The sequence below is a fragment of the Nicotiana sylvestris genome, chromosome 11 (genome assembly GCF_000393655.2).
Source record: "Nicotiana sylvestris chromosome 11, ASM39365v2, whole genome shotgun sequence".
Classification (NCBI taxonomy): Eukaryota; Viridiplantae; Streptophyta; class Magnoliopsida; order Solanales; family Solanaceae; genus Nicotiana; species Nicotiana sylvestris.
The window spans coordinates 146644942-146717030 of NC_091067.1; the positions used below are offsets into that span (position 1 = coordinate 146644942).

Sequence of the window (72089 nt, forward strand, 5' to 3'; positions counted from 1 at the left end):
GGCAGTGCCTGAGTACAGGCAACCCCTCAACAGTCTACCCTTATGCTTTAAAAAGCTATTTGCATCAAGTTCAAAAAAGACCCCCAGGTACCCAAAGCTGACCTTCGCTCAGGTTACCACTCTCAGAAGCTCCAAAACTCAGCGTACTATCTCCGTGCAACTAAGAAGGCCCGACAACCTGAACCTATCGGATCAATTCAGGCTTGGTCCGAGGTATGACGAGGGGCTCTAAAAACAGCCATGTCAATCAGCAGAGGATTGGAAAGAACGCTCGCATCCGAGATAGATATCAGCGGTTAACAACAAAGGAAAACATTCGAAGACCTTGAAGGGCTCAAGAGCGTGCAATAATAAGGCAAGAATCGAAAACAGAAGTCAAGGAAGTATATTCATATTCATAAAAATCCATGTACAACAACCCTCAAGGGGTCCTTACATACAATTACAAAGGCCTACAGAGGATCTCTACACCAAAAAGGGAGGAAACAGAAGGATGCACATGCAAAGTAAAAGCCTAGAGACCGGTCTACCTTCGAAGGCTCGCCTCCTATAACGGGTGCCTCCGGACGCACATCCTTAGAAGCCTCATCCCGGCCTTCCACACTGATATCCCCAAGGGATAGGGCGAGAAGTAGGGAGGATGAAAAAACACCATAGCTCGAGGACCCTCGCTGGCCAAGAGAACCTCGGAGAGATAGTGGACCGAACAAGCCTCAGTCCTGCTTGCACGACTACTTAGAGTCCACTTCTCGGAACATCAAGCCATGCAAGCCCCCAGCTTGGTGCAGAGCACCACGTCGAGCCGGGGTATGAAGGTGAGCAGTGGTGTATAATCCGAGCCCCCTTTTGAGCAGCGGTATGTAATCCGAAGAGCTTTTCGTGAGCAAGGAAAGTTGACCCTCGTATGTCATCATCTCGAGCAAACAGCAACAAATGTAACAACGTCCACAACAATGACAGGACAACATGATCATGCTTGACAAAGGAAAGCTCCGGCAACAGACCACAACACAGCCTGCGGGAGCTCTACCGAACGGCCTTGAGGCCATGAGACTCGAACATGATGTCAAGGATGGAGGAAGATGATAAGAAGAAATGGGCAAATGAACCAACAGAGGTACTGGGATAGAAAAATCAATGCCAAAGCACCCCCATTTATAGGGGGTAGCAACATAATCATCGAGGCTTTGGAAGATTGAACGGCGGATGCAATTACTACGTTATTGAAAAACCGAATTGACACTCACCTTGGAGAACGGGAATCGGCAACACGTTAAATGATGTCAAAATGCACAAGTCTGTGGGTCACCCCAGTTGCCACAAAAGCTTGCGCCATAGGTTGCATCATTGGTGTGACGTCACCATAAGAAGCTCGTGTGGTCAATTGTCAGAATCATTTGTCATCGCTTCGTTCTGGGAAACGCGGAGACTATCTCTATGCGACGAAATCAGAGGACTTCATTTATCGCTATCAAGCCACTTCGGAAGAATGCCTCGAGACCCCGAGGATATGAAGTCATGACCGAGTTCCCTCCCCCGGGGCTCGTCGGGGCCCGATTCGAAGAAGACAGAGGATGAGGCTAGAACAAAAGGGGAAGTTCCCTAGGCACACAGCTAAGTCTGACAGGGTCAGCCTATCTAGAACCTATGTCGAAGCGTCGCATCTAGCCGTCACGTCTACATGCTTTTCAATTAATGCCCATGTACTATAGCCGGGTTCCCCTCCTATATAAATGGAACCCGCACTACCTTGTAAAGGGCTGAGGTTGCTCCAACTATTTCTCCACAAGATTAATAATATCTCTCTCTCTTCTTTATAACTTGCTCGTTCTCTCTGGCTCGAGGCCACTTTAGCATTTATAGCTTTCTTACTTGTTCTTCGTCTATTCCTTGGCCTTGGCCATAAAGAGCCTTGATTAATCGTATCTTAACCGTTATCCCATTCCCGACTACCCCTGATAGCTCGAGATCGAGCCTAGGTATCGACCCCGAGGTCCTCCATCGACCAGTCCGAAGCCAGGGCAGTAACACCCTCGGTCTGATTATTGCCTCGTTTTAGCTTGCATTTCATCATTAAACTTCATATTCCTAGCATCATCTGCTCTAACAACTAGCATAAAAATAGATCATGTATTTTTAGAATCCCATTTACAAATTTAATTGTTGTTACCATTTTCAAGGTAAACAACAGTTATAATAAAATAAAAAAACAAAGCAAAAAAAAGTTCAAACTCGAAACCTAGCAATATATACAGCTAAAACTACCCCCTTAGTTCCCCGGAAACGGCACCAAAATTTGATCACGCCCAATTCTAGTCCTAAAAAGGATAAGCGGTCGCTGCAAATATAATCCGGTCTGAAAGTTCGGAGTCGAATCCCACAGAGAACTAAGGCTTAGGTATAGCTGTTTAATATTGCTAAGAAACACAAGTTTGAACAATTTTCTAAATTATAAAGATTGAGATTTATATTTCTAACTAATTAACTAGCAAATACTAGAAAGCGGTAAAATTATCAACTAACGAGACAAAGGGTTGGAGATTTAATTAAGGAGGTCTAGAGTTATGATTTCCCCAATTGTCGGAATTCTTCCCGCTATATTCCCTACAATTTCGTCTATGTATTCTCTACTGATCGTGAGCATTTTAGGTGTCATAATTCTCTCTCGAGCAACTACAACAATTTACTAGACATATTCTCTCGAACTATGCAGTTGGCTTCATCTAACCTCTCACTATGACCACGTCAAGACTTTGTTATCTCTAATCCCGCCTTTAAACCCTTCGTATTGATCTCTCACATACGTTAGAAGTGATGTTGTTCAACAACTACCAAAATATATACTCTCTCTCGAGAAGTACACACTAAATAGGCACAGTTAATTGATGGCCATTCAATCAATAGCAACAAACACGTAGTTGAACAAGTAGAGAAATCCAATGGCTCATTTATAAAAAAACATAACAAGAATTCATCATCCAAAAGGTTCCATCAAAACCCTAGATAATAAATTATCTATTCATAATAGTATGCAAAACTACAATACTAAAATTCATAACCAATAACAGAAATAGGAAGAAGGAAGTGAGAAACTTGTAGAATAATTCTCGGCCTTGCTCCTAGTGTGTTCTTGCCTCCTTAGGTCGAATCCGGTCTCCTTAGCCTCCTTAGGTCTAAGTTATATAAAAAGTATGTCAAGGGTGCTTAAAATACTATTTTCCCATGTATATATACCAAGTAAGGTCGGGCCCAAATAAGTATACCTTCTCCTACATGAAAAAGGACATTTTTCCAGGTCAGGACGTCCACAGCCGCGGATCTGACCGCGGACTATTTGGAAATTTGGAAAACGTAAAACATAAAAGTTGTAGCCCTTTGAATTAGCTTTCCAATCATATATTTTGGAGCCCAAATAGAGTTTGAGCAAAAAAATATGTGCATTTTACTAGATACTGCGCAATATGCCTACTCGATTCTTTATTCGTTCTTTACTATCATGCGTTGTGTTTACCTCAAAAATATGAGTAATAATTAAATTTGATTAGTGGTTTTAAAGATATGTGATTTAGTTTAATACCAATTGATAATCAAGAAATATGGAGTAGAAATGAAGATAGAAGTGAATCAAACCAATGTTATTCCACAGTAGTGGCCTCGAGCTTAGTGACCTCGAGGTGGACTTAGAACAATAAGAAAAATTAAGCAAGAAACGTAAGTAAGAACAGTAGAGCTAAAAGATGATTTTGATGAAAAGTAGGCAAAAAGTAAAGAATGTCTTCTTTACTCAATGATTAGATGATCCTACAAATGATTGGGGTCCCCTTTATATAATATGGGAACCCTAAATAAGAAATATTTCTATTTACAATAAAGAATATTCTTGGTACAACTATCTAACCACCTAGTACGGAATCGTACAATCCTACTCCGGGATTTGCGCCATGATCTTGGGGACATGGCAGGAATCCAGCTCATTCTGTTATAAATTCATAACGGTACTATTCCGGGGTCGAGCATACTTGGCCTTGATATTCCTCTAACTCCTATCTCCGAGCATTGCATTCTGTCTTTGAGCTCGAATATGGTCCATAGGTCTCGAAATCTCATCCTCGCCCGGACTTGGTCTTAGAACGGACCTTCGAGCCTACAAATCGGAGGCATGTGATTTTGACCGTATATAGATAGTCCCCACATTTCTTAGAATAAAATGATAAGAAATGATTTGAACCTTGATCCTCCGGAGTTTATAATGATGATTTCACTCTCGTGACATAGGTGCTCGAAGTGATGGAAACATCCCGTCGGTTCACTTCCCCAAAATATCAAATGCACGCCAGTATTGGTTGGCCACTAGCATCGTTGAACCATCGCTGACCATCTATAAATATAAGGTCTTACCTTTGAGAAAGCTTTAATTCAATTTTTAAGCATCTCAGAACCCCCTCCATACTTCTCTCTCTTGATCTGTTCCCTTTTATTATCTGCTTCTACCGTCTTCTTAGTGCCGGAAACAACCAAGCCTCTCCGCCTTTTTGTAACCCAAAATCATGGCAAAAACTTCTCAAAAAGTCCCTCAAAAGGAAAAGACATCGTCTTCTTCTACTTCCCGACCGGTCGGCGATAAGGCGCCATCCCTCTATGAGATTGTTCCAGTTACTTGCGTTTTAAAGAAGGACTTCCATGTCGAGAACCCACCTGCAGTACCTGGCCAATGTGAACATGCATCGAGGTATATCTGTTCGATAAAGGAGAAGCATCTCGAGGCTCTGAGTAAGGAGTGTGGTTGGGGGGGACGAGGTGACCATACAGATCCCGACTCCCAAGGAGAGCATCACAACTCTTGTGGAGGGATTTTTAAGTGTTTACACTTACCCTTTCACACTGGGTCCCCTCGATCCAGTGGTGATTGATTTTTGTAAAAGGTACGAGGTCACCCTATGAATGATCCACCCTTCCTTTTGGTGCATCGTGATGATGCTGCGCTATTTTTCTAGCAAGGTCGAGGGGCTGGAGTTTACCCTCTATCACCTCATCAGATTGTATCGGCCTCTGCTATTTCGCAGACTGATCAAACTCCAACGTCGATCCGAGAAGCCTTCTTTGCTAGTAATGAAGAGACCAAAGACCGAGGTTGGATGAGTTGATTCATCCGAGTGAAGACCTCGAACATCATTTCCGAGGAAAAAATGACGTTCCCTGAAATATGGAACTTCCGACGTAAGTAAAAAATTCTTTTTCGGTATTCCCTTGTGTTTTGTTCTCGCATTGTGTGATGCCTTCACCCTTTCATGTAGCTGATGCTTGGATGCCACATGCTATCCCTGACCTCGAGGACTGGGACAGGAAATTGGTTGCGACCTCCTCGTATGATTAGCGCAAATGGCGTGACTTGGGAGGCCAAACATCATGGTAAGTTCTCCTTCCAGATTTTGATATATTTTCTCTTATTAGTGATGCCACCTGACTCAAGCTTATTTGTGCAGGCATAAGAGATGTCTCTAAAATGAGGCCAGCCCCGTCCAGGAAGAAACCGAGTCCCCGATCCCGAAATCGGGGAAAAACAACAAAGGAAAGAGGGTTTCAAAGCCTGAAGACCCTCAAGATAAGAAAGCCCATGCTCGAAGGCTGCAGAAGAGATTCACTCATGTGGACGCAGATTCGGCCCACGATTCCCCAGATGACGAAAAAAATGATTGTGAAGAGTCAACTCTGGTGCCGCGAACCAGGAAACAGTCGAGACCGCCAAGCCCTCGAAACTAGAGTCCTCATCCCGAGGTGAGGGAAACCCAAAAAAAGACTCGGGCAAGGCCCCCACGTTCTCGGAGGTTGAGATCGTTCCTTCTCCTTCAACAAATATACCGGAGGGGGCGAGTGCAAAAACCCTCGAAGCTAATGAGAATGCCCCGAGTAAAGAGATCGTGTCCATGACAACAGGTCAATCCCTTTGTTTGCCAACTTATTCCGAGGAGGCAATCGAAGAAGCTAACTCTCTGCGCATGCCCGATCCGAGCAAGGTCCTCGAAGAAGATCCCTTTCAGAGTTGCTTTGCTGGGGTCGATGATACCGCTGACCTTAACGATGCATCCACCCTCTTTGAAGAGGCTCAACATCTCCTCTCTCGGGTAAATATGAGCTTTTATTGTTGCAATTTTTCTTTCTTTTCCTTTGTCCAACATATCTTTATTTCACGCATAGGTCATCGTCAAGTTTAGAGACGAGTTGAGCCAATGTGAGGCCGAGCTTAGGAAGGTTTCAATTGAAGAGAAGGCCCTGAGTTTCCTCTATGATCAAAAGGAGGAAGAGCTTAAGGTCCTTCGGGCTGAATTGGCCAAAGCTCGGAAAAACGAGACCGAGCTAGATGAGCAGGTAACTGTGATTTTAACAGAGTATGGCCTTCCTAGCCTTACTTCGGAGGCTAATACTTTTATGTCTCAACTGCAGCAGAAGTTGGAGATGATCGGGCAGCTTCGGTGCGAGGTTGATCAAGTTAGGGCTGACTGCCATAAGTGGAAAGAGAACATGGATCAGCTTGCTGCCGATAAGGAAACTGTCATATCCCAACTGACCTCAGTTGAAACTCAACTCCAGGGCCTTAAAGTGAAAGGCCTGGAACAGGCCAAAAAAATCGAAGAGTTAGAGGCAGAGCTTGCTAGAGCCCGGGCCGAATCTGAACAGGCCAAGGCTGAAGTCGAGAAGACGAAGGCCGCGGCTGACAAGTCCATTGCCGTGTACTTAAGAGATGCCAAGGATTTTCAAGAGGATCTGAGGGAGGCCTCTGACCAGGAAAAATAGAACAATGATTTGGCCAAGTGCCAAGCTCGGAGGGAGACTCTCGAAGAAATCCACGCCCGAGGGTTCAACCTTGCCAAAGAGATAGCCGAAGCAAGGGCATGGGAAATTGATGCCAAGTTTCTTGTCTCTTCCGATGACGAGGATGCTGTGAGTGGTTCTGGGGATGGAGAAGGCGAAGAAGGTGCCTCCAAGGAAGAGGGAATTCTTGACGACAAAGCTGTCGAGGATGCAGTTCCTGAGGATGGCGCTTCCGGGGATGTGACCCCGAAAATAGATTAGGTTCTCTTTTTTTTTTTTTTTGTGTAAGGGCCCCTTGTGGGCGTTGTAAATATGTTTTGTAAAACATCTCTTATGAATATAAAGTATCCTTTTGCTCTATCCTCGACTTGTGTTGAATTTTATTTTGTCCTTGTTTGTGGAAATTCAGTTGGATAACTTAAATAATCAGCCCGAGTACTGGGCTCAAAATATAATAAACCTTTAGGTTTTTTGTTGGTTACTATAATACCCCTTAAGATTTGGTTAATCCTCGAGCTAAGTTTAAATTGATTTGATGTGAGCTCGGGATATCGGAATTCTCGAGTCCGAGTTGAGCGAAAATGGGGTCTCGACCTCTATATGTTTTGCCCTTAAGCCTTTTCTAAGTTGGCCTTTAGGCTCTTATACATCAGTCCTTAGACTCTTTAAGTTGGGTCGATTCGGCCTCTAACGTGGCTATAATTTTTCCCTCTTTTGGCTAAAAGACTTAGTGAAAATTTTGGTATGCCTTAGCATGTGTTTTTTGCACCCGTTGGGTTTTTCGTGGGTTTCAACGTATCAGAACCTTATTATTAATTTGTTTGATAATCGAATACCTCTTGAGATTTTTTCGAAGGCTGATATTATCGATGCCTTTAAATTATTTGAGGGCTGACTTTATCGAAGCCCTTTTATTTTGCTTTTGCCGAGGGTATCCTAATTTAACCGATTTTTTCATAGTGTTTGAAGGCCTTTAATTTATAGCGGAAGTCGGACGTCTCCGAACCGCATTATTTCGGCCGTAGCCTTTTTATATGACCGTAGTCTTTATTGTGGTCGTAGCCTTCGAGTATGTCACTTGGACTTGTCCCCCGATAACTTTCCGAACTTGTTCGAAGAGTCAGTTCCCGAGTATATTCGCCTTGGCCTTTATATAGAGGGGATACCTCTTTGAGGTCTTATGAGTCCAAGTTTTTTATGACTCGAATGCATTGACTATTGATGATAGTCCCCGAGTTTTCGGGGCTGCGTTTGCATTTTGGCTCTTGAGCCGTCTCCCGTGGGATTAAAAGTGTAGAGCTCGCATAAGAGTAGGATTATTTGAAACACAAAGTGTTATTGATATAAACAGAATGCTTTTTCAAATAATTGATACATACGTACATGTTTTCCTTTTGGGGTTCGATTATTCTATATGGATACAGTTTATTTGACTGTTTGGCCCATTACAAAGTTCTTCTATCGAGGCCCTCTTAGGCGTGAAGTATTTTCCTCAAAAAATATAACCTCCAAGGGTGATGCCCCCCAGTATTCGAGGTTGATTGAAAAGAAACCTCTGATACTGTTGAGTTTTCCTTAGGTAGCACATAGTTGTTGCCTTATTTAAAACCTTACCGGTAAAATCCATTTGGGACAAAATCCGATCTAAGGGAAAAAGAGTGCAACGCATGCTTCAAAACCTAAGACCTTCATGTAAAAAGGGGTGTCTTCGAGATTGCGTGCCTTTGATAGCTTCGACCGAAAAATCTGTATTAAGTTAGTTTTAAACTCACATGGACAAAAGGATAAAGTCATACCTTAGCAGTAGTTTCGTTTGAGTAATGATATGATCCAATTGTTTGGCAGTTGTTCACCTTCCGTAGTGCTAAGTTTGTAAGATCCTTTACCGACAACTCTGAGGACTCGGTACGGTCCTTCCCAATCCGGGCCTAGTTTTCCTTCATTCGGGTCTCGAGTATTGAGCGTGACTTTCCATAGGACTAAGTCCCCGATTACAAAGTGTTGAAGGTTGGTCCTTCTATTGTAGTTCCTCTCGATTCTTTGCTTTTGTGCGGCCATCCGAACAAGCGTTGCCTCTCGTTTTTCATCTAATAGCTCGAGGCTAGTGTTTATAGCCTCGTGGTTTGACTCCTCCGATGCATATCGAAACCTGGCGCTGGGTTTTCTGACCTCGAGAGAGATTAGGACTTTGATGTCATCCGATATGCCTAAAAGACCTCGGTAGAACTTCTCTCCATTTCCCCTTTGCATCGTCCAACCTTTTCTTCAGGTTTTGAATGATAGTTTTGTTTGTTGACTTGGCTTGTCCGTTTCAGTTGGGTGGTATGGTGTTGATAAAATCCTCTTTATTTTATGTGCCTCGAGGAATTCTGTCACCTTGCTGCCAATGAATTGTTTCCCATTGCCACATACAATCTCGGCAGGTATCCCGAACCGACATATGATGTGGTCCTAGATGAAGTTAATAACTTCCTTTTCTCTGACCTTCTCGAAGGCCTATGCTTCCACCCACTTAGAAAAATAATCAATCATAAAGAAAATAAACTTAGCTTTACCTGGGGTCGTTGGTAGAGGGCCAACTATATCCATTCCCTATTTTATGAAAGGCCACGGGGGTAGGACTGAATGAAGCTGTTCTCCGGGTTGATGGACCATCGTTGTAAATCGTTGACACTTATCACACTTTTTGACAAATTACTTGGTATCTTTTTCCATGTTATCCCAGTAGTAACCTGCTTTGATGATTTTGCGAACCAAAGATTCAATGCCGGAGTGATTCCCATAAGTGCCTTCGTTGATTTCTCGAAGAACATAATCGGTGTCCCCCGATCCCAAACATATCGCCAATGGCCCATCGAACGTTCTTCTATACAGTGTTCCATACCCATCTAGGGCGAACCGAGCAACCTTGGTTCGTAAATCTCTCGATTCTTTGTGATCCGATGTGAGATTTCCATTCTTCAAATAGTCGATGTACTTATTCCTCTAGTCCCAAGTCAAACTTGTTGAATTTATCTCAGCACGACCCTCTATCGCACCCCCTTTTTCCCTCCCCTTTTTAACGGTGGAAGATGTCTGGGTTTCGACATTCACAGGGTGTAATGACTTATTTCCTTTTGGGAATTGGGTATTTGAAGAGTCTCCACCTAACGAATTATGGTGCGTTAGGTCACCTAGAACGATTAACTCTTGAGTTGGTTTGCAGTACCAGATATTAGGGTAAGGGCTCGAAGTAACCTCGAAGGGAAGGTGTTAGGCACCCCTCTTGGTCCACACCTGTGGGTCCCAGCGAACTTATATTCACAAATTAGTCCATATAAACAGTTAAATCAAAATATTTGCAAGTAAAGCACATTAGATAACTCGAGTGACAAGATAAAGGTTTGAACACGTTGTAAAAACAAAAGTTTAAATAAAGAGAGAGGTTTTGGTAAAGAGGGGTCCTAGGTTATTTATCCTATAGGATCGCCCCACGCAATGTCCGGTAAACACTCCTCAATGAGGGGTTACACATGACATTAACGCGTAGTCATCATATCCATGTCTACCCTTCCCATCCCCTTATTGGTCATACAAAGCGAGTGTTTGGTCAATGATTCCTATTATGTGCTGCTACCCGTCCCTTCTTAATGATCCCGGAGGGAGTTAGGACCTCTATCTATAGGTAGTTCTAAACGTACCCCTAAGGTTTAGAAAGGCGAAAACTCTAAGGCGACAGTAAAAACATTTAGGACTTTCACACATAATGGGAGCAATTAAGAGGCCCAAAGTTTCCTCCTCAAACAAACATACAAAGTAGCACGACTCAAACACAGTTAAGGTCTTATTATTCGATGTCCTAAAGTAGGATATCTAAGTGAAGATGTAGAAACAGACAAAACCTTTTATACTCAAAAGCTATACCCGAGTGATTGCCTAGGGACTCTTTTTAAAAGCCTGTTAGAATCAGAAACGTTAAGCGACAGAGATAGTTTCAGGGAATTGCAATTTTTGAAAACGCCCTAAGGTTTGCCTATATGCAGAACACTGGTATCTATGTTAATGTAGAAACAAACAGGTTTTCGAAATAGACTCCTTTAATACCTATAGGCATGATATCTAATGAGATTGAGGCAATTTTGAAAGAACTTGTTTTAGGAAATGTTGAACACTTAATAAGACCAGTTTTTGAAAAAACTGAACTAGGCGTAATGGAGTTGATTCATTAGGCTAAATTAAATTATCAGACAGAATTGCGAGTGGATATCCCTATAGGCTTGATATCTAGGCGGATTACTGATTTTAATCGATTTGCAACAACATTCAGGAATACTCATTAAAACTGAATCGGAATTGAGTCATATAGGCATGACATCTACTGATTTAAGACATGATTGTTTGGAACCTATAAACATGATTTCTAACATGACAAAATGCAGAACCTTATAAACATGATTTCTACTTGATGCAAACAAACTTAGAAGTGATATCCTATTGGCATGATTTCTATTTAGGCACAACAATCAGATTCAAGAGAGCAGACCTATGAGCATGTTTCCTATTTATGCAAGCAGTCGTACTTTTAAAAATAATGTCCTAAGAGCAGGATCTCTACCCGTATTACCCCAGAAAGCATTCATCTACCCACCCTTTTACTAAATACCCCAAATATCTGTTTACAAATTATTACAGGCCAATGAATGAATTACATAAGTAAAATAGAAAATCAAGAAGCTATTCATATGGAGCCTTCAATTAGGACCAAGTTTCCCAAAGCCTCCAATGGTCTCATAAGCCTCAATTCCATAGACAAATCAGAGTCTAGGTGCATCAAAGTTCCTTAAGGGTCTCAAGGACCCCGGGCAATGCTTACACCTAGACTTAGCAACCAAGAATTAAACCAGTACAGTGTGAAAAGGCTAGATTCAGTATGCCAGAGTTCAGAGGGTTTTCAAGAGGATCCCAAGGCAGTACACATACTAGATGAGGCAGAGCTTATTGACTAAGAGTAAAGTGAAAGTGTAGGACACAAGTTGAAAAAGGTTTATTAAGGATTGCATTAGAAAGTCTGTTTTGAAAGCAATTAGTAAAGCAACAGAGATTGTTTGGAAATGAAGTTGGAGTAGTAAACAAAGCTCAAACACCTTAAGATAGGATCACACACAACTAGTTTACAGAATCCAAATGAATTCAGTAGTCACACAGGGGTCAAGGGGTTTGGGACACATAGACATTTGGCTACAAACACATAACCCAGCAAGGGTCTGGACTGGTTTAGACATGCTCAGAAATAGTTGACACTGGCATAGTCACAAACCAGTCATGAAGAACACAAACACATAAAGGGGTGATAGGGATTTGGGGATTCATAGGATGGTAAGTACACAATAAGTAAAACACAATTGGCAAGGCATGCTTTGAAACACACATAAGGGAATACACTAATCTAAAGGAAGGGGAAAGACAATAACATGCTGATAATGTAACTTAACTACAAGTTTCACAACAGAACTATAAGTAGAAGCAAACAAGAAATAAGAGAAACTAAAACAATAAGAGAAGCATGTTGTTGTTGGAGCTTTAAATTAAAACTAGGACATACCAGTGAAGAGAAAAGTAAGCAGAATGAGAGAACAAGAGAGCAGAAATGATTAGCCATGGCTTGCAGCCGGCTAACAGTAGCAAATAACACAAGAGAGAGAGAGAGAGAGAGCAGAGATTTTAGTAAGAGAGGTAGTTTTTGAACCTAAGTGTTCGTGTGTGTTAATGAAAGACTTAGTGTATTTATAGTTGAAAATAGGTAGTAAAATAAGGTAATAATCATAGTATCATAAATTGAGGAACTTAGAATCAATCAATTAGAAAATTAAGGAAGTACTCCCTTAAGTTAAGGGAGTTAATTCAAATTGTAAGAAACAACGGCATATAAGGCAAGAAAAGAAAATTAGTACAGGACTAATTAAGGAAAGAATCAAAATTTAGTAAGCATAGGGTAGTCAATTAGGACTAGGTTCAGAAAAACTGCAATTAAGGAATGATTCAGAAAGAACCAAGCTCCACAGTAAATAAGGTAATGAAATCAGTCAATTTAAATAGACGAGTAAAATTTTAGGGTTTTTAAAGAAAACCTTTCAATCGAACCATCAAATAAGGGAATTAGAATCAAATCAAGAGAGGGTCATGATTCTATACTGCAACATATAAATAGAGAAGAACGAACAAACATAACAAACAGGTAAGGTCAGCCATATCGACAAAAAGAAGCAAGATATGGACAAATCAAGATGAATAACAATCACACAGAGGTGATACAAATAGGCTAAAGACTCAGTAGAAAACCCATTCGAAGCATGGTAACCAACAGAAACTTTAACAAGATCAAGTAGTCATCCTAACACACAGAACAAAACAAAGAGGATCTAAGAAATTAGGGCTTTTAACAGAGTCGAGTTGAAAAAGCATTAAGAACATGAAATCAGTCAAGGTAAGCAAGGAAAGAGATTTAATCATAAAACAATATCGGTTAAAACAAGTGTAGAAGAAACTCCAAGAAATCCTAATTTCTAAAGAAAGTAAAACGGTTTAAAGTTGAGGATCTTTCAGTAGAAGTTCGAGAATAGTGCAAAACAAAGAAAAAAACAGACTTAAAGTGTTAAAAATAGCACAGATCTAAGAGATTCAAACGAGAGTTAGGGTTTCAAAGGAAACCCAAATAGAAACGAAAGAACCTGTTGTAAACTTCACAGATCGTAACATATATGGTGTCATTTTTCCCAAAATCACACCGGAGAAGCCATGAACAATAGAAACAGAAACCCTAGATCCAAATCGGCATGGCCCAGGGCCCTTGAAGGCCTTAGAGATGATGAGCAAGGCGATGGAAGACCCATTGAAGGCTTGGGGTTGAAAGGCGGTCGCCGGAGATGACCGGAAAAGGAGGCGGCGATTGAAGAATGATTAAGGTTAGGTTGAGAGACAAGAGAGACAAGAGCATCTAAAGGCAGCGGGGGTTTGGAAATGAGTAGGGTTAGGGGGTCGTTTAGGAATTAAAAAGGAAATGGCATGTGTGGACCGATGATCTAGGAGATCAACGGTCAGGATTCAACCGGGTAGGTGAGTTCTGGGTTGGGTAGGTGTTTATGGGGTTTGGATCGGGTTAATTGGGTATGCTATTGGCCACTTTACCTATTTTAAATTATAATAAATAATAGGTAATTTTTGAAAAATAATTTAACGTTCCAAAATGATTTAAAATACATAATTATCATTTTAAAAATATAGGTACCAATTTTATGCGTAAAAATATAATTATACCTTAAAATGGACTAACATTGCAATTATATGCAATTTTGCTTAAAAATACTAAATGTAATTATAAAAATGCATAAAATTTATATTAGCCATATTTTGGCATAGGTAAAGAAATAAAATAAATAAATTATTATAACAATAATTTTGGAAATAATTATTGGGAATGTTATGAATAAAATGGGCAAAATAAATCAATTTAAACCCTCAAAATTATGGAAAAAATTATAAAAACCTTGTGCATGCTTATATATGCATATATATGCTATTTTGAAGGTATTTATGCATATCTAAAATATATCGGGAAAAATTAGGTTTCAACACCCTCTTCAACCACAGACCTTGATAGTTGGACGACAGTCCCCGGGATGATGTCATCTTCATTGACCGAGGATCCCAAATTAGCAAGTGCATCGGCTTCACTGTTTTGCTCTCGAGGCACATGATTGAGGGTCCATTCCTTGAAGCGATGTAATGTTACATGTAGTTTATCTAAGTATCTTTGCATTCTAACTTCTCGGACCTCGAAACTCTTGTTTACTTGGTTCACCACCAATAGGGAGTCGCATTTGACCTCAATGACCTCCGCTCCCAAACTCTTAGCTAGCTCGATACTTGCAATCATGGCCTCATACTCGACCTTATTGTTAGTCAATTTAGAAGTTTTGATAGATTGCCTAATAGTATCACCCGTGGGTGGCTTCAAGACAATGCCAAGCTTGGACCCTTTCACATTTGAGGCACCATCCGTAAAAAGGGTCCATACCCCCGAGGATGTACCCAAACTTAGCAGGAGTTATTTCTCTACTTCGGGTACAAGGGTCGGCGTAAAATCGGCCACGAAGTAAGCTAGGATTTGAGACTTGATGCCCGTTCGGGGTTGATATTCGATATCGTACCCGCTAAGTTCGACGGCCCATTTGGCCAATCGGTCCGATAGCTCGTGCTTATGCAAAACATTTCGAAGGGGGTAAGTAGTCAATACACATATGGGATGACTTTGAAAATATGTTTTTAACTTTCTAGATGCACTTATCAAAGCAAGTGCTAATTTTTCTAAGTGAGGGTATCTAGTTTCAGCATCCCCTAGAGTTCGGCTCACATAATAAATAGGAAATTGCGTACCTTGCTCTTTTCAAACTAGTACCCGACGTACCACTATCTCGGATACTACCAAGTATAGGTAAAGTTTTTCATCTACCTTCGGGGTATGAAGCAAAGGCGGGCTCGACAGATATCACTTCAATTATTCTAAGGCTTGCTGACATTCCGGGGTCTATACAAAGTCCTTTTTCTTTTTGAGTAAGGAAATAACCGGTGACTTCGATCCGACGACCTCAAAATGAATCGACCCAAGGTAGCTATTCTCCCTATTAGTCTTTGCACGACCTTCACGCTATCCACGATCGTGATATCCTCGATAGCCTTGACCTTATCGGGGTTGATTTTGATACCATGATTTGATACCATGAAGTTGAGGAATTTACCCAAGCCAACTCCTATGGCACATTTCTCCGGGTTAAGCTTCATATTGTATTTACTCAAAATTGCAAATGTTTCCTGCAAATGAACTAAATAGTCCTCTGCGCGCAGGGACTTAACCAACATATCATCAATATAGACTTCATTATTTTACCTATTTGTTCTTCGAACATTCTGTTAACTAGGCGTTGGTATGTAGATCCTGCCTTTTTTAGCCCGAAGGGCATTACGTTGTAACAATAAGTTCCAAATTTAATAATAAACAAAGTCTTTTCCTAGTCCTCCGGGTTCATCTGAATCTGATTGTACCCGGAGTAGGCATCGAGAAAAGTTAGGGTCTCTTGGCCAGCCATGGTATCGATCATACGATCGATATTTGGAAAGGGGAATGAATCTTTCGGACATGCTTTGTTCAAGTCCTTATAATCTACGCACATTCGAAGTTTATTTCCCTTTTTAGGAACTACAACTACGTTAGATAACCACTCGGGGTAACTTAACTTCCGAATAGATCCTATTTTAAGAAGTTTGGTTACCTCGTTTTTTATGAAAGCATGATTTACCTCGGACTGAGGCCTCCTTTTTTGCTTTACCGGTTTGAACTTGGGATCGGTGCTCAGCCGATATGTGGTGATTTTTGGTGGAATCCCTATCATATATAAATGGTACCAAGCAAGGCAATCCATATTATCAGTAAGAAACTGCTCCAGTATGACCTGCTCTAGGGGGTTAATCCCGTTCCCAGGTATACCTTTTCTCGGGCATGTATTCGATCAGTATGACCGGCTCCAGTTTCTTAATCGTTGACTTAGTTGCATCGGACTCTTCGGGGACGATAAATATTCGAGGAGTAAGGAAATCCTCATCCTCGTCTTCGATTACCAGTTGCTCCGATTCCATCGAGGCTGGAAGCAATGATTGCAATTTGGCTGCCTGTTTACCTCCGATACTTGACTTCTCCGAGGTTGAAGGCTCTGGTATCAGTACCACTTCCTTGATCATAAACATCTCTTTTGCAGCATTGTATAAGGAGAATCCGGGGGCTCGATTTCCCCGTCATAGGGTCGTCTCGTGGTCATGCCCCTCAAAGCTCGAAGTCAAGGTTGAGACTCATCCTCGGGGTTCGACAGATATCGGTCCGAAGAGTATCGCATTCCGACAAATATAGCAGGCTACAACAGGCGAGAGGGGAGTTCCCAAGGAACGCGGCTTAACCTGACAAGGCTTGCCTATCCGGGGCTTATTTTCAAGATATCACATCTAGCCATCCTATCTCCGTACCTTCACGGTTAACACGTTTTGTATTATAATGGATTCCCCCTCCTATATAAAGGGGATCCACATCACTTTGTAAGGGGTCGGCCGATGTTGCTCCAACTATTTCTCCACAAGATCAATAATCTCTCTCTCTCTCTCTCTCTTCTTTCTAACTTGTTTGTTCTCTCTGGCTCGAGGCCACTTTAGCATTTATAGCTTTCTTACTTGTTCTTCGTCTATTGCTTGGTTTTGGCCATAAGGAGCCTTGATTAATTGTATCTTTACTGTTATCCCATTCCTGACTACCCCCGATAGCTCGAGATCGAGCCCAGGTATCGACCTCGAGGTCCTCCATCGACCAGTTCGAAGCCAGGGCAGTAAGCCCCTCGGTCTGATTATTGCCTCGTTTTAGCTTGCATTTCATCATTAAACTTCATATGCCTAGCATCATCTGCTCTAACAACTAGCATAAAAATGGATGACATATTTTTAGAATTCCATTTACAAATTTAATTATTGTTACCATTTTCACGGTAAACAGTTTGGCGCCCACCGTGGGGGCGAAAAATAATAGTAATTATTTTCTTGCTGGTTTCATTGTAAAAATGCAAGTTATATTTCACACTTTTTCTTGCCCAAGATCTTTGCTTTCAGGACAGAGCTCCTGGCTTGGCTAGTGAAATAGGAAACCGGAACCTCAAAAGCGACAGAGAAAAGGGCACGACTGCCCTAGAGGCCGGTACACCACCGGGTTTAACCCGGACGGAAGGGAAGGTTCTCCAACATAATGTCTACATGATTATTGGGGGAACCAATGTTCCTCGAGGACCCATGTCCAAATGAACGAGGACGTCCGCTACCGAAAAGGGATCGACCCAAAAACACTTACCCAAAGAAACCCTCAAATTCAGTGAAGAGGATCTCGAGGCTATGATGGAACCGCACAATGACGCGCTAGTAATTTCGTTTCTCGTGGATCCAGGCAGCTCGGCCAACATAATCAGGTCGGAAGTAGTAGAACAACTAGGGATTCTCAATCAAGTCGTTCCCACCCCTCAAATCCTCCACAACTTTATTATGATCGGAGAAGAAACGAAAGGAGAGATCACCCTCCCGATCGACAGGTTTGGCACAATACAGAACACCGAGTTTCAAGTAATCGACGGCGACATGAGATACAACGCCTTACTTGGCAGGACTTAGATACACAACATAAGGGCAGTGCCTCGACCTTACACCAGGTGATAAGGTTTCCCATGAGGGATGGCATCACGACCATATATGGAGAACAACAGGCAGTGAGGGAAATGTTCGCGGTCCACCATGAGACACCAACCACCACATGCGCGGTCTCAGACGAAGAGGGAAGCGTGTAGACCCTTGAAAAGGACAGGGAAGACTTCTTTGCCCCCCAAACCTTCGTCACCCCCGAGGAATCGGATGCGACCAAGTCAACAGTCGAAGAGATGGAGCAGACCGTTTTGATCGAGCACCTTCCAGGTCGCAAGGTATACCCGGGAATGGGGCTGACCCCCGAACTCAGGACAGGGTTTATTTAATTTCTTAGTAACAATATTGACTATTTCGCCTAGTCCCACCTAGATATGTCAGATATCCTACCGGAAATAACCTCCTACAGTCTAAGCGTTGATCCCAAATTCAAACTCGTGAAGCAAAAGAGAAGAATGCAGTCCGAGGTAAAACATGCCTTCATCAAAGAGGAGGTAGTGAAACTCCTTAAAATTGGATCCATTAGGGAGGTAAAGTATCCCGAATGGCTAGCTAACGTAGTGGTAGTGCCAAAAAATAGGGAACAAGCTAAGGATGTCCGTAGATTATAAAGATTTGAATAAAGCGTGCCCCAAAGATTCCTTCCGTTGCTAATATCGATTGTCTGATCGATGCTATGGCCGGCCACGAGACCCTCGCTTTCCTTGATGCCTACTTGGGGTACAATCAAATCCAGATGAACCCCGAGGATAGGGAAAAGACCTCATTCATCATGAAATATGGCACATATTGCTATAATGTAATGCCCTTCGTGCTAAAAAATGCGGGAGCAACATACCATCTCCTAGTTAATAAAATGTTCAAGCATCAGAGAGGTATATATTGATGATATGTTAGTCAAATCCCTGCGCGCAGAGGACCATCTGACCCATTTGCAGGAAACTTTCAACATCCTCAGAAGCTACAACATGAAGCTAAATCCTGAGAAGTGTGCCTTTGGAGTAGGCTCGAGCAAATTCCTAGGCTTCATGGTTTCAAACAGGGGGATCGAGATCAACCTAGACAAAATAAAAGCTGTCGAAGAGATCACAGTGGTGAACAATGTAAAAGCCATCCAACGGTTGACAGGTGGATCGCAGCCCTGGGTAGATTCATATCGAGATCATTAGACAAAAGCCACCATTTCTTTACCCTACTCAAAAGAAAGAACAACTTCGACTGGACTCCAGAATGCCAGCACGCCCTAGAAGAACTGAAACGGTACCTGTCTAACCCGTCTTTGCTGCACACACCCAAGTAGGATGAAACGCTATACCTATACCTGGTTGTGTCCGAAATAGCGGTAAGCGACGTACTGGTTCGAGAATATCAAGGTACGCAATTTCCTATTTATTATGTAAGCCGAACCTTGGGGGCACGCCAAAACCTGGTACCCCCATCTGGAAAAATTGGCTCTCGCACTGATAAGCGCTTCGCGTAAGCTGAAGCCTTACTTTCAGTGCCACCGTATCTGCATCCTGTCGACTTATTCCTTCCGGAGTGTACTGCATAAACCTGAGTTATCGGGTCAATTGGACAAATGGGCCATTGAACTCAGGGGGTATGATATCGAGTATCATCCTCGAACGACCATCAAGTCCCAAATACTGGCAGATTTCGTAGCCGATTTCTTGCCATCCCTCATGCCCGAGGTAGAGAGGGAAATTTTATTAAAATCAGGCACGTCCTCCGTGGTATGGACCATGTTCACAGATGGTGCCACAAACATAAGGTGATCCAGACTCGGTATAGTCTTAAAGCCGCCCGTCGGCGGCATAATCAGGCAATCCATAAAAACTGCAAGGCTAACTAAAAATGAAGCCGAGTATGAGGCTATGATTGCAGGTTTAGAGTTGGCTAAAAATTTGGGAGCCGAGACTATCGAGGCAAGATGCGATTCGCTCCTCGTGGTAAGCCAAGTGAATGGAAGCTACGAAGCTCGAGAGGATAGGATGCAAAAGTACTTGGACAAAATCCAATTCACATTACGTCGCTTCAAAGAATGGACCTTAGTATATGTACCCTGAGAGCAGAACAGCGAGGCTGACGCCCTCCCAAACCTGGGGTCCTCCGCTGAAGAAGAAGACCTTCTCCCCAAAGCTGTCGTCCAACTGTTCAAATCTGTAGTCGAGGAAGGTCACGCGGAAATTAACTCCACCAGCCTGACATGGGATTGGAGAAACAAATACATCATTTATCTGAAGAACGGGAAGTTACCAGCAGACCCAAAAGAATCGAGGGCCTTGCAAACTAAGGCGGCATGGTTCTCGCTCAACGGAAATGGGGTTGTGTACAGGAGAACTTACGATGGCCCCCTGGCGATATGCTTGGGGCCGAGCAACACAGATTATGTGCTTCGAGAGATCCATGAGGGAACCTGCAGAAATCACTCTAGGACCGACTCCTTAGTCTGAAAGGTGATCAGAGCGGGCTATTATTGGGACAACATGCAAAAGGATGCTAGGGAATTCGTTCGAAAATGCGACAAGTGTCAGAGGTTCGCTCCCATGATCCACCAGCCCGGCGAACAACTACATTCTGTTTTATCTTTATGGCTATTCATGAAATGGGGAATGGACATCGTCGGCCCTTTGCCGATGACGCCAGGTAAGGCTAGATTCATTCTGTTTATGATTGATTACTTCTCAAAGTGGGTGGAAGCGCAGGCCTTCGAGAAAATAAGAGAGAAGGAAGTCATCAATTTTATATGGGAACATATCATATGCCGGTTCGGGATCTCGTCCGAAATAACATGCGACAATAGGAGGCAATTCATCGGGAGCAAGGTAACACAGTTCCTTGAAGACAACAAAATCAAGAGAATCTTGTCGATGTCATATCACCCATGTGCGAATGGCTAGGCCGAATCTACGAATAAAACCATCATTCAAAACTTGAAAAAGAAATTGGAGAGCACCAAGGGAAAATGGAGAGAAACGTTGCCCGAGGTGTTGTGGGCATATCGGACAACTCCAAAATCTAGCACCGGGGAGACACCCTTCTCTCTAGTATATGGCACTGAAGCACTGATACCAGTGGAGGTCGGGGAACCAAGTTCCAGGTTCCGGCACACCAATGAGGGTTCGAACAACGAAGCTATGGCAACGACCCTCGAGTTACTCGACGAAAGACGGGAAGCATCGCTGGTTCGGATTGCTGCCCAGATGCAGAAAATTGAAAGATACTACAATAGAAGAACAAATTTCCGATACTTCGGGATCAGATACTTGGTCCTGAGGAAGGTTACTCTCAACACCCGAACTCTAATGAAGGGAAGCTGGGCCAGAATTGGGAAGGGTCGTACCGTATCCTTGGGATAGTTGGCAAAAGATCCTATAAACTTGGCATTATGGAGGGCGAACAGCTTCCGAGTAACTGGAATGTATCGATGCTTAAGCGATATTACTGTTAGGGCGTGAGATTGTAAAACCCCACAAATATCCTCAAGCAAACAACACACTCTTTTCCTTCGACCGGGTTTTTTTATCCCAAAATGGGTTTTTGCCGGCAAGATTTTTAATGAAGCAATGTCCACGCACTTCCCAAGACGGATTCAAAGAGCCTACAAGACTCCCTTTGCAATCATCCCCGCCCCGGGAAAATGACGAATGAGACTCCAATAGGAAACAATGTACCGGATCAAACGGCCCAAGTAGCCGGCCCCGCATGAGCCGAGCTCACAACGACGAAGCAGCATGTATTTATGCCAAGCAATAAAAGAATATCTTTTAGCATCTCATACTCCAACAGAGGAAATCTCAGTATACTTTCGACAGGGATCCCTCCATCAAATGCATCCCGAAATACTCGGAGACTTAGCGCCAACAATTTGACACCCGCACGACTCCAAGGTTGGAACTCCGGGCTTATAGGGCCCCAACAAGGCAACTCTGAGCTCACGAATAACGGCCTTCGAGCCCAAGCAAACTTGATAACTCGGAGACTATTGCCAATCACCTTACACTGGGAAACCTGAGGCCGTAAGACCCCGAGCGGGCAGAGTCGGTATAACCAGATCTATTCTACATAGCAACACAAACTGTAAGACCTCAACAGGCATACCAAATTGTAAGACCTCAACAGGCATGAGAAATTGTAAGACCTCAACAAGCATGAACAATTTTGTAAAACCTTACTACATGCATTAAACTCAAAATCCCGAAGTTTAGGCTATACGTCGCATTTGTAAGAATCCCGAAAGGGAATACCCTTGGGATCAAAAATGGCTCCGGCCAAACACATATGACTACGGTTAAAACGGTTGATTTATCCAAATTAACGCGACTCGGGGACGCCCGACTGTCGCTAAACAAAATCACAGGCCACTACTTCGAATATACTTCGAAAAGAACCAGTTAAAACAGGCTTCCCTCAACAGGCAAACGAGCTTCGACCATGTCAGCTCCAAATCACAAGGCTTCGATCTACTTGGCCTACGAGCTAAAAACCTTCCGAGGTGCTCGAACATCGCCGCTAACGACTTAAAATCGAGGTTTTTCCCGAACCGACGACGGGTCAGGCAAAATTATTTCAAAAGACCTTAATGAGAGGAATACAAAGCCTACAAAATGCCTACGGGCAAAAGTGTAAGAGCCATTGTCACCAGCCAAATAAGCCTCCGGGCTACACACTAAAAGGTCTCGACGACCAAAACTGCGTAAGAGCTATTGTCGCTAGCGTAGAAATTGAAAACTTGGGGATTAAAATGAGCTCGAGTCGTAACCCGATTCGGAGATCGGATCCAAAAAGTTAAACTACAACATGCCTAAGGGCAGCGTAAGCGCCATTGCAGCCAGCCAAATGAGCCTCCGGGCCACACACTCAAAGGGTCACTTCGACCCAAGGCGCAAGAGCCATCGCCAACCGCCCATGTAGGCACAAAAAGCTCGAGGGTCAATTAAAGCTCGAGTCGCAATACGACTTGGAGACTGAACCTAAAACAAGCCAAATACAAATGCCCAAGGGCAAGGGATAAGAACCGTCATCACCCGACCCCTCAGTCAGAGGGGAGCAGAAATCAATAAGGCTCGAGATAAACCCGGCCTGGAAACTCAATGCAAAATTGCTGGCAAAAGCGCAAGACCCCTCATGGCAGTTCACACCAGAGGCCGCATCGACCAACCGCACGATAACTCCCGAACCAGCCTAAATGGGCCACAGAGCTATATTGCGGGTCTAAGGTTGTTTCACCAATCCTTGCTGAATTCAGAGCATAAAGGGGAATAAGGGAAACGAAGCCACGAGATTCTCTTCATACATATGCCAAAATAAAAGTACTATATATAAACAGGGAGATCAATAGGAAAAAATAACATATCTTAATCTAGCCGAACCGACAGCCTCAAAGGTTGCATCTAGGCGATTATGAATCCCCTGACGGCCCCTTCTCAATGGTGTCCTCTCTCTCCGGGGATCCACCCCCATTTTTAACACTGCTTGAGCTACCTTCCAATGCACCCTCGATGGTCAGCCTTTGGGAGTCTGGCCAAACACAATCTGCGGCTCGATGTAAAGTTGGGCCAGCCCCCTCGAACGTCCTCTCAACGCAAGAATCTGCGATGACCACTCCTCACCCATGAAAACATACAAGCGCCTCGGCCTCAGCCTTGATCGAAAATAATGCACCCATCAGCTCGGAATGAAGGCTCTTATACTTGCCACTACCCTCCTTCACGTCTTGGAGATGATGTTAAATAAAGGTAACTCTCCCCCTAAAGCTGTCCCTCTCGGAAGCCACCTCACTCACATACTGACTAAGCTCGGAGATTTAAGCATCTCTACCCCGAAGCTCCCCTTTCAGCAGGGCGTTCTCCTTCTCAAACTACACAAATCAAGGCCCGAAGAGTTAAAAGCGAAGGAATTTCACAAAGGCTCAAAGATAGCAAAAGCAGGGGATGAATAACCGGTTCGGTGAAATAGGCTTTCTCATATTCACGACGGCTCACCTCATCCTGATACTGGGCGAGAGCCTGGTTATAAAGCACTTCAGCCTGAAACCGCATAGAAAAGTTAGGAGAATAAAGGTCGGAGCAACCCGAAGCAGTAGACAAGGATAGCAGAAGTTACTCGCTCACAAAGCCTGCCCATCTCGCCAAAAATAAATGAGGCGTTGACCTCGAAACTATCCTCAATAATGATCGCCGGCCCCTCGAGTGCGTCTCCACCTTTGATCAATGCTCCTGTCGCGGAAGGCTCCTTGCAAGACTCATCTTGAATTCCGTAAGATGGAAGGATCTCCTCCTTAGGAGAATCAACAATAACCAATGGGCTAACGGGGTCAGCCAGGATCTTCATCCTTTGTTCATCCCGGGTCCCATATCGAGGTCCCTCTAAACTACCCGCCAAGGGCTTCCCGGCTCGAGGAGGACTCCGGCCACCTGCCAATTCAAGGGCAGTGCTCGATACCCCATCCATTGCCTCACCGCCATAAAGCTGGGCTGCGCCAACATCAGATTCCTGTCCGAAAGCATCTATCCCCTTTACCCGAGGATCAATCGATCCCATACGCTCTTCGTGGGGTACTGAGAAGCTGCTTTCTCCCTCACCTTCAGCACAAGGATTTCTTGCCACCCCGAAGGTCCAAACTGATGGTTCAACCTTGGAATAATCCACCTTGACCCTCTTAAGCTCCGGTGGCTTAGCCGATAGGCTCTCTTGCCTTTTCTTCTCCTCACCAAGCATTAGAGTGTCCCCTCCAACAGGTGGCACCTCCTCATCAGTGGGATTCCTCCCAGACCTACATAGATGCAGAGGTTAAATGCACGGGATGGAGAAAGTTAGTAACAGCAAGCTGCTTCAAAATATACAGATGCATCAAGGCTTAAGGCTCACCGTAGTCTTTGGCTTCCCACCGAGCTCAGGATAAATATCGCCACGTTCGATCGATATGCGGGCAGATTGAGTACAAATGACCAATCCAACCCTAGAGATCCGATACCGCACCGGGATAAACCACTACGACTAAAGAGACAAGAAAGGTAGAGTTAGGCGCATAAAAAGAAATCACCAAGAAGGGGTAAAGGCACCGCGTTTATTTACGCCCGACGTTCCACTTCTCAAAGAACAGTATCTTTTCCACTGGGATCAGGTCAGATGTTCTCAAAGTTCATCCTTCGTTCTGGCGTGTGGTTTATATGATCAGGCATTACTCGAGCATGATAGAGGGAATACCCTTCACCCTGAACCATTTGATCCAGATGTATAGTCCCCGTCTCATTCGCGGGGGCTTAATCAAGCTTCACTGTCGAGCCCCGAGATCCCTTTTTGCCTCCATCGACCAGTCCGAAGCTAGGGCAGTAAGCCCCTCGGTCTGATTATTGCCTCGTTTTAGCTTGCATTTCATCATTAAACTTCATATTCCTAGCATCATCTTCTCTAACAACTAGCATAAAAATAGATCACGTATTTTTAGAATCCCATTTACATATTTAATTGTTGTTACCATTTTCACGGTAAACAAGGATGTTGCTCTCCGTAGACTATTTTCACTCCTTCCTCTATTTGGTATTTCATCATCTGGTGAGGAGTTGAAGGCACTGCCCTCATGTTGTGTATCCATAGCCTCCCGAGGAGTGTGTTATACCTTATGTCACCTTTGATGACATAGAATATAGTGTCTTGTATGGTCCTAGCTACGTTTACTGGCAAGATAATCTCTCCCTTTGTTGTTTCACTTGCCATGTTGAAGCCATTCAAGACCTGGGATGCAGGTACAATCTGATCTTGTAGGCCGAGTTGTTCCACGACCCTAGATCTGATTATGTTTACTGAGCTACCTGGATCCACTACAACACGTTTAACTTGAATTTTATTTAAAAGGATAGAGATTACCAGGGCATCGTTGTGAGGCTGAGATATGCCTTCTTCTTCCTCATCATGGAATGATAAGACGTCCTCGGGCACATAACTCTGAGTCCATTTTCCTATGGTGATTGATACTTTGGTGTGTTTGAACACATGTCGTTGAGGGACATCGACTCCGTTAATGATCATGTGGATTACATGTTGTGGTTCTTCTTGCTCATTTTTCCTTGCATCTCTCTCCCTGAAGTGATTCTTAGCCCAATCACTTAGGAATTCTCGAAGGTGGCCCTCATTGAACAAATGAGCCACTTTTTCCCTTAGTTGCCTGCAATCTTCTACTCTATGACCATGTGTGCCATGATACATGCACATCAACTTTAGGTTTCTTTGAGAGGGATCGGTTTGAATAGGCCTAGGCCACTTGGTATCCTTAATCTTTCAAATAGCTGAGACGATCCCTAATGCATCTACACAAAAATTATATTCTGACAGTCGAGGTGCCTCCACAGAGTCGGTGTGTTTATCGAACCAATTGTTACTCATGTGTTCCCGAGAACTCTGACCTCGATCATTTCTCCGATTATTTCGATGAGTGTTACGACCCGAGCCGTTGTTCCTCCTATCGATATATGGCTGATAATGTTCTTTATTGAACCTTGATTCCCTGTCTGTATCCCTCGGGGGCTTAGCCGCCAGCCTGTTAGGATGAACTGAGCCCGAGTGGGCTCCCAACTGGTCGTCCTCGACCCTAATCTTGGACTGGTAACAATTATGCATATCTGACCACGTCATAGCTGGATACTCGATCAAGTTCTGCTTTAATTGTCGAGATGTTATCGAACTCCATTCGTTCAAACACTGCATAAAGGCCTGCACTACCCAATCGTTAGAGACAGGTGGTAACTCCATTCTTTCCATCTGAAATTTGGACACGAACTCCCTCAACATTTCGTCGTTCCTTTGTTTTATCTTGAAGACGTCTGATTTCCTCGTTGCCACCTTTATGGCCCCGGCATGTACTTTCATGAAGGCATCTGCTAACATAGCAAATGAATCAATAGAATTAGGAGGCAAGTTGTGGTACCAAATCATAGCTCCTTTCAACAATGTTTCTCCAAATTTTTTTAACAAGACCGATTCGATCTCATCGTCATTCAAATCATTTCCTTTGATCCCACAAGTGTATAAAGTAATATGCTCGTTAGGGTCCGTTTTCCCATTGTATTTGGGAATATCGGACATGCGAAACTTCTTGGGAATGGGCATCGGAGCCGCACTCTGGGGGAATGGTTTTTGTATGAACTTTTTGGCATCTAAACCTTTCAAGATCGGAGGTGCCCCCGGTATTCGATCAACACGGGTGTTGTAAATCTCCACCGTTTTGTCATTTTCTTCAATCTTCTCTTCCCCGAACTCGATCCTCTTGGTAAGCTCTTCGAGCATCCTCATAATAGCGGGGTTAGTCCCCGAGTCATTTCCGTTTGACCTCTCTTGCGCTGGTTCAGCACGACGAGTATTTTCTGGTTCAGCTATACTCGGAGTCTTATTCTGACTTTGAAGTTGAGCGATGGCGATTTGCTGAGCTTGCAGCATTTCGAATATAACCTGGAGGCTGATTCCCCCATCTCTCATTCCTAGTGCTTCTTAGCCACCAGATCGGGCTTCCCTGCGTGCATTCCCTCCGGGGTCTGTGCTTGAATCAGCATTTAGAACACTATGCGAACTGACATCAACTGGCTCCATATTTAGCACTTCCTCAAGGTGTATTGGTAGTACACCGACTATACTGCTATTTTCTCTAAGACCTTCGTTGCATGAATAGGTGTGTTTTGTGTGCTAGACATGTTTCAGCTTGAGAATCAAAAAATCTTGACAAGAAAAAGTGTAAAAACAACGTGTGTAATGAGAATCAGTAAAGAAATAATCACTATTGTCTTTAGCCCCACGGTGGGCGCCAAATTGTTTACCTCGAAAATACGAGTAACAATTAAATTTGATTATTGTTTTTAAAGATATGTGATTTAGTTCAATACCAATTGATAATCAAGAAATATGAAATAGAAATGAAAGATAGAAGTGAATCAAACTAATATTACTTAGCAGTACTGCTTAGTGACCTCGAGATGGACTTAGAACAATAAGAACAATTAAGCAAGAAAAGTAAGTAAGAACAGTAGAGCTAAAAGATGATTTTGATGAACAGTAGGAAAAAGTAGAGAGTATAATCTTTGCTCAATGATTAGATGATCCTACAAATGATTGAGGTCCCCTTTATATAATAGGGGAATCCAAAATAAGGAATGTTTCTATTTAAAGTAAGGAATATTCTTAGTACCGCTGTCTAACCGCCTAGTACGGAATTGTACAATCCTACTCCGGAATTTGCACCATGATATTGGAGACGTGGCAGGAATCCAGCTCATTCTGTTATAAATTCATAACAGTACTATTCCGGGGTCGAGCATACTTGACCTTGATATTCCTCGAACTCCTATCTCCGAGCATTGTATTCTGTCTTCGAGCTCGAGTATGGTCCACCGGTATCGAACTCGACCTCGCCCGGATTTGGGCTTAGAATGGACCTTCGAGCCTATAAATCAGAGGCATGTGATTTTGACCGTATACACGTTGATTCCCGAACACGATCCCGACTTAATTCCTTGGGCTTTTATTCAGACTTCAAAGCTCCAAATCACTTGAGTTCATTCCATAATATCTATATAGCTCTGAATCACCCCTACAAGGCTTAAAGCGCACAAGTAGTGCAAAATACTAGTGATTAAAGCTCAAACTCAATTAAAGTGTAGTAAATTCGAGTGTAATAAGAGACTAAAATATGTTATTATAGCCTATCATCACCCTTCATAAAAAACGGAGTCAGAAGAGTTGCACCGGGAAAAAAAAATTACCTACATAGAAAACGAAAAGGTACTATAAGAAGTAGTATTTTCATCAAGGAAAATTAAAAAATAAAAAACATAATTAAGCAAAAAAGTTAAGGGGACTCAACATCTAATATATATACATGAAAAAAACTTTTATCTTTTATATACGATATAATTTTTGCCCCCCTATCTTTCCCCTACCTAGCTTCGCCACTGACTATAAGTTAGAGTTAGGTTTGAAGATATACACAAATAGTATTTAAATTCCTCGTTAAGTTGAATAATGAAATTTCTTCACTAGCAAATTTTTAAATAATTAATCTATATGAAAGTTGTTTAATTAATAAATTCTCTTTTCTTGATGTATAAGTTGATCAGGATTAATTGAAAGCGGATTTCTTGAATTGTGTACTGCTAAATTAACTCAATGAAGCATTTACAAATTAATCACAAGTAAAAATCATGTTACTCTAATCCGAAAAAATAATATTATGAATATTCAATAATTAACTTTACTTTAATAATTATCTCGTAAATATTTGGTAGGGTTACAAATACAGACATATATCCAACTATACAACCTAGAAAGGAATTTCTTGTCCTTGGATGTTTTCTAGCGTTTGCTCCTCTGGATGGAAAGTGCGACAACGGATTTTCTTCATTCATTATTATAGCTAAAAATTTCATTAATACACTTTATCCAACTTAATTAAAAAGAAGATTTATTTATTTGAATATGTGGGTCGTACTGAAATTATTTGATCCTTGAGCACGCGATTAAAGCTGTGGGCCTTTTTTTTGCCTCCTTTTACCTTTTTTCTCCTTGTTATATTTCTTTTGGTTTATTAATTTCATGACTTACGTGTATCATCTTTTTCTTTTTGTTTCTTTCCATTGCAGTGATTGCTTAACTACAGTGCGGTGGTAATGTGTAATTATTAGGAAGCAGATTGGTATCGAATTACTACCTAACATGCCTTTTGTCAAACAGGAAAATGAGTAGTTACTGCATTGGCTGTGAGGCTCCAACCAGTAGTATTAGTTAGATAATTATTGGAATGTCATTAATTTTTCTTAATCTTTTTTTTTTTTTTTTTTTTTTTACGGAAGGATTCAGCTGGTGAATAATGAGGAAGCTGAAGATAGAAGAAAGGATGATCTTTGGTGAAATTGAACATATGTATTCAATACTAATTAAGTGATGTGAAGAGAAATGCGCTCCAGTGATTACAACTATAACTATAGGAAATTGATATTTGATTTAATAGGTGACGATTTAGCTGGTTTTTTGCGAAATTTATTTCAATAGAGTGTACGATATCGATGGCCCGAGGAAGAATACTCAATGGGTTAGGATTGCCTCATTTCGCTTTACCAATCTCAAGGAAACACCGAATACAAGCATAAATCATTTGTACGGACAAAGATTCATAATAAAAAAAGAAACAATTCAGATAGTACGATAAGGCGCCTAAGTTCAACTCTAGCTCCACGGAGAACTTCCCTACCCTTGCCTTTGGTACACTTCCTCCCCTGCTTGAGCACCTCATAACTACATTTAAAGTCGTTCGCTCCGAATTCGTCCGACACTTTTTATTCAGGAATGTTTCAAAATATTGGCGTTGTTCTTTATAAACAATGCCAAGAAATCAAATTAATAGAATATACACAAGTACATTTTATCCAATTTTCATAACTTTCAAGAAACCAAATTACTAAAATATACCAAGGTCAAGTTTTCATTTGATATTTGCCTATTAAACTAAGCTTTTCTACCATTACTTTAGTGGTTTCTTTTATCATGTCTACTATATGAATCGATTTAACATCTTGAACTTCCTGTTCAGTCAAGACTCCATATCAAAAACTAGATAGTATGGAGTAGGCAGTATATGATATGGGCCTAGCCTTCACCTAATTACTGTTACGTAATTCCGGTCTATATTTAGTAAACAGCCCATCTCAGTTCTTACTCGATCAATAGGGGGGAAAGGGGGAAGTGCACAAACAGCCATTCTTAAGGCTACTATTTAGGGATTAGCCAACACTTATTTTGTCCTAAAAATCTTAATTTCAAGAGAATTCAGTCCAGGAAAATTGAACTGAAAAATTGAAATTCAAGACAAATTGGCTAATTCCTAAATAACAGCACTTTAAAGTGGCTACCTGGTGTCATTTCTACGATGAATTGGGCTATTAAAATGGGAAATTGAGAACACCATTGGTGGTCCCATAAGGGATCTTTGAGGCTCACTTCAATGAGTATCTGGAACAAAAGAATAACAACAAATTTTCACAATATTGTTTCAAATTAAACATCTGATACAAATCTCTGAATAAAGCACAACACAACAAAGCAATAAAAATGACTACAACACCCTAGTAAGCAAGATAGACAGTAATATGAAGCAGAGTCTGCACACCATCAGTTTCTTGTTGGTTAGCAGCTGGAAATGTCTTAACAGTAGCAAATCCTTTAGCATTTACATACTTTCCAGTGCCACCCATAATAGCAAGATGTGATTCCGAAACCCTAGTCCTGTGTACTCCAAAGAAAGTAAGGCTATCACTATAACTTCCACTATGAAACATCACTGTAAAAGCCATAGTCTGACTATTTCCATCTTCTGAACTCGCAACGTAAAATCCTTGTGCTTTACCAACTAGGCCAGAGTTAAGTTCATGACTTTCTGTTAATTCATCGTCGAACACTGTCAGTGTACCGAACATGAGTTTTTGGAACGTGATTCCTGATCCTAACTGAGCCATGTTTAAGGCGGGGAAACCAGAACCTCCACCAATGATGTTGTTTCCGTTGTTTTGAACAACGTTAGAAGCTGTTCCGCTAAGACCTGTGAGAAAAGGGATATTGTTGTTGCTGATGATTCCGTTGTTGTTGCTGTTTACTGGGACACCGTTGTCGACTGCTAGAACTGCACCATTTGGCTTTGCGAAGGGTACTTGTCCGCTTAACGAAGGGTTGGTTGCGATGCCAGTTACTGCTATTGCTGAAGGGTTTGATCCTCCAAGAATATCGTGCATGAAAAAGGAAAATATATGATCATCTTCACCAGCTCCACCTGCTACGGCTCCACCAGCTGTCGCAGCAGTTGCAGCAGCACTTGCACTACCTACGGGTGCTGCACCACCTGCAACCCCTGCAGCTCCTGCATCACCTACGTGTGTTGTAACACCTGCAGCTCCTGCATCACCTACGTGTGTTGTAACACCTGCAGCTCCTGCACTGGTAGGTGCTGCAGTACCAGCACCTGACCCAGAAGGAGCTGCAACACCAGCACCTGCATCAACATGAGTTGCAGCTCCTGTAGCAACAGGTGCTACAATACCAGCACCTACTCCAGTAGGAGTTGCAACACCAGGAGCCGCTCCTGCACCAACAGGAGCTGCAACGCCTGTACCTACAACTGCCCCTGAAGCTGTTGGGGCCTCGTCTACATCAGAAGCTTCTGGAGCAACGGTGGGAGTGGCGGGCTCCTCGTCAAGGATTCTACGCGCGGTAGTGGAGGCGATTGTGAGAGCTAGAATGAGAAGGAATGTAAAGATGGCTTTGAGTTGAAACTGTTTGGATTTAGAAGTTGCCATGAAAGATTGATGGAAGAGAGATGTTTTTGGCGTTTGATGCTTCAAAAATGATTCTTTGGAATTTGATGCATACAACGAATTGGTTGTGTCTATATATATGCTTAAAATGGAGAGATATTTCAACACTTTTTCAGAGTGTATGATAGGAGTTGATCATATATATATGGATTAGGTACTAATAACCTTTCCACTCCTTCCAGTGCATTAGTTGAAGATTGCAAAACCAATTTTATGTCCAGATGTTGATTAGGTAAGTAGCAGATAAAAACCAATCACTATTTAAATTGCAATTAAACAAATAAAAGTCCTAAAAATGAGATGTAAAAGCTTACTTTTAATCTTCCAATTAATTAGAAATGGAACGAAAATCTTGAAGAAGCTGAACAGCTTAAACAATTATCATCAAGTTATTTAAAGTACACTAAAAAACACTTGTAGGTGACTATCTGTAATAAGTGTTGATAACTTGGAAAATTATTCTAACAACATTATAACAAATTATAGAAGAGCAAATTATTCTAACAACATTTTCTTACATCATAAGTATATACTTACCTTATATTCTCATTAATCTTGTTACTTGTTTATGATTCTTAAATAAAAGCACCCATTCCCTTATTTTTGAAAACTTTAATTTTTGGTGGCTGTGGTCAATTTACATATATCTATGTACCTCAGTCTATGGCTCTATGCACAAAGATGAATTAAATGCTTTTAAGCGATTTAATTATTTCTTGAGAGGTTGATTTTGTTAAACTAGGGGGAAGTGCACGGTTAGCCACTAATAACACATGTACTTATTTTTAAGTCACTATTTAAAATGTCTTTAATCTTTAGCCATTGCTTTAATAAATTTTAACTACCCGGACGAAAATACCCTTATGCTCATGTCCTTAACTTTTGAACTTAACTTCAGAACTTCAGAACTACATGTCCTTAACTTTTGAACTTGTAACTCTAAGTTCAGGACTTCAGGACTACATGTCCTTAACTTTTGAACTTAACTTCAGGACTTCAGGACTACATGTCCTTAACTTTGGAACTTGTAACTATAAGTTTAGGACCAAATGTCTTTAACTTTTGAGCTTGTTAGTCTAAGTTCAAGACCTATTGTCCTTAACTTTTGGGCTTCTTAGCCTAAGTTCAGGACCTATTGTCCTTAATTTTTGAGTTTGTTAGTCTAAGTTCAGGACTTCAGGACCTATTGTCCTTAACTTTTGAACTTGTAACTGTAAGTTCAGGACTTATTGTCTTTAACTTTTGGACTTCTTAACCTAAGTTCAGGACCAAACTTTTTTTTCTAGTACCCGTATAAAAACTAATATTCTCATCAAGGACATGACAGAATGTGACTTGTTGATTAAAACTCGACACCAATACAGTTATGTGTATGCGCACACAAGCTCTGAATTTTGCTTATATAAACAATAGCTTGAAGATAATCAATACAGTAAAGTTTGAGTTAAAGAGACAACTAATTATCAACAACAAAAAGAAGAGAAAAGTGTTTTTTCTTGTCTTGAGAATTGAGAGTTTCAACTTTGAGAAAAGCTTTCGAATTTTGTTGCCGACGACTAAGCCATCTCAACCGGAGTTCCGAGTTCAAAGAGAAGCGAGGGTTTGAGAAGAAAAGCAATGGAAGAAAAGGTAAAAGTGTCTTTTCATATTAATTTTAATAGAGTAGTGGCTATTTTGCTCAACATTAGAATTTCTGGATAAAAAATAAATACCACCTTCAATAGTGGCTACCACACGCCATTTTTACGTTAAACTACCGTAGCATATCGCCTTCCGTTTCAATTTATGTGAACATTTTCATTTTTCGAAATCCAAATTATGTCAACTTTGATCATTATTTTGAAATATATTTTTTTTTATCATATTGATATGAGAAAAACTGAAATATATAGTACTTATCATATAGTTTTGAATATCTAAATTTTTAACTTTAAAATATTGAGTTAATCTAATCAAATTTAGTTTCAAAGATTAGTTAAATTGACTCTAAAAAAGCGAAAGAGTCACATAAATTGGAAAGGAGGGGTAATGTTTAGTACTTCCTCCGTCTAATTTTATGTGACACATTTTTTTAATATATTCAAAAAAGAACAACACAATTTATTAAAAATAATTTAATATTAAAACTATTATTTTACCATTAGTGAGATAATATATATTTATACAAATATTTATGACTTAATTTAGATTATAAATTTTTAACAATATTTTTTACTTTTCCTTTATAAATTCCGTGTATAGTTAAATATTTTCATATAAATTGATACGGAGAGAGTAATCATTTTCGAGATTTAGGAAAAAACTAGTAAAAATTGCACGGGGCGCCCTATTTGGTCGCCCCCATTTAACCTATACCCATTTTTTGAAATTGTTTTAACTTGTACCCACTTTTTAAATAACTTCAGCCCCATTTCTCCTCCTCCTCCTCCTCCTCCTCCTCCTCCTCCTTCTTCTTCTTCTTCTTCTTCTTCTTCTTCTTCTTCTTTCTTCTGCTGCTGTTGATGCTGCTATGGAACTTCAGTTATTAAAATTTTGTGTAGACATATCTGGTTCAATGATAAGACGAAAATATTCTTACACTACTGCAGTCAAGAAATACGAATGGATCTGCAAGTAATCATTGTTTGGCACCATGTCCTTTTTCACCCTTAACTTCAGGCTGAAGTGAAAGCATTTCACCACAAATTTAGCATCTTGCCCATGACAAGGAAATACCAAGTTACTTGTGTAAGCACGTGATTTTTGCCCTATGAAAGAATTACTTCCAAAAATTCAAAATAAAACGATTTTCCTTGGTGCGCAATTTTGAGAATTTTTGTGACATTTTGGATAATTATTTATATTTGTCTGTGCATGTTTATTTGTTAAATTAATAAAAAAATACAAAAATATGTCGCATTTGCATTTAGGATTTAATTCTACAATTAGGAATAATTAAGCTTGTTTTACAAGAATGAAAATTACAAAAATATGCATCGTTTGCATTTTTAGCATTTAATGTCCAATAGTACAATTTAATGCTTAATTATTACTTAATTGTGTGTTAATTGTTATTGGGAATTAATTTGCGCTTTTATAACTTAATTTAGTTCTATATAATAATTTAAGGATTTTTAGAATTTAGTTTTAGAAAAATAAAAGAAGAAAAGAGAGCAAAAATATAAAGAAAATCGGAATTGAGCTCTTCTTCAAATTCAAGCCACAAGCCCAAAAAATACCCAACCTTCCCCATGACCCGGTCCACTTCAAATCGGGTCGACCCAGTCCACTTCAAACCGGGTCGACCCAGTCCATAACCCAAATGCCCAACACCCCTATCTTCCTACCTTATACTTCACAAAACAAAACAAAAAAAAGAAAAAAAACCACAAAACTTAAACTAAACCCATCTGCCACCCCCTCTCTTCTTCTCCAAAAAACCTTCACCCCAAACCCTAGCCAACCATGGCTGCTCACCTTCACACACACGCACAACCCCTCCATCGACTGCTCTTTCCCCCGTCATCGAACCTCCATATCCACACCAAACGACCCCGCTGCCACTACTTCGTCTTCTCCGTTGTCGAGCTTGAGCTCGACATCTATGGCTGCTTCAAGACTGCTGCTTCGTCGTCGTCACGTTAGCTCCCTCCTGTAGCTTCCTTGCCTTCACGTTGTCGATTGTGTCGGAGGATTCGACCTCAACATTGATGGTCTTACCCATCAGGGTTTTCACGAAGATCTGCATCTTCGTTGTTCAATAGCAAAATGGCATTATTGTGCTTCATCTTCTTCAGTTGTTTCCTAGCAGCTCCATCACGTCCAAACAAATCCCATGGCTGTTGGTCGATGCCCCTAGCGCCTCCCTTCTGCTGCTTATGATGCTGCCTCGTCGCCTTTGCTCCGAAACCAAGCTGCTTCTGCTGCTCCTGCTGCAGCCTCGTCGAGCAGCTGGTTCGAAACCAAACCCCATCGCCACCCTCACGTCCATACATGACCAAACAAACCAGCCACCTCCCCTCCTTCTCTTCTCCGCGAGCACCAAGGCTGTTACTTCCTCGTCGATCTCCAGCAGACCCAAACATCTCACCTTTCATGCTGCCTCGTCGAGCAGTTGGTTCAACAACGAGACTCAACCATCTCGTTTGTTCGAGCTTTGGTCGGGGTTTGTCGAAACAGTACATACACAGCGCATCGAGGTTGCCATTCGAACCCAGGTTCTTTGTTTGTATTGGAGAAAATTTGTGTTCATGTATTTTTTTAAAGTTTGTTTCTTTTGAATTTTTCAAGTGTGTTCATAATGTCGAGTGTTTATTTTAGTTTGAATCATTCATCTCTGTTATGATGTTGTTAGATTTAATTTGAAGTTCAATTGTTTATTGAAGTTTAGTGATTTGAATCTATTTGCTTGTTATGATCAGTTGTTATGTTTGCTAAATCTGAAAGTAGGAGTGTTGTTAAAAATTGTTCAGTCAAAATAATTCCTGTTTTTGTTGTTCATCATATGATTTTAGTTTGCATTTCGTTTCCGTTAATTGTGATTCATGTTGTTCCAGTTTATTTTTGTTGTTAATATTGTTGTCTCCTTGCTCATCCATTTTTGGTCTAAGTTAACCAGGATTGGTTCCCAATATGGTTAATTTATTCCCATTAATTTGAAGCTGTATGATTCATCTGTGTTCATGAGATTTGTTGTTGAATTTGTTTAGAAATTGGTCATATTTGCTGTATTTTGGTTGAGATTGATTAGGTGATTGGTTATAGCTGATGGGGTAGTTTGGTAAATTGCAGTAAGGTCGGAAGGGTATTTTTGGAATTGAACATTTGAACAATTGTTTAATCTGAATGCTTTGTCCACTAGGCATTAACAATATTAAAATAATACATTGTGGGGGACAAGACATGTAATTATGGAGTTGATATAATTGTTTAATATAGTGGGGGACAAGATATAATGCAGTGGGGTGAGAATAATGTAATTATTTATGTTAAGCATGGGGGACAAAACATGTGGGCATGGGGGACAAGAGTTTAAAATAAAGAAAACATTAAGTAGTAGGGACAAAGCATGCAATTGGGGGAATATTTCGGGTTGGGGATTCAAGACAAGAGTCTTGTTATAAATAGAGTCATTTGACACATTTTAAAAGAAGGGGAACACTTGAACTTGAAGATAATTAGAGGGGATTTTGGAGAGAACATTTCAGGAAGACATTTTTTTTACAAAGATAGTTTTAGAGAGGATTATTTTTGGAGAGAGGAAGACATTCTGAAAATCCTAAGAGAGTGTTGGAAAGTTTAAAAAGAGAAAACAAAAACAAAGTGAGAAACGAGTTTAGTTTCGGGTTTAATACACGCGTGGGTTGTTGCTGTTTAGTTTGTTTACATACTTTTGGGTTTGTTCTATTGAGTTGTTCAGTTTTCTTCAAAGTTTTATGGGCCTTGAATCTGGTTCGAATTGCTGCTGTTGGGTTGTTGTTGCGTTGCTGTGTTATTACTGTTGCTGACTCCTCCTTCTTTTCTTCTTGTACTCCCATTTCCAGGTACATATTTGTACACTCTCGGTTTGAAGCGAAATGAAGTATTAACCAGGCTTTGTTCCTGTTGAATTCCTCCTGTTTAGATTTGTGCTTGAATAGAGTTTTCCTTTCTTTGTATAAAAATGTAGTTGACTGATTAATCAGTAATGGGGTAGCATATGTATAATAACTCCTTCATCTAATAATGTTAGTTTAAATTAATCAAAGAATAGTTAATTTGTTTTTGATATTATTGTGTGTCAATCTCATGTTCTAGTGTTATTAAATAATAGAATATAGAACGAAAGCAATCTCTCTTTGTACAAACTCGATTGCAATTTTCCATTGCATTAGCCGTAAACTAATAACTAATAAGTTACGTCTTTCTTTTAGCATGTAATTAATTGGGAGATTTTCTTTTATTTTAGAGACGAACTTAATAGAAAAAATGTAGTCACTATAGGTTTATCCTTTTAAATAAAAATGAGACGAGCCTCGCCAAATAAAACGCACAGATTGCGGGGCCCTCACAAAATGTATGTGTAAATTACTTAGAACTCGGGATCGGCCGCTTAGCGAACTTCACGGCCTTTTTCCCAAAATAACCACGCGTTAGTCTCTTTAGGCGCGTATTTAATAATGTTACCTCCCTAAACTCAAGTGCACATTTATGTGACTCAAATTCAAATCTCATCGACGTTGAAATATGTCTCTAACCACGGGTACATTGATTGTGACGTGGTTCGAGATGCATTTCCACGACGTTGCAAATTCTTTAAAAAAATAATGAATTAGACGTGCCTCAACAAACAAAGTGCACAAGCTACGGGGCCCTCCATACGTTTTGGTAAAATTACTTAGATTTCGGGATGAGCCGTTTAGCAAAATTCCACGCCCTTACCCAAAATAATAATATGCTAATCGCTTTAGGCGCGCATTTTAATAATCTTACCTTCTTAAACTCGGGTGTGCATTTCATGCGACCCAAATCCAAATCCCAAAACATTGAATAAAAATGTGTTCCGGATCGCGAGTGCATTTCATGTGACGCAATCCAAAGACATGTTTTTAAACGATGTTCACATTCTTTTAAAATATAATAATAAAAGCGGTAAAGAGTTAAAATTTGCACATGAGCTCATAATTGTATAAAATCAGATAAACAAGCTGAATATGACTGTCACACCTCCTTTTTGCGCGCCCGCCCCGAAGGGTTAATGCGTGAGGGAGTTTTTCCAATTTAAGTGACAATATTCGATATGGGATTATTTATTTAATTCAGAGTCGCCACTTGGGAAAGGTTTGACTTTTGGTGTCCCAAGTCACCGGTTTATCTTGAATCCCAAATCGAGGAAAATATTTGACTTTCCAAATGAAGTCTGCGAACCAGAAATTCTAAGTAAGGAATTCTGTTGACCCGAGGGAAGGTGTTAGGCACCCTCGAATCCCGTGATTCTAGCACGGTCGCTTAAATTGTTATAATGGCTAAATATCTGATTTAAATACATGTTGTGACTTATGTGTTTTTATTAAGTTTAAACTGCTTTTATTATTATCATTTATTTTTATAGAATGGCAACGTCGTGAAAATGCATCTCGAACCACGTCACAATCAATGTACCCGTAGTTGTTAACACATTTCGACTCCGTTGAGATTTGAATTTGGGTCACATAAATGCGCACCCGAATTTAAGAAAGTAATATTATTAAAACGTGCCTAAAGAGACTATCACGTTATTATTTTTTGGGAGGGTCATGAAATTCGCTAAATGACCCATCCCGGATTCTAAGTATTTAATATGTACATTTATGAGGGCCCCGCAGTTTGTGCATCTCATTTGGCGAGGCTCGTCTCATTTTATGAAACGGGCAAACCTACAATGACTACATCTTTATTATGTTCGTCTCTAAGAATGGAAGAAAGAAAATACATTCTAATTAAATTGCATGCTTGGCCAACTCCGGATTCTTGTTTGATTATCTAATTAGTTGTTTATGAGGCGGGAATTGTCTCGTGCCTTATTTCACGGGTGAACATGCTGTTAATTTGCTAAAGGAGATTGCAGGCAAGATTAATAAAAATACTAAACTTACACTAAATGTTCTTCAAGTTCGAATTTTAAACTAACTTATTTGGGCTTGATTAATGGAATCAACTACTTATTAGGAGATGCTACTAATTGGATTCGAAACTGACTAATGGAATCCGGACGTGACAGAGTTAAATTAAATGATTTAAAGCTATATGGTGTTTGTCCAGGTTAGTAGCAATCTACCTTATACATACAGAATATAAATAAAAAATGAAGTCTAGTTATCGATATACCAATTACTCGTGCATTCCACGAATTACATAATTACATCATACGTACAAACTAAACAAGCTAAACCATTGTAAATCACAATAATTAAACAAACTAAGTTTTCAATTAGATACGAAACTACCTGCTGTATTTTCTTATTGAGTTACAACCTAAAGATTTGCACAAATCTACTAACACTTTATAAGACTATAGGCACAGCACCAAATGACTGAAAAATTCTCCGCGCCTTTCATTTCAATACTCATTGTTACTATTACATCAAGGTGAGATTCAAAATGTGTACCTGGATGCTGAAATGCAAAGAAGAAGAAGAAGGATAGAGAAGTCAGCAGCAGTAGCAAAGGACAGCAACAACAACAACAAATACAACAGCAATAGAACCCCCGGGCAGAATGAAACAGTAGTAACTCAATGAAACAGTACCCAATGTCCAAGTAAAAGACTCAACAAGGCTCAGTTGAGACCCAGGAAACTCCAATATTACTCAACAGGTAATAGATGAATCCGCCACAAGATTGAAACACAGTTTCTGATTTTCGGACCCTCAAAGGAAAGAAACCCCAAATTTCAAATAGAACAAAGCAGTTGATGCTGATTTCAAACACAAAAAGGTGAGGAAAAGCAAAGTTTTCAACTTCAATCAAACAGCAAAAATTTTCTTTTCTATCTCCCTCCCTGATTTCTGAAACCTTTCTTTTCTGATTTTTAAACTATATTTGATTTTCTGAACTATCTTTTTTCTGCACTCTCCACTGTCTCTCCTGTCTGATTGATCTCCTCCCATAACTAATGGAATCCTTCTCTATTTATTCTAGCATCAGCCCATTCAAAACAACCTGTTAAAATCCACTGAACTCCCTCCCATGTTCTCCTGCTGTTTTTTTCACTCAACAGATTAAAATAAAGCCCCCTTCCATGAGATTCCCCTTGACAGCCCTATCTTTAAATATTAAAAATGATTTCCCTTTTATTAAGCTAAACAAGAGTATGGGCAGCCTGAATATGCCCTGACAGCACATGCTATCCAGTTTGCTCTAATTCAATAAGGAAACTATAATGCAACATGCTGCCCAAGAGTGCACATGCCATCAATTCAGACTCAACCCTGAACTGCAGCTATAATCCAATCCTTAAATGTTTCTGATTCAAATACACAAACTATAAGTAGCTATACTCAATTCTTAATTGGATTCAAACAAAGCTTCAGCAGAAAACAAATAACATGAATCAAATTATTACCATTCAAAGCTGAAACTAATTGACGACATATATTGAATCGACTACGCGAATTACAACACATACAATCAATAGCTAATGATCAGAATTGAACAGTATTGAACAGGGGGTTCAGATTGCACTGTCAAAACAAGAAATGACCCTGGGAACTAATTAATCGATCAAAATTCATTTCAATCGATTACACTGTTAAACACATACATTCATCAATGAATAGCAAAAGAGATTTGACCAAATAAAAGGTCCGGGCAAAACGGACAGAAACAGTCGACACAAAACTTCAAAATAAATCAACTAAACATTTGGACATATGAACAGACATTTAACTATAACAAAACAACAAAATGAACTGACAAGAAAAAGGAAAGCAGAAATACCTTAAAGGTTTGAAAAAATCAGAAGACCTTGCCTCGGATTTCAAATCAAAACTTCTTTTGGGGTTGAACAGACTTTAATCGAAGTGTTCTCAACTGAGAACACTTCGATTAAGGTCCATTAGACCCTAATCTTTTCGTTCAAACGGACAAGAACTCGGACTCAGGACTTCTAGGGTTCCTAGGGCCGATTTGGGATTCAGGTCTTCCTGGTTGGATTCGGACCAAACCCAGCCTGGTTTGGTCATGAGGGAGGTCAGAGGAGTGCCTGGTATGGATTTGTGGGGGTTTGGTATAGGTTGGGGTCTGGTTCGAATCTTCAAATAAAGATTCGAGACGGTGGGGGAAGATTCGAGACCCACGGCTGGTGGATCTGTGTTCAGGGGGCCGAGGTGCCCTAGGGGTGTAACTTTGGTGGTCACCGGCGTTGTTGTCGCCGAGTTTACGGTGAAGGTGCACAGGGGCGGCTAGGGTTTGGGAGGTCTGGGTTTGGGACGATGAAAGGGGGGGTGTTTGGATAGGGGCGTGGGGTAAGGTTTTGGGCTTATATAGTTAGTGAGTGATTAGATCCTGGCCGTTGGATGAAGCGAGATTGAGGGCCAGGATCTTTCAGTTGGTGAGGAACGGTGTCGTTCCAACTGAAAGGGGTTGGGTTGGTCCAGGGTTGAACGGGTCGGGTTTAAACAATGGGTATGGATATGTGACGAGGGCCGTCAGATCAACTTGGTTTGAACGGCTGAGATGGATTGTTCTTGAAACTGCGTAGTTTTGGTGTCAAACTACGTCGTTTAGTGGCCTGGGCGATGGGTCTCTTGGACCGGCTGCCTTTGGGCTGGTTTTTGGTGCTTTTGGGCCTCGAATTTTCTAAATAGACTGGCCCAATCCGATTTAGACCAATTTGCACTCTTTTTTTATTTTCTAATTTAAACACAATACCTAATTAAAGTAAAACTAAACACATATTAATTAACACTTAACACAATTATCACACACATATTACAATATTTAAATAGGTAAAATCACACCACGGCAACAAAACACAAGACGAAAACATACATTTTGCGATTTTTCTTTAAAAACTAAACCATGATTTAATTAATTCCTAAATGTACAATTAAATCCCAAATAAGCATGTAATATATTTATTTTACATTTTGCGATTAACTACAAAAAGGTAAACATTTACGGACAAAAATGATTACCAAAAATGTCACGCAAATTCTCACAATTGTACCCGAAGGTAACTTGTTTTATTTTTTGATTTCTTTTTGGAGTGATTTCCGTGAAGCAAAAATCACGTGCTCACAGCTGTCCCTCTTTGCCCGAAAACACAAAGAGTTTTCGTGCAAAGATAAAGTGAGCGGATATGAGCGATTTTGCCCATTGGAATACTCCGTGTGAAGCACCTTTGAAAGACTTGACCGAATCTTTGCTTCAAAAATTTCCTACATATCCTGGGCTAAACAGGAATCAGGTTAATGTAGTTCGGGAAACTTTGGTAGCTGGGACTACCATTGGATTGCAATGCTTGCTGTTACTGCTGTTGCTGTTGCCGCTACTGCTTACCGACCGCCTTATTACAACCACAGGAAGATGAAACTGAACTAACTATTTATGCCTGTCAACCGCTAGTTACAAGATTCCTATCTATAATTCTTTTGCAACTTGATCTTGGGTCTTAGCTGATTCTGCTTGTAGACTTCGATCCGAATCTTGATGCTTGCAAGTTGTAGGCGCTTGTTTATTTCTACAATATTGAATGAAACGGGATTGGCGGAGCTTCGGGACTTTGATCAAATTTTGGAGCGATCTGTCGTTTGTTTGTTCCAGTACTTGGGAACATCTTCTCTTTTTGTTCTTTTCTTCTTTTCTTTATTCAAGATTGAGATTCATCCCGTAGGTCATCTCGATCCATGAGCCTCGAGGTCAGACCTGCTGAGACAAAACAAAACAAACGAACGAAATTTTTCTGCCCCAGTTTCACTAGGAAAATTTCGTGAGTTAATTGCCATAATAATCTACAGCACTGATGCGGGGATTGAAAACTCTAGTCTACGAAGCGCAACTCAGGGATTGGAGCCCTAATGTCGCAAAAGGTAAAAATACACAACTCAGGGATTGGAGCCCTAATGTCAGCTTAACAGAAAAATGCTCAGTTCAGGGATTGGAGCCCTAAATTGGGAGGATTGCCAGGTTATGCTGGAAACTGTCTGGGTTATGTCGGAAAGATTCATCGGGTTATGCCGGAAAAGGGAGAGAGTCCTCGGGTTATGCCGGGGAAATCATCGGGTTATGCCGGGGAAGTCATCGGGTTATGCCGGAAAAGGGAGAGAGTCCTCGGGTTATGCCGGGGAAGTCATCGGGTTATGCCAGAAAAGGGAAAAAGTCCTCGGGTTATGCCGGGGAAGTCATCGGGTTATGCCAGAAAAGGGAAAGAGTCCTCGGGTTATGCCGGGGAAGTCATCAGGTTATGCTGGAAAAGGGAAAGAGTCCTCGGGTTATGCCGGAAAAGGGAAAGAGTCATCGGGTTATGCCGGGGAAGTCATCGGGTTATGCCGGAAAAGGGAGAGAGTCCTCGGGTTACGCCGGGGGAGTCATCGGGTTATGCCGGAAAAGGGAGAGAGTCCTCGGGTTATGCCGGGGAAATCATCGGGTTATGCCGGAAAAGGGAAAGAGTCCTCGGGTTATGCTGGGGAAGTCATCGGGTTATGCCAGGGAAGTCATCGGGTTATGCCGGAAAAGGGAGAAAGTCCTCGGGTTATGCCGGGGAAATCATCGGGTTATGCCGGAAAAGGGAAAGAGTCCTCGGGTTATGCCGGGGAAGTCATCGGGTTATGCCGGAAAAGGGAATGAGTCCTCGGGTTATGCCAGGGAAGTCATCGGGTTTTGCCGGAAAAGGGAGAGAGTCCTCGGGTTATACCGGGGAAATCATCGGGTTATGCTGGAAAAGGGAAAGAGTCCTCGGGTTATGCCGGGGAAGTCATCGGGTTATGCCGGAAAAGGGAAAGAGTCCTCGGGTTATGCCGGGGAAATCATCGGGTTATGCCGGAAAAGGGAGAGAGTCCTCGGGTTATGCCGGGGAAATCATCGGGTTATGCCGGAAAAGGGAAGGAGTCCTCGGGTTATGCCGGGGAAGTCATCGGGTTATGCCGGAAAAGGGACAAAGTCCTCGGGTTATGCCGGGGAAGTCATCGGGTTAGAAAAAAAATGTAGGAAAAAATCGGGAGGAGACTTCCCTTTTGGGTTGGTTATTGCAGCATAGCTATTTCTAATCTTTGCGCATTTCCTTTTGGCTGCACCTGCCTCTTGCAGGGTTGTACCTGCTTCCTGCTTAGTTCGTCTTGTATTGCAACTGCTTCAACTTCAAACAAAGGAAAATTGTTAGTTTGAAATTGTGGTCGGTTTTGTGGCCTTCATTGTTTTTCTTGGTCCCAAGCCTCATTTCTGTTGAGAAAATTCGCCATTGATTGGCTTCCAAGGCGCCTCCTTTCAAACTGATAAGACTCAATATTTCAGGATTTCACGATGATTTGCGCGTGTAAGGCTCTGAATCTTCCGTCTCAAACTCTTTTTGGGGATTTTGAAGTAACCAGACGTCACGATCAGTCAGGATTGGACCGACGCACCACTGAGGCCGGGTATGTTCTCCACCTCTTGCCTGACAGAGCCCTGTGAAACCGGTCCTGCCACCTTTTCTTTCTAGCATGTTTTGGGGCTTAGGGTTAAAACGAAAAGGAATCCAAAGAAAGGTAAACAAAGAGCGAGGAAATGAATTTAAAAGAGAAGCGTCCTTTTCGGGGAAAAGAAAGACTTATCTGAGGTGCATGCTGGCTATAAATTGACATGACCTGCTTTTTGGACTGGATGCCCGACTCTCACGAACCAAACAGATCTATGTTTCCAAACCAGGGAGCCTTGCCAGAACCTTCTGTGGTGAAATCCTCTTTTCGGCCGACAGCGCCCTTTGCGAGTTTTCGCTAGCCGACCTCTCTCATTTCTCTTCTTACCGTCGCCTTATAGTGCTCGTCATGAGTTTTCACTAACAATACTCTCTCATTTTGATTTCTTTGCTCGCCATCGCCTTATGGTGCCTGTAGGTTTTCACCAATAAGACTCTCTCATTTTATTTCTCTCATCCTGACTGCGTCGGATCCGAGCAACTGCGTCCTTTGATTTTGAAGAAACTTTTGCCGATTGATCGGAAGGAGTTGCAACAGGTTTGGGGTCAAAAGAACTTGGATCGAATTACAACTTTGGAACCGTCCAGGCGGGATTATCGCCGAATTATTATAACGTCTGCCCCTGTTTAACTTTTGGGGGAAAATTGGATTTTTGTTTTGGCGTGACTGAACCCCATAGAGAGGCTGCCTATGTATCCTTTCGGAATCAAGTCAAACATAGTTCAGGAAACTTTAATTTTTTTTTAACTAGCACTTCCGGGTTCCAAAGAGGGTAATGAAAGAAAGGTAAACGGCTCAAAGGGTTAGCAAAGGATTTGAGTGTTTGGGTAGCGGGAATGAAAGCCTTCGTCCTCTCAATTGTGCAAAAACATCGTCAGAGCAAGTTCAAACATAGTATCTTTTTACTGCATCCGCATTCACGGCTGTGTCGGGATATTTTCCTTCAATATCACCTAGATATAATGTTCCCCTGGGCAATATCTTCCTGATGATGTATGGACCTTTCCAATTAGGAGAAAATTTTCCTTTCGCTTCCTGGTGATGTGGAAGAATGCGCCTTAACACCAGTTGACCTACTTCAAAATTCCTGGGTCGCACTTTCTTATTGTAAGCACGGGCCATTCTTTGTTGGTACAACTGCCCGTGACAGACCGCAGCCATTCGCTTTTCATCGATCAGCGTTAACTGTTCCAAACGGGTTTTGACCCACTCACTGTCTTCAATTTCAGCTTCAACAATGATCCGGAGAGAAGGGATTTCTACCTCTGCCGGTATCACAGCCTCGGTCCCGTAAACCAACAAGTATGGGGTTGCCCCTACTGATGTGCGTATTGTAGTGCGATATCCCAGCAGGGCAAAAGGTAACTGCTCATGCCATTGTCTGGAACTATGGGTTGTCTTCCTCAAAATCTTCTTGATGTTTTTGTTCGTCGCTTCAACAGCGCCGTTGGCCTTGGGCCGATAAGGAGTGGAATTCCTATGCGTTATTTTGAACTGTTCGCACACATCCTCCATCAAATGACTATTCAGGTTTGCCGCATTATCTGTGATTATAGTTGCAGGAATACCGAAACAACAGATAAGATTTGAATGTACGAAATCCACCACGGCTTTCTTAGTGACCGATTTGAGAGTGACAGCCTCGACCCATTTTGTGAAGTAGTCGATAACGACCAATATAAATCTGTGTCCATTTGAGGCCTTCGGCTCGATAGGACCAATGACGTCCATGCCCCAAGCAACAAATGGCCAAGGTGCATACATGGGATGCAGTTCTGTGGGAGGCGCATGAATCAAATCACCGTGCACCTGACACTGATGACACTTTCGAACGAAGCTAAAACAGTCCTTTTCCATGGTCATCCAGTAATAACCTGCTCGAAGGATTTTCTTTGCCAAAACATACCCGTTCATGTGGGGCCCGCACACTCCTGCGTGTACTTCATGCATGATCCTTCCCGCCTCCTCGGCGTCAACACATCTTAGCAGATTGAGGTCCGGGGTCCTTTTATACAATAACTCGCCGCTCAAAAAGAAACCACCTGCATGCCGCCTAATGGTTCTCTTTTGATCTCCAGTAGCATGTTCGGGGTATTCTTGTGTCTTCAAGAACCTCTTGATATCATGGTACCATGGTTGTGTATACGATCCTGCCTCGATTACGTTGCAGTAACCGTGTCTTTCCCTGATTTGGATTTCCAAGGGATCGACGTGGGCGTTGCCTGGGTAGGGTAGCATTGAAGCCAGGGTAGCAAGTGCATCCGCTAGTTCGTTGTGACACCGCGAGATGTACCTGAACTCTATTGGCTTGATACGCTTGCCGAGGTCTTCCACGTGCTGTCGGTAAGGAATAAGCTTGACATCCCGAGTTTCCCATTCACCTTGGGCTTGCCGGATAATCAGGTCGGAATCCCCCATAATCAATAAATCTTCAACATCCTGATTGATCGCCATATTCATGCCCATGATGCAGGCTTCATATTCAGCTGTATTGTTCGTGCAAAAGAAACGAAGCCTAGCTGTAGCCGAATAATGTTGACCAGCAGGTGAGATCAAGATTGCCCTTATTCCTACACCTTTGGCATTTACGGCCATATCAAAGAACATCTTCCAAATATGAGCGTTTTCCGAGGTTACTTCTATGGTGTTGATTTCTTCATCCGGAAAATAAGTACTCAACGGTTGGTATTCCTCATCAACCGGGTTTTCGGCCAAATGATCCGCTAATGCCTGGGCCTTCATTGCCGTGCGGGTGACATAGACTATGTCAAATTCAGTAAGCAAGATTTGCCACTTGGCCAGTCTTCCAGTAGGCATCGGTTTCTGAAATATGTATTTCAGAGGATCCAACCTGCTTATGAGGTAAGTAGTGTGAGCTTGGAGATAATGTCTCAATTTTTGAGCAACCCATGTCAAAGCACAACACGTTCTTTCCAGCAGAGTGTACTTGGCCTCATAGCCGGTGAATTTCTTGCTCAAGTAGTAGATCGCCTGCTCCTTCTTTCCGGTTATGTCATGTTGCCCGAGGACGCAACCGAAAGAATTTTATAAGACTGTCAGATACAAGAACAGGGGTCTCTCTGGCTCTGGCGGGACCAAAACTGGGGGATTTAAAAGATATTCCTTGATCTTGTCAAAAGCTTCTTGACACTCAGCCGTCCATTTGATCGATGCATCCTTCCTTAACAGCTTAAATATGGGCTCACACGTGCTAGTCAGCTGGGCAATGAATCGACTAATATAGTTTAACCTTCCCAACAGACTCATCACGTCTTTGTTCGTTCTTGGGGGAGGTAGATCTCTGATAGATTTTATCTTTGTTGGATCTAATTCGATACCTCTCCTACTTACTATGAAACCCAAAAGCTTGCCTGATGGGACCCCGAAAGCGCATTTGGCTGGGTTCAGCTTCAAGTCGTACTTCCTCAGTCTCTCGAAGAATTTCCTCAAGTCTTGGATATGATTGTCCTGCGTCCTGGACTTGACTATCACGTCGTCCACATACACCTCTATTTCTTGATGCATAATGTCATGAAAAATGGCAGTCATGGCCCTCATGTAAGTTGCCCCAACATTTTTCAGACCAAATGGCATAACCTGGTAACAGTAAGTGCCCCATGGTGTAGTGAAAGCAGTCTTCTCGGCGTCTTCTTCATCCATCAACACCTGATGATACCCAGCGTAACAATCTACGAAAGACTGGATCTCATGTTTGGCGCAATTATCAACAAGGATGTGGATGCTAGGCAATGGTAAATTGTCTTTGGGACTCGCTCTGTTCAAATCTCGATAATCCACACATACCCGAGTCTTCTCATTTTTTTTTGGCACTGGAACTACATTCGCCAACCACGTGGTATACTGGACTACTCGAATTACTCCTGTTTTCAGCTGCTTGGTGATTTCTTCTTTAATCTTATCACTGACATCAGTTTTGAACTTTCTTTGCTTTTGTTGAACTGGAGGACAATCAGGGTGAATTGGCAATTTATGCACCACTAGATCAACGCCTAATCCTGGCATGTCATCGTATGACCAAGCAAACACATCTTTAAATTCAAAAAGGAGTTTAATTATCGCGTCTCGCGTTCTCTCGTCCGTGTAAATGCTTATTTTGGTCTCTCGGATTTCCTTAGGAGTTCCCAAATTAACCGGTTCGGTGTCATTCAGATTCGGCTTAGGTTTGTTCTCAAAGTGTTCCAATTCTCGATTTATTTTCTTAAAAGCCTCTTCTTCATCGTATTCCATTTCTTGGTTCATTATTTCGCAGCTAGACTGCATGTTTGGATCTGGGCATGAAGTCCGCAAGCATGTCATGTTATTTAAAACCGCATTATTAGAACTGAAAGAAATAAAACAAAAAAAATAAAAATAAAAATCAGAGAGAATAAATAAGATGGAAGATGAAATATTAATTTCATTTCATTGAATTTTGAAGATAATAGGGTTTACATCAGAATTTAAGGACAGGAAACTAAAAGGAAATCATTCGAGTTACACCCCAAAATAACTCGTGATGCAGAAAAGGTGGCAAGACTGGTCTACCAGGATTCCCGCTTGATCGGAAACGGAGTAGCCTTCCAGTTTTGCAATTTGGCACCAGGCCCCATGTAAAGCACCTCAGCGGTGCTCGAGCCTTCTCCCCGGCTGAACCATATGGGTTTCATACAGCATTTGCCTCATAACCCCACAGATTTCTTCAATTTCCTCGGTCGTGAAGGTCTCATCCTCTCTTTCTTCAATGTACTTGGGTCTGACGAATGTTCTGTAAAGATGCGGAATTGGCTGAGATAAAACCCAACCATTGCTCTTCCATTGGTTTGCCCACATTACGTCAGTTTCTTCGGCGTAAAAACCAACACCGAAGAACTTTTCGGCGGCAGGTAAGGTGATAGGCTCGGTGATACCTTGCAATGATGCCCCGAGTCCCTTCCCCGGTTTATAACCATGCCTGATCATTTCCTTGGCAACTATAACTGACGCTTTTGAGAGAAAAGGTTGAGGGTAAGGGCTTCCTTCTTCGCATTGGTCTGCGACCACAACCTCGAAAACTTGATAGACTATGTGTTCACTACCCTCCTTAGCTTCGAGGCATGGAACCGACAGGTCTCGATAAATTGAATGCTCATCCTCTCCGTGGACTATAAACTCTTGATTTTCATATACAAATTTTACCATCTGGTGGAGAGTAGAAGGTATGGCTTCCGCCTCATGAATCCAAGACCTTCCTAGAAGGAAATTGTAAGAAGTATCCATATCCAAGACCTGAAAGGTCACCTCAAAATCCACAGGTCCAATAGTCAAAATCAAATCGATCTTGCCTAGGGTGTCCCTTTTGATGCCGTCAAAGGTACGAACACATACGTTGTTGGGCCTGATTCTCCCTTTCTCGATCTCCATTCTTTGCAGAGTCGAAAGGGGACAGATATCTACTCCGGACCCGCCATCCAGCATGACCCTCTTCACATAGTACCCTTCACATTTAACTGTTAGGTGGAGGGCCTTGTTGTGAGCGGCCCCTTCCGGGGGCAGATCATTTTTGATGAAGGAAATCTGATTGATCATGAAGAATCTTTCTGCCATCCTCTCTAGTTATTCCATGGTAGTTTCAATTGGGACGTAAGCTTCGTTGAGGGTCTTGATCAACACTTTTTGATGCTCAGTTGAATTAATTAATAGAGACAACAAAGAGACCTGAGCGGGAGACTTTCGGAGTTGGTCAATTATCTCATAGTCTGCAGTTTTCATTTTCCTGAAAAACTCTTCCGCTTCCTCGGCACTAACTAGTTTCTTGAGTGGGAAACGCCTCTTTGTAGAATCATTCAACTCCTCCAGGTTGAGGTATTTCTCAGTTGGGTTAGTTTCATTTATTTCTCCCAGGATTTCTTTTCCTTTGTAGGTTACTACCGCCTTGTTATAATTCCACGGGACGGTAGTAGGATCTGTCATGGGCCTTTGCGGCGCGCGTCCAATAATCACGGGCTCATTCAGCCTTGGTGAAATTATTGGCCCCCGTTCCGCATAGGTCCCTTTGGGCACATATATTTTAGATCCTTTGTTCAGCTCAAACCTTCTTGGAGGGCTTAATGTCACTTGTCCTTTCTTCGAACCTCGGGGGACATAAAGGACTGCATCTTTCGAGGGTACTACCTCAGTTTTGGTTTCCACTGCTTTTTCTGTGTTTTGAGGGGGGTTTTACTCTTCTTGTCCCCCTTTTCTTGCTTTGCATACATCTTGGGATTTTTCTCAATGTCGGCGATTGCAATGATGGCTTTCAAAATAGTATCAAACTCTTTATCTTCGCAGATCATCCCAATAATCGGTCCATTGTTATGAGCCGGTAACGGGTTGTTGGTCACATTAGGAATGTCTTCGTCCTTTAACACTATCCACTTTTGTTCTATGAGGTTTTCAACAACCCTTTTCAAAGTCTAACAGCTCTCAGTGTCATGCCCTTCCACTCCAGAAGGATAGGCACATCGGGCACTGTCACACCTCCTTTTTCTGCGCCCGCGGGGCACGTAGGGAGTTTTCTCCAATTGAAGGACAGTCGAAACGAGATTTATTTAATTATTTCAGAGTCACCACCTAGGTATTTTAAGGCGTCCCAAGTCACCGGTTTTAATCCCTGAATCGAGGAAAATATGACTCTGTTTGTTATTCTGCGAACCAGAAATCCTGAGTAAGGAATTTTGTTAATCCGGAAGAAGGTATTAGGCATTTCCGAATTCCGTGGTTCTAGCACGATCGCTCAACTTCTTTTATTCTTGGCTTAATTATCTTGATTTTACTAAATACGTTTTCATTGCATGATTTTATTGCCGCTTTTGCTTATTGTTTACAATTGTATAAACGAATTACGCGTACGTATATTCGTATTATATACCTTTTATAATTATAGGGGATCGTGCCACGCATACATGTACACAATAAAATTGACCATATTATATTTTTTAATAAAACTCATATGTTCAAAATCTAAAATAAAATTAAGAACATCGTCACCCTTGTATTTAAACAATGAACTGCACATCTCGGGTTATATGAAATTATTTTGACATCCTCGGAGAAATCCCTTTTTATTAAAATGTTCACTCGAAGTTGCGCGAACGCATAATTCAAATTGCTTTTAGAAATATAATCAGGTTACGCAAACGCATCCCTAATTACGTCAAATATTCTTAATGGTATTATGGGTTTTCCACGAATTGTTTATTATATCTGCACATTTTATATGAAAATCCTGAGAAATTCACATTTAAGGGATGCCTTTAAATTTTTTTAAAACAATTCACAATTTATTAAATGTTGACCGTCGATTATAATTTCCGCGTATAAATTATATTCATCCAGACTATTCAAATTCAAAGAAAAGAATAAAAATATGATTAACACTATTTTTAGCAAATACAACATATATATATATACCAAAGAATGAATTGCATATGAAACATTAAAAAAATGATTTATGAAGGGAAGAAGTATTTTTGAAGAATCTTCATTATTTTTATTTAGTGCAAGTTCTATTTCTACTTACCATTGATATAAAACGTTGTCATTCATGCTTATACATATCATCTCATGCTCATATGCTTGTTTTTAATCCAAAATTATAATTGCTTAGTTAATTTGTTTATAACGATAAATAATCAAATTGATGAGAAAGGGATTATTATTCGAATTGATTCAATAAAATTGCATTACATACAACATAATTGTACGCTTAAACATTTATAATATTCTAACATCGTAACGAGCTATACCAACTCACCTTACTCATATGATTATATGTATACCTGTCATCATGCCATATATGAACATATAACTTATATCAATCTAAACAAAATCATATTTTACAAGATATACTAATAATGTAACTTCTTGATACTTCCATTCTACTTTACATTTAGCTGAAGACATTACGGGATGTAATCAATGGCTCATTTTTATGCCATATTCCTTATTTTGACAATTCAAATATAACTATACTAATGGGATTTCGAAATGGATGACATTATTACAAACTTTTATACGAATTTCAAAATAAGGCAATTAACTTATAGCCATCGTGTTGAATTCACCACTAATTAACCAACACGAAATAAAACTGAAATTTAAACTAAAGGACTTAGATGAGTAGAAAGCAGAATTATAACTCCAAACTTCATTTATTTGCCGTGTTGAAGCTTTTCACAACATGAGTTTAAAAGGTATGTACCTAGAAATGAAGGTAGAACGAGTAAATTTCAGCAGTAGCAGCAGTAACAAAATCAGCAGAATAGCAGTCTTTCCACAGATTTGAGCAATAATAAGACCCGAGGAAACCAAATGCACAGTAACAGTATTTTTTAAGAAATTTCAGATTTGAACCAGAAAAAATGCCACTAAAAAACAGACCCGGACAGATTCAAAAATATGTTTCTGATTTTCTTTTCTTCTTCTACATATGTTTCAGATTGTGTGTGTATATGTGTGTTCTCTTTTTGTTTCTTTTTCTGTTTCCTTCTTCCTCTTCAGATTTTCATTTCTGATTTTCTGCTTATGATTTTCCTCTCTCAAATTTATCTTTTCCCTCTGTGTATCTCTCCTCAAATCTCCCTCAAAAATCTGATCTTTAAATCAGTCCCAATTCCTCCTGTCTTAAACAGGTCTGCCCCTCTTTTTTAGCCTACTGTCCGGACCCCTTTCTTCTTTTAAAAATCAGAAAGTCCCATTAAAATCTGATTTTAAATACTTTAAGTGATCTTATCCTGATTTTAAGCAGCCCCATTACCCTTTGTTTCCCATTATCACATTAAATAATAGCCATTAACTTTCCACTTTCAGCACACTACTGTTAACATATTACCCTCATTGTTTTATTTGTTTCATTCCCGGAAATGTCCCTGAAATCCTACTGTAATTACTGTCCAAGTTATCTGAATTAAACTTGTTTAGCAGCTAACAACCAATTCCTAAATCAAACAACATTCTATCCTTTCATTGTTAGTTAATTGACCCAACAAATTCAATGTCTAATAACTAATGGACAAGCTAAATTCATATTGAGCAGCTGAACTTGCATACAAACACATTAACACTATGCAGAACTTAACAGAACCAACAAAATTGAATTGAAATTCAGATCACCATGACAATGCCCTGAAACTTACTGGTTCAGAAATCAACATATACACAGCATTCATTTTAACAGACTCATTGAAATGTAAACAAGGGTGATTTAACTGAGGAGTATTAATTTAAACTGATTATCTACAACAATTGTCAACAAATAGTCTATAGAAACAGATTATTTCAATCAGTATTATTATAAACGAGAATTCATAATATAACTAATCGACGAACTTAATCGAGTCTATTACACACATTGTAAATAATCATACTGACAGAAACAATGGTATAATTAGGATCAAATGGACGGGTATAAGGCAGAATCACAGAATTGACTAGAAAATTATGAAAAAAAATTAAACAGACTAATGAAACAAACATAAAATACACGTAGAATACACATAAGAAAATAGAAAAAATACCTCTGAACCTTCAAATTCAACCGGACTCAAACTCAACTCGGATTCGAACTTTTTGAAATCAAACAGACCTTAGTCGAAGTATTTTCAACTGAAAATACTTCGACTAAGGTCGATTAAACCTCAATCCTTCGTTTGAATTGAAAAAGATTCCAAGATTGGAAAATTTAGGGTTTCAGATCTTGGATTTTAATTCCGAACATTCCTTGGCAGATTCGAAGGGAACCAAAGACGACACAAGGGTGAGGGAAGCCTAGGGGTCATTTGGTGTTAATTTGGAAGGAATCTGAGTAGGGTTAGGTTTCACTCGAATCTTCAAATGAAGATTCGAGCGATTCCAGTAAGATTCGAGCCATGCAACTAACAGATCTGTGGTGAGGGTATTTAGGGGAAGCTGTGGTGTTATTTTGGAAGCCATTGGAAAGGGTTGAGTTTTCAGACCAACCTTCGATTTAAGATTCGAAGGGTTGGGGTCTGATTCGAAGGAAACTAAGGCCAGATCCGTGTAGAGGAAATGGTGAGGAGTCTGGGGTGTTATTTTGGTGACCGGCAGCGTTGTTGCCGCCGGGTTTCAGGCGGTGGGATGCTAGGGCGGCTAGGGTTAGGGGTGTGTTTGAGGAAGATGATGAATAGTGAAGAGGGGGGTGTTTAGTTAGGGGGCCGGGGTAAGGGTTTGGGCCTTATATAGGGGAAGGGTGGATTGATGCTGACCGTTAGATCAGGCAGAATGAATGGCCAGGATTCGTTCATTAAACCAAACGATGTCGTTTGGTTTAATGCCAGGGTCGGGCTGAGTCGGGGCAGTGGGTCGGGTAGGGATCACGGGTTAGGGTGATGAGATCTCAGCCGTTGAATTGATCTAATCTAACGGCCCTTGATGAATGATAACCAAACGACGTCGTTTGGCGTAGCTGAATTGGACCGGACATGGGCATTTGGATTGGGCTGTGGGATTCACTTTGTTTGGGCCTGGATTTAAGTCCAGGTCCGATTTTTCTTTTTTACAACTTATTTTTTTATTTTCTAATTTTATTCTTAATCATTAAAATCTTAATTAAAATTATAAAAACAAAAATTACCCTTCCAAAGATATTAATTACCTTTTAACAATTATTTAACACATAGTCAAAACATTAATCACACAGTAACATATTTAAAAATAGAACGAATGCATATTTTTGTGATTTTATTTAAATTATCTTTCAAATGCATAATTAAATCCTATATGCATGCAACATGTATTTTATTTTAATTTTCATTTTATTATGACAAAGTAAACATTTACGGACATAACACAAATATTTAACACCACGCAAATTCAAGAATTACACAGTAAAAGAAATTTATTTTATTTTTTGATTTATTTTGGAGTAGTTTTCGTAAGGCAAAAATCACGTGCTCACAGCTGCCCCTCTTTGTGCGGAAACTCGAAGAGTTTTCGTGCAAAGATAAAGTGAGCGGATACGAGCGATTTTTGCCCGTTCAAATACTCCGTGGGAAGCATTTTTTGAAAGATTTGACCGAACCTCTGCTTCAAAGGTTTCCTACATATCCTTGGCTATAAAGGAATCAGGTCAATGTAGTTCGGGAAGTTTTGGGTAGCTGGGACTACCGTGGGACTGTGATGTTACTGCTGCTTCGTGCTGTTTTTACTGCTTGCTGACCTCCTTATTACACCTTACTTCAAAGGTAATACAAAAAGCTAAACTAGACTATGGTACATGAATTATAAAATCTTATCTAGATCATGCCCTTGCGTTTCTTGTTGTCTTGATATCTTGGTGACTCTTGGGCATTTGGCTTATTCCGTATTCCTTTTCATTGTGTCCCGTACTTTCTTTATCTGTTTGGGACTCTTGTTGTTTCCTGTTGGGGACTTTGTTGGACTCCTCTTGCTTTATTGACTCTAAGTGTGCTTCTTTCTCATATGAGCGGGCTTTTGATTTCAATACTTCAATTATATTCCCTTGTTCTCCAGGTGGGCGCCTGACTTCTGCTGCTTCAATTGTATTCCCTTGTTCTCCAGGTGGGCGCCTGACTTCTGCTGCTTCAATTGTATTCCCTTGTTCTCCAGGTGGGCGCCTGACTTCTGCTGCTCTTGTTCTCTAGGTGGGCGCCTGACTGCTTCTTTTCTTTGTCCTTATTCTCTAGGTGGACGCCTGACTGCTTCTTTTCTTTGTCCTTGTTCTCCAGGTGGACGCCTGATTTCTTCAATTCTTCATCCTCATTCTCCAGGTGGACGCCTGACTTCTTCTTAAATTTCTCATCCTCATTCTCCAGGTGGATGCCTGATTTCTTCAATTCTTCATCCTCATTCTCCAGGCGGACGCCTGACTTCTTCATTAATTCTTCATTCTCTGACTTCTTCTTAAATTTCTCATCCTCATTCTCCAGGTGGACGCCTAACTTCTTCAATTCTTTGTCCTCATTCTCCAGGTGGACGCCTGATTTCTTCTTAACTTCTTTATCCTCATTCTCCAGGTGGACGCCTGACTTCTTCTTTTCATCCTCATTCTCCAGGTGGACGCCTGACTTCTTCTTTTTCTTTATCCTCATTCTCCAGGTGGACGCCTGATTTCTTCTTAATTTCTCATCCTCATTCTCCAGGTGGACGCCTGATTCCTTCTTTAATTCTTTTCATCCTCATTCTCCAGGTGGACGCCTGACTTCTTCTTAACTTCTTTATCCTCATTCTCCAGGTGGACGCCTGATTTCTTCAATTCTTCATCCTCATTCTCCAGGTGGACGCCTGATTTCTTCAATTCTTCATCCTCATTCTCCAGGTGGACGCCTGATTTCTTCAATTCTCATCCTCATTCTCCAGGTGGACGCCTGATTTCTTCAATTCTTCATCCTCATTCTCCAGGTGGACGCCTGACTTCTTCTTTAATTCTTCATCCTCATTCTCCAGGTGGACGCCTGATTTCTTCTTTAATTCTTCATCCTCATTCTCCAGGTGGACGCCTGACTTCTTCAATTCTTTGTCCTCATTCTCCAGGTGGACGCCTGACTTCTTTTTAATTCTTCATACTCATTCTCCAGGTGGACGCCTGATTTCTTCTTTAATTCTTCATCCTCATTCTCCAGGTGGACGCCTGACTTCTTCAATTCTTTGTCCTCATTATCCAGGTGGACGCCTGACTTCTTCAATTCTTTGTCCTCATTATCCAGGTGGACTCCTGACATTGCTGATCCGCTTTTGATTCCATTTTTCTTACACCCATATCTTATTATTTTTATCTCCCGCCTTTCATGGCCGTATTTTGCATCATGTAATCTTGAATCTTGGTAGTATACCTTGACATTCCTTCTTATTTGTTTGGAATAAAACTTATCTCAAAGCTTTAGAAAAGTAAGATTATTAGTGACGAAACACGCTGATTTCGACAATTATAGAATGAAAAGAAAAATCCAAATTTGGATGATTGTTGACGAAGGAATAAAGGACTTATCTGATTGGAGTCACTGGCGCCAATGATCATGGTATGCAATTTGGATTAATCAACCCAGTCTTTTAATCAATCTCCTTTCAATTGTCTCATTTTTGTTTTCCCCAAAATTTCCGTAATCCAACTTCATTTTTCATTTTACAGACCTGTTGGACTTGCAATATCTCAAAGAGTTTTCACCGATAAACCTTCCTCATTTGTTCATTTCTCACTTCCTTTTCGCCTTATGGTGCCTACGAAGGTTTTCACCAATAAGACTCTCTCATTTTACTTTTCTCTCAACTTCCGTCGCCTTATGGTGCCCGTGTGGGTTTTCACCTATAAGACTCTCTCATTTTTACTTTCTTTTCTTGTTTGTACCAGAGTGTTATGAACCATCTTCATTTGCTTGACTCAACATTTTTCTAAGATTGATCGAAAGGTCTTTTTGGTATGTGGTTGGAAATGGAAAGGTATCAAAAACTAAACAGTTTTGGTATGGGTTTAAAATTACAACTCTTGGAATCTTTTTCTTATTTCCAATACAACTCCTGCCCCAGTTTCTTGATTGGGGTCTCTTGATGTTTCTTTTCGTGTATATTATGCATATTATGCATATTATGCACCCTATGACCGAGCCATGAGGCGCCTACGTATCCTTCTTTGAGGAATCAGGTCAAACGTAGTTCACTAAATAATAGTGATTTTCTATTTTTTTCTTTTTTTATATTTATTTATTTTTTATTATTGTTATTTCATATTTGATTTTCATTGATTCCAAGAGAGGGTAGGAAAGAAACAAATATGGCTCAAAGGGGAAGCAAAGGGTATAGTGTTTGGATAGCAGAATAAATTGCCTTTGTCATTCCAATCTTCGAAATAATGCTAAATACAAACATTCAAAAAGTTATGCATAATATCTCTTTACCGCGTCAGAATTGATCGCCATGTCTATGCATTTGCCTTCAATATCTGTTAAGCATAGTGCACCATTCGATAATACTCTGGTCACAATGAATGGTCCTTGCCAATTCGGGGCAAATTTGCCTTTTGCCTCAACCTGATGTGGAAGAATACGTTTCAGCACATGTTGACCCACTTCAAACTTCCGTGGACGCACCTTTTTGTTGTATGCTCTTGCTATTCTTCTTTGATATAATTGACCATGACATACTGCGGTCAATCGTTTTTCATCAATCAAGTTTAACTGTTCTAGACGGGTTTTGACCCATTCATCATCATCAATCTTTGCTTCGGCGATGATCCGAAGGGAAGGAATCTCAACTTCTGCAGGAATTACTGCTTCAGTGCCATATACCAACAAATAAGGAGTTGCTCCTACTGAAGTGCGAACAGTAGTGCGGTATCCCAATAATGCAAATGGTAATTTTTCATGCCATTGTCTTGAACCTTCTACCATTTTCCGAAGTATCTTCTTTATGTTTTTGTTGGCTGCCTCGACTGCTCCATTCGCCTTGGGCCGATATGGGGTAGAGTTGCGATGTGTAATCTTAAACTGTTGACATACTTCCTTCATTAAGTTACTGTTAAGATTAGCACCGTTATCTGTGATGATCACCTTTGGGATTCCGAATCGACATATGATATTTGAGTGGACAAAATCGACCACAGCTTTCTTGGTCACTGATTTGAATGTTTTGGCCTCAACCCATTTGGTAAAATAATCAATGGCTACCAGAATGAACCTGTGCCCATTGGATGCTGCCGGCTCAATTGGTCCAATCACATCCATGCCCCAGGCAACGAAGGGCCATGGTGCCGACATTGTGTGCAACTCGGATGGTGGAGAATGAATCAAATCTCCGTGTATCTGGCATTGATGACACTTGCGCACAAAACTGATACAATCTCGCTCCATGGTAAGCCAATAGTAACCAGCTCGGAGGATTTTCTTTGCCAACACATATCCACTCATGTGGGGTCCGCAAACTCCTGAATGTACTTCAGACATGACAGCTGTAGCTTGTCTGGCATCTATGCATCTTAATAATCCAAGATCTGGTGTTCTTTTATACAAAACTCCTCCGCTTAAGAAGAATCCATTTGCCAATCGCCTAATGGTCCTCTTTTGATCTCCTGTGGCTTGTGCGGGATATATCCCCATCCTGATATACTCCTTGATGTCGTGGAACCATGGTTCACCATCAAATTCTTCTTCAACCATATTGCAATAAGCGTGCTGATCGTGGACTCGAATATGTAGTGGATCCACATAAGCTTTGTCTGGATGGTGCAACATTGATGCCAAAGTAGCCAATGCATCGGCGACCTCATTATGGATCCTTGGAATATGCCGAAACTCCACTGATTGAAACCGCTGACAAAGATCATGTAGACATTGTCGGTATGGTATGAGCTTCAAGTCTCGGGTTTCCCATTCTCCTTGAATTTGATGTACCAGAAGATCCGAATCTCCCATGACTAAGATTTCTTGGATACCCATGTCTGCGGCTAGCCTTAACCCCATAATACAAGCTTCATATTCAGCCATATTATTGGTGCAATAAAATCGCAGTTGAGCCGTAACAGGATAGTGATGCCCTGTTTCAGAGATGATTACAGCTCCTATCCCGACTCCTTTCATGTTAGCGGCTCCATCAAAGAAAAGTTTCCAGCCAGGTTTTTCAATTCGCTCCACCTCGTCGATATGCATTATTTCTTCATCAGGAAAATAGGTTTTCAATGGCTCGTACTCCTCGTCGACCGGGTTTTCAGCTAAATGATCAGCCAGTGCTTGGGCTTTCATTGCATTCCGAGTCACATAGATGATGTCAAATTCTGTGAGCAATATCTGCCACTTTGCAAGTCTCCCTGTTGGCATAGGCTTTTGGAAAATATATTTCAATGGATCCAGACGAGAAATGAGGTAAGTAGTGTAGGATGACAAATAGTGTTTCAATTTTTGAGCTACCCAAGTCAGGGCGCAACATGTCTTCTCCAGATGAGTATACTTAACCTCATAAGTTGTGAATTTCTTGCTAAGGTAGTAGATGGCCTGTTCTTTTCTGCCAGTGAGGTCATGTTGCCCCAATACATAACCAAATGAATTTTCCAAGACCGTCAAGTAAAGAATCAGAGGTCTTCCTGGCTCTGGAGGGACCAACACAGGTGGGTTTAACAGGTATCCTTTTACCTTATCAAACTCCTCCTGACACTCATCGGTCCATTCGACCGTAGCATCCTTTTTCAACAATTTGAAAATAAGCTCACAGGTTGAAGTAAGCTGAGCAATAAACCTGCTGATGTAATTCAACCTCCCCAACAAACTCATTACTTCAGTTTTGTTCCTTGGAGGTGGCAATTCTTGGATGGCTTTGATTTTTGATGGGTCTAACTCGATGCCTCGCCGACTGACTATGAATCCCAGCAACTTTCCATATGGAACTCCAAATGCGCATTTGGCAGGGTTAAGCTTGAGGTTGTACCTGCGAAGTCTTAAGAAGAATTTCCTCAAATCCCCAACGTGGTCGGCCTGATGCTTTGATTTTATGATTACATCGTCCACGTATACCTCAATCTCCTTGTGTATCATATCATGAAACACTGTGGTCATCGCTCTCATGTAGGTTACTCCGACGTTCTTCAAACCGAATGGCATTACCCGGTAGCAATAAGTTCCCCATGGTGTGATGAATGCCGTCTTTTCTGCGTCTTCTTCATCCATTAGAATTTGATGATACCCGGCATAACAATCCACGAAAGACCCTATATCATGCTTGGCACAATTATCGATCAAAATATGGATATTGGGTAATGGGAAATTATCCTTCGGACTTGCTTTGTTGAGATTGCGGTAGTCGACGCATACTCTAATTTTGCCGTCTTTCTTTGGTACAGGAACGATATTAGCTAACCAAACAGGATATCGAGTGACTCGAATGACCTTCGCTTCCAACTGTTTGGTAATTTCTTCCTTAATTCTCACACTCATATCAAGTTTGAATTTTCTCAGCCTTTGCTTGACAGGAGGCACCGTTGGATCGGTGGGCAATTTCTGAACCACTAAATCAGTGCTCAGGCCCGGCATGTCGTCATATGACCATGCAAAAACATCTTTGAATTCTATGAGTGCTTTAATTAACTCTTCTCGGATCTTTGGTTCGAGATGGACACTTATTTTAGTTTCCCGGATATTACTCGTGTCCCCTATATTGATGTCCTCGGTATCACTCAAGTTAGGTTTGATTTTTTCCTCAAAGTGAATTAACTCTTTACTAATCTCTTCAAAAACCTCATCTTCATCATATTCTGATTCATAATCACAATATATTTCTTGAATTATTACTTCGGAACCAGATTGATTTTTAAGACTGGGCTGAGGATTCCTCATGCATGCCATATCACTAGAGCCAGCGTAAAAAGAACTGTACAGAAAAAGAAGAAAGGGAAAAAGAAAACTATCAGGAATGATAAAGGAAACTGTATTTTATTGGATGCTGAAAGATAACAAGGTTTGCACACTTCAAACAAACTGTAAGATAAGCATTGGGATTACAACCCTGAGGTAACCCAAACAAACTGAAAGAAAATCAAAATAAACTACCAAGACTCCTTTCGAATGGGGAGAGGAGTGGCTTTCCAATTATTAAGCTTTGTTTTTGGCCCAACGAATTGAACTTCTGCGTTGCTACACCCTTCTCCGCTTTCCAACATATTCACATCATTAAACAATTTCTCGAATCTTTCAATTAATTCCTCCTCAGGATTGAGAATTGTTGTTATCGGGCGATTTTTAGCACCGGTCTTGACAAAAGATTTTGATAGATGCGGGACTGGTTTTGGCAGAACCTATGCCTTTTGTTTCAACTTTCTGGTTTTTTCACGTCGGTGATAGCGGGTATGAACCCTAAACCGAATGTTCCCCAGTTCTCGGGGAGAGATACTGGTTGTGTAATTCCTTGCAACGATGAGCCCAGACCTTTGCCGGGTATAAAACCATTTTTTAACATTTCATAAGCTACCATGACTAATGCAGAGGTTATCTTTGGATTCGGAAGGTACTTCCCCTCTGGAATTTTCTCTACCGACACTGTATCGGATACTTGGTATACCCATTGTCCCTGGTCATTTTCTATTCCCTCGACCGGTACAATGGCACTGCTGCGAGCATTTAAACTTTCTTCCCCATGCACAACTATTTCTTGATGATCCCATTCAAACTTGACAGCCTGATGTAGTGTTGACGGGACTGCTTTAGCAGCATGGATCCATGGTCGACCCAACAACAAGTTGTAAGAAACAGTTATGTCCAACACTTGAAATTCCATTGTGAATTCAACTGGCCCTATTGTTAGTTCCAACACTATGTCGCCACATGAATCTTTGCTTCCACCGTCAAAACCCCGTACGCAAATACTATTCTTCTGGATCCTCTCCTCTTTGATTTTCAATTTGCTTAAAGTGGAGAGAGGGCAGATGTTTGCACTTGACCCGTTGTCAACCAATACCCGGGTTACTACGGAGTTTTCACATTTCACGGTGAGGTAAAGAGCTCTGTTGTGCTCAGTACCTTCCACAGGCAATTCATCATCAGAAAATGTAATTCTGTTTGCCTCAAAGATTCTGTTGGCTATTCTTCCCAAATGATTTACAGAGATTTTTTCAGGAACATGAGCCTCATTCAGGATTTTCATCAAAGCCAAACGGTGCTCCTCTGAGTGGATCAGTAATGACAATAATAAAATTTGAGCGGGCGTCTTTTTTAGTTGATCCACAACAGAATAATCATGGAGCTTCATTTTTCTTAAAAACTCTTCCGCTTCTTCTTCCGTCACAGCTCTCTTTATTGGTGTTGGATTATTTTTAGTTTTTCTTAACTCTTCGGGAGTAAAACATCTTCCCGAACGAGTCAAGCCTTGCACCTCACAGACTTCTTCCTTGACTTCTTTTCCCTTGTACATTACAGTCACCCGTTCATAGTTCCATGGAATAGCTTTGTTGTTGATTACTGGTAACTGGGTTACAGGTTTGATAATAACCCGATCTAAACGGGCTCCTTCCACGACTACAATGGGTTTACTGGCAACCCCTGGTACTATCACTTTCAACCTTTCTTGCTTTGTGGCAACCTTGCTCGAAGACCCCTTCTCGTCTACCACAGATGGTTCATCACCATTTCTACTCTGCTTAGGTACTGGCTTCTCCTCTGTTAACTGCTTATCTAGCTTGGCTTCATGAGACTTAATCATCATGACAGTTTGTGATGGCTTCTTTGTCTCCCCATCAGCTTGTATGATTTCTATCATATTGGCCTCTTGATGGGCTGGCATTGGATTTCTATTGATATTGGGAGCTTCGGGGTTTGAACCTCGATTTTATTAGTATCAATCAGCTCTTGTATTGCATTTTTCAAATGCCAGCATTTCTCCTTATCATGGCCTGGTGTACCGGAGCAATACTCACAGCTAATGGTGTAATCCAGATTCTTTGGAGGAGGATTGGGTAGCTTGGATTGTATTGGTCTTAGCATGTCCAGCTGTCTCAGCCTGTGGAACAGACTGGTGTACGACTCTCCCAATGGAGTGTAGGTTTTCTTTTTCTGTTCCCTTTCTCCCCTGAATGCTGGCCTCGGCCTGAAACCTGGTCCGGGATAGGCTCGTGGGTAAGTACCTGGTATGGCAGGAGTACGCCAGTTAGCGTGTGTCGGTGGATGATTGTATGCTTGTGTATGGTTGATGGAAAAATGAGGTTCCGAAGGGTGATAGTAGTGTTGAGATGAATTGTGGTGGTGAGTTGATTGGTGAGGTCGATGTTGATTATAGTAAGGCGGTGAACTTCTGGGTCCCGACCAAACTCCTGAATCAACTACTGCTGCTTCCTCCCTCTTCTTTCTTCCGATTCCTCCTACTCCGCCTTGAATAGCTTGAGTAGTTGCCTTAATTGCTGAATAGCTCATAATTTTATTTGTCTTGAGGCCTTCTTCCACCATACCTCCCATCTTCACTACTTCGTTGAATGATTTCCCTACCGCTGAAACCAAATGGGCATAGTAAGTTGGTTCCAAGGCTTGGAGGAAGTAGTCTACCATTTCACTCTCCTTCATAGGAGGATCCACTCTTGCTGCCTGTTCTCTCCACCGGAAGCCATACTCTCTGAAACTTTCATTGTGTTTCTTCTCAAATTTTGTCAAAGATAGTCGATCTGGGATGATTTCCAGATTGTATTGGAAATGGTATGCGAATGCCTGTGCCAGGTCATCCCAGGTGTACCATCTCCCATGGTCCTGGCGTGTATACCACTCCAAAGCTGATCCGCTTAAACTTTGACTGAAGTAAGCCATCAATAATTCATCCTTTCCCCCAGCTCCTCGCATCTTGCTACAGAAACCCCTTAAGTGGGCTACTGGGTCGCCGTGCCCATTGTATAGGTCAAATTTGGGCATCTTGAAGCCAACTGGTAATTGTACATTTGGGAATAAGCATAGATCTTTGTAGGCCACACTGACCTGTCCTCCTAACCCTCGCATGTCTCGGAACGATTGTTCTAGGCTTTTGACCTTTCTGAACATCTCTTCTTGTTCAACATTTTTGACTGGTTTGTCGATTTCGGTTGGGAGGTCAAAACGAGGAGTAGTTGAATGGATTTCGGAGGCTTTGAGGGTGGGCTCCGGGGGGTAATATTGGTTGTCCTGGGCCTGGAATGTAGGCTCACTAGGAGATTTGTGGAGTGTAGCTGTGGGAGGTGCCACAAAGACAGGAGTTACAGGTGGAGGAAAGTATGGAACTGGTTTAGGAGGGAGACTGCGGTGTCTGAGAGGTGGTTCCTCGGTAGTGTTGGTAAATGGGGAAATTTAGGGATAATTCAGTGGTAAGATTATCCTGAGCTTGGGTCATTGATGGAGCAGGGTTAGTTGGGTAAGATGGGGGCAACTGTCCTGTAGACCAGGCTTGGTACATCTCAGCCATTTGCTGCTTGAGTTTAAACATCTCTTCTTTTATTTTCCCTACATCCATCTCCTCTAGCTCAATACCTGTGTCAACATCTGGGATAGACATACTTTCGGGTATTGGTCCTTTTGATCTCGTGTGATAATGATAATATGCCAGTATACTCTTTAGAGAAACTAACTGCTTGAATTCTGGAAATAAACAAACTGTTAGTTTTTAGAGTTTAACACATATATAATTACACGTTGAGATGCAATGCTCCTAGATAAATAATCCCTTTCTATTATGCATTTGCTCGGTTGCTTGCATCGTCCCAGCTTTCTTGAAATTTTTATCGTTATTTACTTTTAATATATATCTTTTATTGTGGTGGTCGAATCTTATAGAGATTGCCTACGTATCATGCCCCCGCATGAATCAGACCTTGCGTAGTTCAGACATAAGGCAAACACTTTTATTCATTATACAAAGATGGAATTACATTTGAAAACTTTAAGAAAATGGTTTGAAACACACACACTTAAATAAAAATAAGATACAATTCTTAACATCTCACAACATGCCCCACTTTCCACTTTTGTTGTCAATTATTGGATTATCTGCTCAATGTGGGGCTTGACCTGGATGACCTCCTAGCGTGCGATACATCCTTTCCAATTCCATTGCTAGATGGCGGGCAAAAATGGGTGCATGCTCTGTAAACCTTTCATAATCCATTCCTTGGCAGTTTACATAACTTTGAGAGGTGTAGACCGCCAGGTCGTGAATTAGTGCCCTGAAATCCTAGAGACGTTGGTCTTGGTTCTGCAATTGCTGCTGGCGAGTGGTGGCTATATCTCTGACACGGTTTTCACGATCTAGAGCTGACTCTAATAGAGCTCGGAGTCTGGCCTGCTCTAATCTTGCCTGCGCTCTTTCCTTGTTGATGTCTGCTTGTTGATGTTCTCTGTTGCATCTTCTTGCCTCTTCTAGTTGTGCACGAAGTTGGTCTTCTGATCTTATCCAATGGTCTTTTTCCTTCTTGAATTGTGCCATGTCTTCTTCGGATTGCCTTACTTGGCGTTCCTTATTAGATCTGGCCTCTTCGTTTAATTGTTGGATTCTTTCTTTAGCTTTGCTCAACGCCCTTTCGTTTTCCGCAAGAATGGAATCATAATCTTGCATTCTTTCAAAAAGATTGGCGATGGTTTTTTGATCCTTCCAACTCCTCTTTGGTGTTTCAGAAACTCTTTTCATTTTTTGGAATCGAGCGTGAAGATTTTCATTCTCACAAGCTAGACTCTTCTTCTCGCCTTCGGCTTCTTGTGCTTGCAAATCTTTCTCCAGACTGAGGCTCCTCAGATTTTCCTTTAGGGCATGGATAGTTGCTTTGTACCCTTTTTCCTTTTCTCCCCAAATCAATCGCTCTTGGATTTTATTATTAAAGCTTTGAACATGGGGTCTTTTTGTTGGCCTTCTTAGCTCGGTTTCTGGTACATCATCCACGCGAGACCGTTTCTCGAACCACCTTGCATATCCGGGATTTATTTCACCCCTTGTAGTGTCTGGGACTTGAGTATCACTTTTCAAGTATCGACATCCATTCTACATTTGCTGAATTAGAGCCTCGGGAATAGTGGCTTCTGGGTGTAATTCGATTACTTGCATACTTAAATCTTCGTCATCAGGAACTACTTGATATCTCCCTAGTTGTCTTAGGACTCTTAGTGGCGCATATGGCTGGATGCTTCTCAATCCCAATAGTAGCAGATAACTATTTGAGGTTGACATGTGTATTACTTCCTTCATCGGGAGTCATTCCAAAGTCCACTTAATTTGATTTGCCGTTAACGCCCTTAGATGAGATACCCATGCTTCTATCTCTTCTGGAGACTTATAATCTTTTATTCTTTCCTCATAACTCTCGATGAAATTATCATTGCTTGGCCCATATTGTATGATCTTGGGCTGTTGTTGGAGATGTTCAATCACCCACATTTGCAACAAAATTTTGCATCCTTCGAAGACTTTCGCTCCTGATTTACATAAAGTCAACGCCCGATAAATATCTGAGAGAATGATGGGGACAAGGATGTGATTTTTCTTGGTGGTGAGGACCTGTACAACTTTTGCCGTGCGAATATCAATTGTTAGCTCTTTGTTTGGGAAGACCATGATTCCTAGAAAAGCCACCATGAAGGCGAAGCGACGGTGAATCTGCCAGGTGTCTTTGTTTTGCTTGTTAGTAAGGCCTTTCTCATGAATTTCAAATCCATCTGGCTTTCCGAACCTTGAATACAAGAAGTTGAAAGAACAACATCCATTGATGACATTGCTTTTCCTGATTTGACTGCTGATGTTCAGAAGAGCGAAGAATCGATGTACCGAGGGAGCCTTTGTGAATATCAGGCTTTGATTTCTTAGACTTTCATCAAAACCAGCATATCCAACTATCTCCTCTAATGTAGGAGTAAGTTCGAAGTCAGAGAAACGAAAGACATTGTGAACAGGGTCCCAAAAAGTTACTAACGCCGCAATCAGATCATCACGGGGTTTAACTTTCATAATATCCGTGAGATTTTCCAAATGCTTGACGACCCATTTTTGACCATCTTCGCCTAATTCATACCACCACATTTGAAGTTGAAATAGAAACTCTTCTGTATTCGTGGATGGGGGGTTTTGTGTGGTGCTCATTTTGTATCTGAAATTTAATTTTAATAAAGTCAAGACTCATTTTAAAAATATACACTAAAAAAAATCATTTACAATTTTTTATTTATACCTTTATTTCAAGATTTAAAACTATTTTTGGGAATTTTTAAAACAACCCATTTTATTCCTCGGTTCTCACCATGATTTCATTTAAGCTGGTCAACAAGCATGTTCGATGCAAATGAATGCACAGGTAGCAAGTAGGATGCATCAGGATGGTCTTTTTATTTCGGGTTCACCTGTCCTAGACAGACCCAACCCCTGTGTTGAGTCTCCAAGGCCAAATGTACATGATGCAAATAGACGTTCCTACTAGGGATCCGGTACATGGCTGAGTTATTCTAGGTGAAAAACCTGAGGTTGATTGTTCTAAACCTGGCTTACCCAAACGGACAGTTTGAGCCGAAGTGGGGGCAACGTACCGGGAGCACGAAAGTCTACCCGGCCTAGTTACTTGTCCCAACTCCGTCTTATTTGGTATGACTTTAACAGAAAGGTGGGTCACGCGCATGTGTACACCATAAATTCAGAAGACTCAGAAAGAAGGAGGTTTCGTAGCAGTTGTATATATTCACAATTCAAATAATATTAAAGCGGTAAAAAAAACATTCAGCATATTAGCATGTAAACAGTTGAAAATCATATAGTAAATAAAGCCAATTAACATAGATATTTTAAGCTCGAATTCTTTAAACCCTGAACCAGTGGTTCTGGGTTACAGTGGTAAATTCCCCAGCAGAGTCGCCAGAGCTGTCACACCTCCTTTTTTCGCGCCCGCGGGGCGCGCAGGGAGTTTTCTCCAATTGAAGGACAGTCGAAACGGGATTTATTTAATTATTTCAGAGTCGCCACCTGGGTATTTTAAGGCGTCCCAAGTCACCGGTTTTAATCCCTGAATCGAGGAGAATATGACTCTGTTTGTTATTCTGCGAACCAGAAATCCTGAGTAAGGAATTCTGTTAATCCGGAAGAAGGTATTAGGCATTTCCGAATTCCGTGGTTCTAGCACGTCGCTCAACTTCTTTTATTCTTGGCTTAATTATCTTGATTTTAATAAATACGTTTTCATTGCATGATTTTATTACCGCTTTTGCTTATTGTTTACAATTATATAAACGAATTACGCGTACATATATTCGTATTATATACCTTTTATAATTACAGGGGATCGTGCCACGCATACGTGTACACAATAAAATTGACCATATTATATTTTTTAATAAAACTCATATGTTCAAAATCTAAAATAAAATTAAGAACATCGTCACCCTTGTATTTAAACAATGAACTGCACATCTCGGGTTATATGAAATTATTTTGACTTCCTCGGAGAAATCCCTTTTATTAAAATGTTCACTCGAAGTTGCGCGAACGCATAATTCGAATTGCTTTTAGAAATATAATCAGGTTACGCGAACGCATCCCTAATTACGCCAAATATTCTTAATGGTATTATGGGTTTTCCACGAATTGTTTATTATATCTACACATTTTATATGAAAATCCTGAGAAATTCACATTTAAGGGATGCCTTTAAATTTTTTTAAAAGAATTCACAATTTATTAAATGTTGACCGTCGATTATAATTTTCGCGTATAAATTATATTCATCCAGACTATTCAAATTCAAAGAAAAGAATAAAAATATGATTAACACTATTTTTAGCAAATACAACATATATATATATATATATATATATATATATATATACCAAAGAATGAATTGCATATGAAACATAAAAAAATGATTTATGAAGGGAAGAAGTATTTTTGAAGAATTTTCATTATTTTTATTTTGTGCAAGTTCTATTTCTACTTACCATTGATATAAAACATTGTCATTCATGCTTATACATATCATCTCATTCTCATATGCTTGTTTTTAATCCAAAATTATAATTGCTTAGTTAATTTGTTTATAACGATAAATAATCAAATTGATGAGAAAGGGGTTATTATTCGAATTGATTCAATAAAATTGCATTATATACAACATAATTGTACGCTTAAACATTTATAATATTCTAACATCGTAACGAGCTATACCAACTCACCTTACTCATATGATTATATGTATACCTGTCATCATGCCATATATGAACATATAACTTATATCAATCTAAACAAAATCATATTTTACAAGATATACTAATAATGTAACTTCTTGATACTTCCATTCTACTTTACATTTAGCTGAAGACATTACGGGATGTAATCAATGGCTCATTTTTATGCCATATTCCTTATTTTGACAATTCAAATATAACTATACTAATGGGATTTCGAAATGGATAACATTATTACAAACTTTTATACGAATTTCAAAATAAGGCAATTAACTTATAGCCATCGTGTTGAATTCACCACTAATTAACCAACACGAAATAAAACTGAAATTTAAACTAAAGGACTTAGATGAGTAGAAAGCAGAATTATAACTCCAAACTTCATTTATTTGCCGTGTTGAAGCTTTTCACAACATGAGTTTAAAAGGTATGTACCTGGAAATGAAGGTAGAACGAGTAAATTTCAGTAGTAGCAGCAGTAACAAAATCAGCAGAATAGCAGTCTTTCCACAGATTTGAGCAATAATAAGACCCGAGGAAACCAAATGCACAGTAACAGTATTTTTTAAGAAATTTCAGATTTGAACCAGAAAAAATGCCACTAAAAAATAGACCCGGACAGATTCAAAAATATGTTTCTGATTTTCTTTTCTTCTTCTACATATGTTTCAGATTGTGTGTGTATATGTGTGTTCTCTTTTTGTTTCTTTTTCTGTTTCCTTCTTCCTCTTCAGATTTTCATTTCTGATTTTCTGCTTATGATTTTCCTCTCTCAAATTTATCTTTTCCCTCTGTGTATCTCTCCTCAAATCTCCCTCAAAAATCTGATCTTTAAATCAGTCCCAATTCCTCCTGTCTTATACAGGTCTGCCCCTCTTTTTTAGCCTACTGTCCGGACCCCTTTCTTCTTTTAAAAATCATAAAGTCCCATTAAAATC

The 72089-nt window shown here is 40.8% G+C and overlaps 3 protein-coding genes across 3 annotated transcripts; 1 reads left to right on the forward strand and 2 right to left on the reverse strand.

Moving 5' to 3' along the window:
* The first annotated feature begins 5924 nt into the window (after positions 1-5924).
* On the forward strand, positions 5925-6792 carry LOC138881804 (uncharacterized). The gene is made up of 2 exons (XM_070162081.1): positions 5925-6122; positions 6196-6792. The coding sequence occupies exons 1-2, from the start codon at positions 5925-5927 to the stop codon at positions 6790-6792; spliced, it is 795 nt and encodes a 264-aa protein (XP_070018182.1).
* A 19554-nt stretch (positions 6793-26346) lies between these two features.
* LOC104234076 (uncharacterized) lies at positions 26347-27540 on the reverse strand. Its single transcript, XM_009787571.2, has one exon. It carries the CDS (start codon positions 27538-27540, stop codon positions 26347-26349), a length of 1194 nt encoding a protein of 397 aa, XP_009785873.2.
* Positions 27541-31067: 3527 nt separating this feature from the next.
* On the reverse strand, positions 31068-32535 carry LOC104234075 (dirigent protein 25). The gene has a single exon (XM_009787570.2). It carries the CDS (start codon positions 32394-32396, stop codon positions 31173-31175), a length of 1224 nt encoding a protein of 407 aa, XP_009785872.1. The 5' UTR covers positions 32397-32535; the 3' UTR covers positions 31068-31172.
* Between the last annotated feature and the right edge of the window lie 39554 nt (positions 32536-72089).

Excerpts from the sequence above, each read along its gene's own strand:
- LOC138881804 (XM_070162081.1), top strand. The coding sequence starts at position 5,925 with ATGACAACAGGTCAATCCCTTTGTTTGCCAACTTATTCCGAGGAGGCA. Across the intron at positions 6,123-6,195 it reads CTCAACATCTCCTCTCTCGG|GTCATCGTCAAGTTTAGAGA; the intron begins GTAAATATGAGC and ends TTTCACGCATAG.
- LOC104234075 (XM_009787570.2), bottom strand. The coding sequence starts at position 32,396 with ATGGCAACTTCTAAATCCAAACAGTTTCAACTCAAAGCCATCTTTACA.
- LOC104234076 (XM_009787571.2), bottom strand. The coding sequence starts at position 27,540 with ATGAGAGATGGGGGAATCAGCCTCCAGGTTATATTCGAAATGCTGCAA.